The sequence below is a fragment of the Salarias fasciatus genome, chromosome 6 (genome assembly GCF_902148845.1).
Source record: "Salarias fasciatus chromosome 6, fSalaFa1.1, whole genome shotgun sequence".
Lineage (NCBI taxonomy): Eukaryota > Metazoa > Chordata > Actinopteri > Blenniiformes > Blenniidae > Salarias > Salarias fasciatus.
In genome coordinates this window covers 38,862,655-38,934,743 of record NC_043750.1, presented here as the reverse complement: position 1 = coordinate 38,934,743, position 72,089 = coordinate 38,862,655, and the positions used below count along the sequence as shown (strand labels likewise).

Genomic DNA, 72,089 nt, shown 5'->3' with positions numbered 1-72,089 from the left:
AGGGATGGCTATGTGATACGAGGAGGAAAGGGAGAGGTGGGTGGATGAAATGAGAGGGGACGAGCAAGAAAATGAAGCTTGAGTCGACAACAAACGAACCGTCTCAAAAGAGGAGAGAGGGAGATGGACTTAGAAGACAAAAACGAGAAAAGCCAAAGGGAAACTTGGAGAGACTGTAAGCAAGAGGGTGAGAGAGGAGAGCGAGAGGAAAAAATAAGTCCTCTACCTCCCACAAAGCCCACCGTATCTCCTTTAATCACCACCCTCCCTCCATCAGCGGGCCCTCTCCCTCCCTCCCTCCCTCTCTGGTTCTTTCATGCTGTCACCCTGTGAGTGTCTGAATAAGCCTTTTATTATTCAACAGCCTGGGCAGGTCGCGGGGTCGCCGCTCGGCCCACCACCCTGCCACCAGCAAACGTCCAAACACGCAAAACGTGACCCCACCCGAATTCTCGCACACTGTGAAAGAGAGGGGAGGGGAAAAAAAAAAAAAAAAGAAAAAAGCTATTTGTGGACACACACAAAGCTGTGAAATGGCAGCCGGCGAGCACTCGTAGCCACGCTAACTTCAGGTGCGGCGAGTTGACAATGTGTGACAGTCCCTGATGCATTCATTATAACACTTGTCCACCCCTTGTTAGCCTACTACATCTATCTATCCAATGCATCTGGAGCGCTGGGAGCGACTACCCTGGCATTTTCCGAGTGTGTGCTCGTGTGGTTTGAGTGTGTGAAGGTATATGACTGTTTGTGTGTGACAGGGGGAAATGAACAGAGATAACAGTAGCCCGGTGGTATCAGCTCAATCTTATCTCCTACACAGCCAGAAGCAGGTATACAAGCTAATTGGAAAGTGCCAGACACACAGTCGACTGGTGAAACACACGCTCACCTTTCCAGCGAGCGAGGCAAGACGAGAGAATTGGCAGCTGGAGAAAGAGAGACGGAGGGAGACGGAGAGAGAGAGAGGGAGAGAGAGAGAGCAGGAGGGAGGGGGAATAAGCGAAAACAAGGAGGAAACAATTGATGGGAGAGACCGAAATGATAGGACAAAAAACGAGACAAAAGGATGAAGAAGCAAAGGGAGGAGTGACAGAACAAGAGATAGAGATGGAGATAGAGACTGGGGAAAATTGTGGGGGAGACAGCAGCGTTCACAGATACAATATCAACAAGACAAACGGTAACTAAGGCACAGTTCACTTCTGAAATACCACAGGCATTGTGCCTATTCTGTCTGTAACTGTATTGTCAGCACTGAGCTCTGGGAAAATAGGAAAACAAATAGCATCTCTCGCATTACTCTACAGTATGTGGCACTTTCCACTCCACTTGGTAATGAGTCACTCTGTCAAAGCTCCTCTAAAATGTCAGGCCCAGCACACTCACAATGTCACAGCTCATCCCGCATACAGCTTTTTTTTATCTGTGATGTGTCAGCTGTAGATCCGCTGCCCATCCAAAAAAAGCATGTTTGACCCCACAACACCTCAGCACCGTAAATCACATGCCTCACATAAATACTGAGTGAAGCTTTTAGCCCTTCGTACGCTGAAAGACTTTTCTCAGTCAAATTTACACATATATACACTCAGCAGGCACTTTTTGGTCGAATCGGGCTTCAGGGAGTTTCTGGATCCCTCAAAGGTTTTGGCATCAGCATCTGCAGGTTTCGCACATGTGCGGTTCTACCATTTCCTAAAGAGGCTCTAATAAATGGAAGATTGGTGACTATGGACGCCACTGACCTCACGTAAAGGAAGGGTTATGTTCCAGAAACGACGATGAGACGATTTGACTTTTGTGACCTGCTTGTTATCTTGTTAGAACTATCCATCAGCAGAGGGTACACTGTGGTCAGAAAGGGACGTACAGGGTCAGCAACAATACTCAGACAGGCTGAGGGGTTTAAATGGTGCTCCGCTGATACCAAGGTGCCCAAAGACTGCCAAGAAAATCTCCTCCACACCGAAACAGCACCAGCAGCCTGGACTGCTGATCCAGTGCAGAACGGATCCACGGATTCTGATCTGAATGGAAACTTCAGTCTCCTACGGGTGAACAGTGACAGCCGCGGTGGTCGTTAAGAGGTGGTCTTCTGCATATACCTTGGTCGCAAAGAGTTGTGAGTTATTTGAGTCCGACTGGCGATGAGAGCAAACAAAGAGTGGAGCAGATTAAAATGAAAGGATGCTTCGAGTCATCAAGAAACCGAACACGTCTTTGGGTTGTAGTAAGAAATCAGAACGTCTAGAAAACATGCAAACTCCGGTACAAAGGCCCTCAGTGACTCCTGTTCTTTTGCGTGCTCTTACTGAAAACCCAACTTTTCGAGGAGGCCTCTCAAGGGACTTTTTGAAAGTGCTGTGCCCAAGTAAATAGACGAAAACAAGCCTTTCTGGAAACGCTCCATCCCAAGTGGGTGTAAGAAATGCTGCGACTGCACATGTGTCCTGTGGCAAATAGTTGTTCTGCACATGCTTCGACTCGAGGCCCTGCGTAGTAACGGCATTGTTTTTAGTGTTTCTGGCATTGCCTTGTAAATGGACATCATTTTCAGAACGTTGTCATGTAAACGTGAAACTTTTCTGAAAGCATGAGTCAAAGACAATGCATCTTCACTTTAAACGTTCCCATTACAAAAAAAGAAAACACACTGAATAGAAAGAGTGTGAACGTCACTACATCCAGCACGGAGATCATCATCTTCATGTCTGCGGATGCAATATCTTCATCTTCATGTCTTTTATCACTTTGAACCCATTTTTTTTTTTTTCACCTGAAGTCTCTAATACATCAGGAACCAAGTGTTCTCATTGTGAAAAGGAGAGAAATTATTCAATTCAGGGGGGAACTCAAACTCTGCACAGAATTGAATCAAAGTAATCCTCCTTTCAATAAAGATTGCTAACCTCCACACACCATGCATTTACCATCATTTCACTAAATATGGCCATTTAAACTGCATTTATTAGCATTTCTATATGAAATCAGTATCAGAGAATGAAAGAAAAAATGTTATATTTAGCTGAAATTAAGCGACTGGCGATGAAGTCAATGCTCCAGAAGTAGAAATGGCCTTTCTGCATTCATTCCCAGCTCCTGGAAATGTCTGCCAACTTCTCAGTTCCCCCTCTGCTCCTCGAAAGAAACACCGTCTTCTTCTTTCTTATTTTGTGGAAACGCATTTCTGTTTCTCTTTCCTTCAGTCATACGAATCATTATGGTGCATGTCTTCAGAATAAATCATCAAAGCCGGAGAAGGCTTTACACAAAGCTCGGAGGAGGTGAAAAGTTGTGATAATGGTTATTGATTACAGCACCAGCACACTGTGTCCTGTCTTGTTTTTATTACAGATGAAAGCCATCATCCCTCGGAGGCTGCCTCGTGTGCTTACTGAAGAGGAATGTGTGGGAGAGAGATGTTAAACGCCGGGTAGCTATTGCTATATATAAAAGTAATCAAGCGTGAACAAAAGCTGGTGTTGATGATGATGTGGTGCATGTGGGAATTAATTTAGCTAATTATGATGGATGCTTGTTTAGCATCGTTGAGTTTTTGTTTTTTTTTTTTTTTATGAAATCAACAAACTGCTTGTATGTGTTTCACATTTTCCTGGATCCTCAATGTTTGCATGATTACGTGTGTTTGTTTCTCCATCTTCGTGCTCTTCTCTCCTTACCTTTGATGATTCCGCTGGGAAAAGCAGTTATACGTGTTCTTTTTCTTCTTCGTTTTTTTTTTTTTTGCTGGAGTTTGTGGAAACTGCAACCGTGAGAGAGCCTTCCTTCATCAGTTTGCTGTTTATTTGGCACAGAACAGAAAAAAAAACCACTCTGATGTGAATTAATTGCTTGTTAGCTGAGAGGAGCCAATAATAACAGCCTAGGAGTGATGCAGACTTGACAAGACTTGTCTAATGATTAGCGACGGTGATGAACGTTTCATTTATTACTATTCATGTACTGTGGAGAATTTTTTTTAAACAGAATACAAATGAATTTTAATGACTCAAATGACATTTTTTTTTAAAGCAAGAGTATAAATTAAGGCTTACTTGACAGTTCACTGGGCTTCCTGATACACTCCTAATCGTTTCCCCATTTAAAATTACACGGTTTCTGACATCTATCTGAGCCTCCCAGTATTTTTCTCTTCAAGAAAACCATTATGGTATGAAACAGATTAGAAATAAATGATCTTCTAAGTGATAGCCAGGTTAAAAAGTGGGATGATCTCTCTGAGTGGTTTTGCAAAGGAAGGATCATTTTATGGATTTGGGTGTGGAAAAAAGCTTTCATTCAGCTTACATTACTTAACCGGTTATGAAACAAGTGACCGCTTCAGCCTTTTGTGTACCACCTTAAAGCCATGTCTCGTCCTATGTGGCACTGATTGTGTTTGACTGAGTGATCCCAATGTCCATTTATCCATATTTAAACCAAATGTAAGTCACTGAGTCAACCCAAGTGAGACTGTCGAGGGTTTCCCAGTCCGATTCCACGCAAACGTTCCCCACCGATCTAACAGGAGCCCATGAAGAAGAAACCCTCACAAGTGAACCTTTATCGGATCCTTTTGGTTTTCCCATTTAGGTCGATTGCAGGATCATTTCAGCCCACTTGGCACCCAAGTAGCCATAAACCATGTGGGGCCGACGAATGAATATTGACTGGGTAGAAAACGGAATTAAATATTTCTAATAGCCTTTGAGACAGGTGCTGCTTTTTTATGACAGCTACTTTTTCAGGAAATCATGAAAAAGAAAAATTCTACTTTAAAGTTGTCAGAATTCTTCAGATACAGCGACCCTGACTTTACAGTAATTACTACCTGATGTAACGTCCCGGTCACCTACTCATTCACACCCAGGGTCTGTTTTTGAGGATTAAAACCACATTATTGTCAAATTACTGTATTTCAAAGATTTAACATGTGATAACAGAACTGCACATTTTTAAAAAAAATCTGGTTTCTTTATTCAATTTGAAGCACTGAATATTGAAATATTTGTGCCTTTTTTCAATGAAATGGTCTATTTTATTCAGGATAGTGTTATTTCATCTGTACATCTTAAAATAGTTACAAAACTTGCTCAGAAAGAACCTTGGCTTGACTGTAAATTTGACTGTACAATGTCTTTTTTAACAGCAAATCGAAGGTGATAAATTTTATAATGTCAATAGAGAGACACTCAGCTGTAATTTATTTAAGCTTTTTCAGTGCTCAGTTGATAAAGTGGTTGTCTCTCAGTTGGAAGATTGCAGGTTTGATTCCCCTACTTCTCAATGCGTGTCTTTCACACTCAACCCTATTTGGGCAATCCCATCAGAAGGACTGAACTGGTGGCGTCCACAGGCGTGTGAATGGCTGCATGTGAGAAACACTAAATGCGGAGAAGTGCTATGTCGTTACTATAATAGCCATGAGTGGACGTCACAGGAGAACCTTTTCTTTGGAAAAACAGATGTTTGATAGATCTTAAACACCTTAGGAGAAGATTTTTGTGTTTTCTCCCCACCAACACCGACATGGGATTTCAGCTCTTGTATAACACCGAGAGATAAACAGCAGATTGCAGAGGGAGCTAGTTACCTTCTTGCTAGCAAAATGAAATTAGCATCGACTTCATACTGTGAGTGTGACGTGTGTACTGAAGGCTGCAGAAACAACCGCGGAAGTGACAAAAAGTCTGAGAAGACTCGCTGGCAGGGAGGACTGGATGGGATCAGATTTTAAAATGTCACTTCAGACCACTTATCGTAGATCCTTTTCAAAAGGGGGGGCCAACAGGTTAGGATGCTCTGAAACACAGATCAGAGTGAGTGCGTGTGGTCTCTGAACTGATGTGAGCTCGACCCCCCCGCTGTGCATCATCTTTGTGCGTCACCGCTGCCTTCAGGAAATAAATAAATGAACCGAGAACGGAGCAGTTGTTTTAGTAGCATTTATTTGCACAGAAAACATTCAGTTTGGAAGCAGACGGTGGATGGATGGAAAGTTTTTGAGAGTCTGAAAGCTATCTTCTTCAAGACATTTCACCAGAAGTGCCGTGTAATCAGTGGCGTCGTGTCCCTGGAGAAGAGGGTATTTTAGTCTTCTTCTCAAGCAGCGCAGAAACTACTTTTTTTTTTTGTTGAAACACTGTCATGTAAGATGATGAAGGACAAAATCCGAATCCGTCCAGCATTTTCACTTACATAATTTGAGTACAGTTTGTGGATTTGTAATTGCCTCGCCACAACACCACTCTGCCTCTGATTGGCTAATCAGTCCTCATGCTGGCCGGTAAACCTAGACATCAACCAATCAAATCAGTGAATTAGAGGGTCGTGGTTGGCAGACACTGAGTGGTGCATCATGGGGAATTTGGAAGTGGTACTGGAAAATAAGCGGGCGTGCGCCATATACCTGTGAACACCCTGAGCGACAGAGTGGAACTCATGCACACATCAGCTGAAGTAAACTCAGCCCTCCAGATCTAAATGAAAACACACAGGTCCTGGTTAGAGGCGTCTGGACTTGGTGGAGGACGTTTAACTGAGTTCCACGACGCGTCGTTTCACATCCCTCCCCTCCATTTCTCCACCTAGCCTCGACCAGCTTTGTCATATTTCCCTGCGCTCTCCTCTTCCTCCCCTCCCGCGGCTCGCCGCCTGCTGAGCTGATTGAACATTTTGCCGCTCGCTGTTTGGATTCTGTCCCAAATCCCCTGCATAAACCTGAAACACCATGTTAAGCATCCCTCAATAGAGTCCAACAGCTTGTGGAATCGGCGGTCAAATTGTTCATGTTTGCAGCGAACTGCATCCGGAAGAAATGATCGTCTAAATCCACTTTATCTCCCTACTTTGTATAACCTTTCTCAAGGTCTCTCTGTTTTTTTCTGTTTGTTTTCTTTACCTCCAGACCAAATCAACAGGAGCTCAGGTGCAGCTAAGGCCTGTGTAAATCTAATGGATACTTGCGCACACACGCCACACCTTACCCCACCCCCCCACCCCACACACACATGCACACATCCCGGCTCTCTCAAGGTTGTCACAAATCAATCCGGAGTTGTGTTTTCATTAAGCAAAGGTGAGAAGTGGTGTGTGCGAATGAGGGAGGAAAGAGGTTTTAATCATGGACATGTGAGGGGCCAGAGGGTACGCCTGGAAAGGCTCCCTCGCTTTTTTTTCCCTGCGTGGCTGCGCTCCCACACCTCTCCCTCCCACACATCGACACATCGCCTCCTTTCTTCTCTCTTTCAATTTCGTCTTTGTTCCAACCCCCCCCCCCCCCCCCCACGCACACGTCTAATTCCACGCTCTCCTCTAACCTCCATTCCCCGGCGCTGCCTCTCAAGCTCCGCCCTCTCTTTGAGCTGGAACTTTCCTCCGCACCTCCACGCTGCTTCTCGACCCCTCTTCGCTGCCTTCACTGCGGGCTTTTATCGAAGGCCCAACATATTTCAGCTTGTGCCTTCCACCTTTCCACGCTCCGGTCTCTTCATCATCCCACTCCTACAGCCCACCCTCCTCCTCCTCCTCCACCTCTCCACTCCACTTCATCATAGCCCCCCATCCATTCCCCCATTCCACAGCTGTCAGCTCTCAGAACCTCGAGAACCGTAAATCTGGTGCAACCCCAGGAAGTGGGTCACCAGGGGACACTTAAACATGTAACACTCCAGTGAGGGCCTAACCCCTGCCAGAAAATCGACTCTCTCACACACACACACACACACACACACACACACACACACACACACACATACAACACACTGGGTTTATGGATGTCTGGGCTCGAAACAGAGCAGCCTAAGTATAGGTCTGTGTTATTGCAACTCCTGCTTTTACCTCTAATGACTCGGGCTTGGTGGGTTTGGTGCAGAGCAGTAACAAGAGGGGCTTTGTGTGGTACCGACCACGCAGTGATCAAGTACTTTCCTTGTGCGTGGTTTCCTCCGACATGACCCCGCACCCAAAGCTCGGTGTGTCAGCCAGCCAGTCTCCTGAGCCAGTTATGTTCTGTTTGTTTTAACAGTGTGTGCCTGCGTCTGTGTGAGTGTGTGTGTGTGAGTGTGTGTGTGAACTCCTGGGATTTCTGGACGGAGTTACTCTATGTGCTGTTTGTTCTACTTCTTTAACAAACTCTGACTTACAAGCTCACATTTCCTCATTCATCGTTCATCTTTTTTTTTTAACAAAAGAGGCATTTTTGCATTCGTTCTCACTTTTTTTGAGTTAGTAACTGATTATGATCACGTAGTTAGTAACACAGTCACATTTAAAGTTTTGATCAGCTTGTTCCAGTTTTGTCTGTCGTATTTTGTCTTTGAGCTTTAGAAGTAGCTTTACTATTTCACTGAACGCCTGCCAGTGAGGCACCGAAGAGGTAAGTTAGAAGAAAATGGGAGCGATAATACAAAAAGAATTCTGGAAGTCTGGTAACTGCAGAAGTGCTGCTCCTGCTCCAGTACGCCACGGCTGTTGCAGACAATTCCGCTCACGCTCAGTCGACAATCAGAACAATGTTTGCCTAAATAATATCATGACTTTTTTTTTTAAACAAAAATGCAAAAATGTTGTGTTTTCACCTGCTGTAAAAGGCGCTGAAGCAGCATTAGCTGGGATTAGTCTGGTCTTCATGCTACAGCCTCTTGTCATCTGCACGTTTGTAGCTTCTCGACTGTTTCATAGATTTTTTTCTTCGGCGCCATTGTCTTTTTCGTGTTTCATCCTATTTCTCACATCTGATGAACCCCGATGCTCAGGTGGTCAGTACAGATGCCTGAGATCATTATGGTTCTTCCTTTATATTTAAATCGTAACCAACTTTAAAATAAAAAAAAAAAGATTAAATTCACACGATTTTGTGGTGCAAACATACAGTATGTAGGTCTATTTATTGATGCAATTATCTTACAAAATGTTGCTTCTCGTATTAAATTTTAACATCCAATTAAAATGTGATTTAAGCAATACACATCTTTAACTGAATAATCATATGACGATTTTAATTTTTAAATGCATATATGTGAAAACACCGCATGGATATGCTCAGCAGATCAATACTGTTTGTGTATCCTGTTGCTTTCCACTTGTTACCACATTTGAAATAATTATCAGTAAAAAATAAAAATACAGAATTTTCGAGTTGCATCGCTATTTAGCAACTGGAATACAAATTGGAAATATATACTAATTAGGGAGACACTTGAGAGCCTTCAGCTCCCAACGCTTCCTCTGAAGCCTCGCAGGAGTCACCTTGAATTAATGAAGAAAACAGAGCTTAGACCTATTAGTCTGAAGGAGGGGAAGCGAGAGCATGGAACACACATCCCCGTCTTTCTGCTTGTGTGTGTGTGTGTCTGTGTGTGTGTGTGTGTGTCCTGTTGTGTGGATGGCTTGGAGCACGTGTCTGTGTGTGTCTGTGAGTGATTGACATGTTGTTGATTTGTTGGGGACTGCCTCCTCCCCGATACGATGTCTGTGTACAACCGGTGACTGACAGCTAATTTGCGGTCCAGAGATTAGTGTTTTAGAAAAGGAACTCTCTCCGAGACGCGCCTCATCCGATCGGAATTGGTCCCATTTGGTGCGATTTCTTTGACAGAACATGCGTGTTGGGCTGGTAATGAGGACAAGCTGGAGCTTTTCTGCACATGAAGGCGGTCATCAACCGTCACAACACGCTGTGACAGCCTGCTTTCTCCAACATGTCACCCCACATGTGCGAACATCCCAAACATTAACATCAGCACTCCTTTACATCGCCACCAAATCACATGTGATTGATACGTGTCTATAGAAATGTTTTCAGCTGTGTCTGAAGAGGAATGTTTGATGGGATCCACATCGTGCTTTACCGCAACTTTACTGGAAATAGCAACTTTATTGCAATTATTAGATGCTTTTTGTGAAACCACTTGATGACTTGAAGCTATAGTGGACGATGTTCTTAGCCTATGAATTCTGGGATGTGAATCTCAGCTATTGGTCCTCCAACATATCAATCACGCTGGAGAATGCTTGCGTAACGCCGTCAGCGCGCTCATTCCCGTTATCTGCGCGTTCAGAGTGTTTATGTAGCCGGTGAGCTTCGGTTTCAGCCAGTACTGACATAATGAAACTGTAACTGTTTGGGAAAATTAAGCTTTATGAGCGAGGCCGATCGCAGAAACTGTAAACAGAGCCGTGCACGCCCAGGGAAGATGAGCTCACGCTCGCATGCTTCCGACATTGATAGGCGTTTCCTCGGGAGGAGCAGTAGAGCAGGCAGGACGGTCTGGCGCATGCGCATTTTTCAAAAAGTGAGTAACAGACGTTTGGCTTCAACTTGTGAGAAAATCGTCCACTATACCTTTAAAACAATCAGTAACCAACTTTAGCTTTCTCAATATCACCTGAAGTAAGCTAACATATTGATGACAGTATAAATCAGAGGTAATGTGGATTCAGATTCATGCTAGTTGTTACCGACACTAGCTTGTTCATGATTAATGAGGCACTTCTTCTCGGTAAACAGGAGTTTAGTGAAATGGCAACAGGTGTTATTTGAATAATGGTAAAGCCATAAATTGTTATGCCACTTTGTATTGGGTGTGTTTGGATATTCTGTTTCTTTATAAGGCACTCAGTGAAAATAGAGGAGATTTCAAGACCAATGTCTTTCTATGATTGGGACCATTTATGCCTCGTGAAGCTTCCAAGTGAAAATGGAAAACTTTTGTTGTATTTTGGGTCTGTTTGCACAACAATAGCGCCAGAAGCCACTGAAATAGCAAATTCTTGAAAAAGGGGAAACAAAAATGTATTGTGCATGCACACCACAACTGTAGTGAACTGTTGTTCTGCTCATGCTCAGTAGAGGGACAATCAGAACCATGTTTTCCTCCAGAGAGTCAAGACTCCCAGTCCAGATTCTCCTGGACTTGGTAGTTTCAGAGTTGACTGTCACCATAACATGACGAATATGAACCATTTTATGAACAAAATTATGAAAGGGATGCATTTACACAAAAAATGTCATTTAATTGGAGATTTGATTTAATCTAGAGTCAATCTTAAAAAAAACAAACAGAAAAAACAAAAACATAACAAAATGTGATTTTGTGCGGTTCAAAAAAGAAAAAGAACAAACAAACAAAACTATCAAAATTGCACATTTTATTGTTTATAACTCATGACAACAATGATTGCCCCCAAAATGAAGGGATGTTGGAACGAAGGTTTTTTTTTTGCTTTGTTGCATTTGAAAACTTTGAAGTTTTTAAGTTAAAAGGGAACAATGATAAAAGAACCATGGTGCCATTTATTACCTCAAGGGAATAATAATAACAAAGGCTTGAATCTGACTCTTATCAACACTTCTTTCCACAGGTTTTCAAACTGAAACTTGACTAAGAAATGCAATTCGTCGTCACGTGGAGAACATAAAGGGTTAAAGCACGTTTGAACTTACATTACATCTTTTTATTGACTGTATGATTGTATGAGAACCTTCTGCTGTGTCAAGAGATCACAGATGGAATCGCCATTATGAATCAAAACATGAAAAAAATACAAGAAGGTGACTGATGGAGAGTTGAAATGGTTAAATAAGTTAAAGTCTAATAAGATGTGTATTTACAACGAGCACAACTGAATTAAACTTTGCAGCTCAGGCCTTGACAGAAGCAATACTTTTTCCCAAGGAGAATAATTTTCCCACACACCCCTGCTCTACAGAAATAAATTATGAAACATTTATAAAGTTAGCAATGGTGACAATTTGATCACAAGCTTTTTATTCGCATATAAATGTATTATCTTGATGTGCAGGTCCTTCATGTAACTTGACATCCTTGTTTCTATCTTACAAAAACACATCGTACTGGTTGTGCTTTAGCTGGTGTTTGAATGAATATATAAATGTCTCATCAGACCCATTTCAGATCTGTCTTTACTGATGGTCGGCGGCTTCCTTTACATTTCTTCAGGACCCCTGTGGTGGGGTGCCATAGATTAAAGGAGAGGTCCGAGGCTTCGCCTGTTCTATGGTTTCATTTCCACTCGTCAAAGAGACCTGAATAATAAACTCAAATTTGGCGGCTCGTACCCTCACCTCATCCTGTTCTCATGTCAAATGTCACTGAAGGAGGATGAAAGTGGAAATCATATCAAAAACACTGAGACCAAAGGCAATCCGACCTGGAACCAGGACCAGGATACTATGCACTGGGAGTCATGACACTCTGGAGGAAAACGTTTTTGTCCACGTGCAGTGGCATTTCTAGAAAAGCTACATTTTCCCCTATCCACGGAGCATTTCCAGAAAGTTCCACGTTGCAAGTTTCTTTCAAAATGTTTTCAGTGATTCTGAGCACTGCTGTCAGGTTAACAGACCCACAAAATACTATCAGAGCTTTTTGTTTTTACTTGAAGATAATATCTTGTATCACAGCCTTGGTGTACTAACAAGTCCAACCGAGAGATGGGTACTGATTCGGTACTTTTAGAGGTACCTACTGACCACATTCTGTCTGTACTACAGATTCATGTAAAATCAAACGGTAACATGTTTAGGTACCTGAATGCATCCTTGCGACTGTGAGGGAGTGGAGTAGACAATTTTCCATGCTGGACATGAACACAGCATTTGGCTTCAGTTACTGAGTGTTCAGTCAACAGAGCAGCATGGCTAATAGAAAGTGCTTTAAAGGTGCCTTAAGGAGTTTGCATGTGTTATGCTAAACAGCTCCCCCTGCAGGCCTTTGGGCGTAATGCAACTTAGTGAAAAACTCGTCCCTGTGGCTCGCGTGCACGGAAGAGGGGGACTCCGTCTTCGCTCGTTTAGAAGCGCTCGAGTAAGATTTAAGTTTCTTTTACCTGGTGGAGTCTGTGCTGGAGCTGTGGCAGTGCTAGAAGCCAGTCTTTTCTTATTTTCTGGAAGATCCTGCTCAGTTGTTGCTCACTAAGCATCTGGCGGAGTAATGGCGGACAAAGCGAAACTGAACAAGCCGGAGTGCGCATTACGTCATTCCTTTCAAATTCTCCCCAAAAAAATTCTGGTGCCGGACCGGCACTGCAACTTTCAAGTGACAATTTAGCGCTGTTAGAGGTACTTGTAATGAATATGTCAGGGCACATTGTACACATAATTAAAAATGTGTAACATGTTTATGGTGGAAAATAAGTATTTTTAAGGTTGTAAAACTCCTTAATGCACCTTTAAAGCTAAAGTTTTCAGAATGCTATGCAGATTACGCTAGCTGTGGCGGGAATACTTCTAACCTGGTTGAGCTTAAGATTTTTCTCAGGGCTGAAGAGTGCAGTATTTTCAACAGCTTCAGATCTACAGCTGCAACTCCTGTATTTGGCACAGTTAGCATGTTAGCTTCCGTTAGCATGCTAGCATCTGTTATCTGTATCTGACTCGTTTGTAGCCAATTACAGTATAAACAGACAAAAGTATCAAAATTTGGTACGGATGAGTACCGGTACCCGCTTCCCAGGTACCAGGAATTGGTACCAGTGCCTGATACCACAAAAAATCACAAATATTGCAGGCACAAAACTGTCTTGAAACGATGAGACACTGTTTAACAGCTCACAGCTGGCAGTGCGCGAACAACGGACCTTCATGTCACGGTTCATATTTTGTCTCTTGTGTTTTTTGTGTTTTTGAACTTTATAGTGACTTTTCTTTTTTCCTTTTATCCTCTTATTTTTTTTAAAATAGATATGAGCTTTTGTTCCACCAGTGATGGCACTGAGTGAAATCAAACACTTAAGTTCATGAAACGACAATAGATAGACATGAAAATATTTGTCAAATATACATTTTGAGACCTTATAGCCAATTCAATCATAAAAAATACTAAATTTAATTTTTATTTTTTAGCTGATACTTCAAAACTTTTGTGCAAAGACAACGTAAAGAAGCAGAACAGGACACATTATTTGAAAGGGAAAAATAGGCAATGAATAAAAGCGATACCAGAATGTAATGAACAGACAAAACCTTCACATCCGTCACAGAATGGAAAAATAAAGATATTGGCAATAAGCCGTCAGATATTCACTGTGAGGCAGTTTAACAAAAGAGTGATGGGTGAAGAAATAATTAACGGAAAGAAATACACTTCTTTGGCTATCTGCTGAGAGATCAAATGGAAAGAGCAAACAGGGTACCACGGTCACATCTTTTCATTAAAAATGAAGCGGTGTGAGGGACGATCAGCAGAAACGGAGATAAGATGGGACAAAGACGAGCGAGCGGGAAAATCTCACCTGTCAGTTCCTCGAAAGAAAACATGTTTTAAAAACTCTTTGTTAGATTTTTTTTTTTTTTTTTTTATGAATCAATTTCTGCTGCAAATTACTATGTGTTGTTTTTCCACTTCTCCTTAATTATTGAGCTTTTACAAGGATTTTCACCTTTGGCCAGGCAGTTAGCAGCCACGGTAACTACGAGGAGCTTCACACTTCAGGCACAGGCATGACAGGAGGCTTCTGCTCTGCTGAGTATTTGCAAACATGGAAATAAGTGTCCTGCACAATGTCAGAAGAAGAACTACCATCAATTTAGAAGACCTTCTACGATTGTGTTCATATTGTCAGTGTTTTGATTTGTGGATCACAGCTCATCAGAAATGTCAAAAAGTCAAAGGTTACAAAAAAATTTCTAATAGCTATAGCCATTAGGGCTGTAACGATACACAAAAATCTCGGTTCGATACGTACCTCGGTTCTGAGGTCATGGTTCAGTTCAGTTTCGATACAGTAGGGGACAAAATGCAAAACCTAAATTCTCTTGTTGTTGTCCATGCTTCCCATGTCCGTGTGTCTGTGTCCGCTTTGCTGCACATCACCGATGCGAACGCTCTTCTCTCCTGCTGCATTTGGGCTCAGCTGTGCGAGTTCCGTGCAGGCGCACTGATCCACGCATCCTCGAGACGCTTTTCCGGCACTGCAGACTGTTTATCTGCTCCTTTATTTCAGATTATTTATAGGAAACGAGGCACAGACATTGTCAGTATATTATCATTTATTATCAGAGTTTATTTAGCCTTTTTTTTCTGTTTCTGAATCTCGGTGCAGCGCCCGAGCGATTAGGCCTTCTCCTCCCTCCTGACAGAGTCTGCTCTCTCCGTCCACCAGCTTTTCTCTAAATTTCTTCAGACAGAGTTGCAGCCTGTTCGCTTCACAGACTCACTTTTCAAAGTTAGCGTCCGTCATGGTTTGTTTGCTGCGGTGATACGTGTACCGGCGCGATGTGCGCAAACGTGCAACGCGGTCGCAAAATCTGTCCTGCGTGCCTACGTCCGTGGATAGAAATTCATGAAAATTATTACGTTCCAGGGACCAATGCGCCACACGGACACATGAAGCGTGGACGAGGCTGCTAGCATTAGCAATCATGGCTGCAGGTGTAGCTGCACATGCTAGCGGCAGAACGTAAACACATGCAACATCCGGCCCGTGAGCCGGGGAAAAAAAAAAAAAAACTTTGGCCCGTGAACTCACCCGTGCACAGTCCTGTACCGAACCGAACGGCCCGTACCAAAACGGTTCAATACAAATACATGTATTGTTACACCCCTAACAGCCATTGAATTCTACATGTTTCTACAATTTGGTGGTTTGGTGGATTGGAGCCTCCTGCGAGCCTGTTTTGAGCCACGGGCCTCATGTTTGACTCTCCTGCCTGAGATCGTCTCAACCTGTTGACCAGTTTATGATAACGGAGGTACTGAAGCTGGTTTCAGGCAACATCCGGGACGGGTGGTCAGTCCATCACAGTGTAAACAGTCAAACACACACAATCACATTCAAATCACCTAACATTTGGACTGTAGGAGGAAAAGACATCCCAAACACACTGAGGCCCTCTCTTCTGGTAAAGTCTGGCATGGATGTGACTGTGAGGAAGCTGATCTGCTCATCGGACACACTGGCTGCGTCTGCAGCAGACACAATCCGTTGAGCAGGTTGTTTATTCATCAGTATGGAGAATTTGATGTGTTGCAGACTTTGCAGCATAATGGGATGAGTTTAGTCAAATGGTTTCATGTACTTTACAACTTCCAAAAATGTTTGCTTTGTTTTTAAAGAATCAGCTGGCTCCTCGCGACGTAGGGATTTTATGAACAGATACGTTCTGTTCAGTACCTCATACTTTGACTTTTCATTGATTTTTCATTTTTCTTTTTGTCAAATTCACGTTTGATGTTATGTTTGATAACCTCATCTACGAACATGTCCAGCTGCTTGTTATCACAGTTCACTGTGTGTTTTTGGAGTCACAGCACTGCATCCAGATGGTGAATACAGTAAAACAAACTCAAAATCTGCTTCCAGCAGATCGTTTTCATGTAGATCAGGGTCCAATACATGTAAAAGCCTTCATTGAAATTCTCCCGTTTGCCTGTGATATCAATGATTGATCGCCCACATAATGCACACAAACTGAGGGCACAATTTATTTGTATGCACGTGCAATTTGGCAGGCTTTGTGCAGGATCTTACATTCTTACATTACTGAAGCTGAATTAATGTGGAAAAAAAAAAGATGAAACAAGCAAGATTTCAGTGAAAACATTTGATTCTGTCCAGCAGTGTCCAAAGATTTTAACATCAGAGTACACCTTGTACAGTGTAAGATGCAGCGAGAATTGTGGCTTAAAATACAGAATTTTTGTGAAAATTGTAGCCAACAAGAAAACCTCAATTATCCTTGAAAGTGTGGTTCAAAACATCGGCTGGAAAAAAAAAAAAAAAAAAGTAATTACAAAGAGCTACCCATTGTATACACACATGCCAGCTGGGATTGCATTTAGCTTGATGGTTTAATTCAGCAATGTTTCCCATTACATGTAAGGCTGAGCTTTACTTATATAAAGACTCGGGGAGGGAGAGAGAGCCGCATTCCTGAGTGCTGTGGTGCTGATTGCTTCTGAAGCCTTTGTGTTTCTCTCTGCCATGTCTTGGTGGGCCAAAGCACCTCGCTGTCAGTGCCATTCAGTCAAATAAAGTGTGCGTGTGGGTATGTGTGTGTGCGTGTGAGTGTGAGTGTGTGTCAGTAAGGTATGAATCAGAGAGAAAATGAGGCCAAAGAAAGAATGACGAGACGATTAGGCACCAAAACTGCTCCTACATGTCAGTCAAACTGCTGCACAAGTCCATCTATCCTCAAAGTACTGTGGAATAGAATAGAATGCAATAGAACAGAATGGAACAGGTCACTTCAGATTGTGAACATCTATTCAGCTGCTCGACACAGTAAGTCATTGCAACTTGCAGCATAACCTTAGATTTTTTGCATTCTGCAATATATGCAGCAGCTTGTGGTCTTATCAGATTTCCTTCAATGAAGTCTGTCAATGCAACCAAACAGAAGCTTCCTAAGCCTGCAATTCATTGTGAAATGCCATTTCACACATCCCATCATTCTAGATAATTCAGTGGAGAACAATTATAAGCGTACAGAGCCACAAAAAAAGTGTACTGAAGCACAGCAATGTTACTATTTCAACAAACTCTTTTGAACACAATAACCGTAAAAGCATTTATATCATTGCACAGAATTTCAACATATGTTAAATTTGGTTCTCCATCAAAGCAAATAACTCAACGGCTCATTTCAGCATATGACAGTTTTGGAAATCGGCATCATGTGTGAAAAAAACTGGCTTCAAAATCACAATTATGAGCACAATAATGATGAATAGAATAGAATGTGAGTATTTGAAGATGGCAGGCCTATTGGAGGATTTTAGCTTGAGAAACTCAAAGCAAAGCAGCAACGGTTCACAGGCTCACGGCCGCCACGGGCCTGAAGAACAGAATAGAAGAGTAAATTCATTGGTCAACCACCCTCTATCCTCATGCCACAGTCAAAATGACACTTTATACTGGTCTTGCAGAGGAAAGGTATGAATATTTTATACACCTCTCCAACCGCATAAGTCAGTAAAGTCTGTAAAAAAGTAATAACAGGCTGTTCCTCTCATTGGTGGCCGGGCTGGGGGACTGGCGGAGCGCTGCAGTAATGCGGCCACTTTAAAGGTGACCAGCCACATTCTTTCTTTTGCCCGGGCTATAAATTTGTCGGCCAACTGTTGACATCGCCTGCAATATGCTGCGCTCAGAGTGTGATCACCACACGCATGGCGAGCAAGAACAAGGCTGTGCACTCTTTCTTGTCTGGCTGCACACACTCACACACACACACATAATGGTGGTCATAAAGTAATAAAGCTCTGTGGAACCCTAATGAAAGCGAAGAGGAAGAGGAGGGAGAGGGGAGAAGAGACTCGGATGAATAACAATCATTGCTCTGATGGGGGTGTGTGTGTGTGTGTGTGTGTGTGTGTGTGTGTGTGTGTGTGTGTGTAGGGGGTATCAACTTCTCCCTCCTGCAGCAGTGAAAGTAAACTCCCTGTCTCCCCCTCTGCCGCTCTCTCTCTCTCTCTCTCTCTCTCTCTCTCTCTGTGGTCCTCGTGCTCCTCCCCTCTGGATTGGAATCCACCAAATCGCTGCTAATTGAATCAGTGACAATGAAGGAGCAGACGAGGCGACAGATGCTCGCGTGCCTTTACAACCAAACCAACACCACACGTACATGCACGCGCAGGCACACATTCCTCTTGACTCCGAGTTGAACTGAGGTCCAGAGATGCGTTTCTATGGTCTCTCCACCTGCTGCGCCCATTGACTTGAGGAGGTTCACTTGTATGTGTGTGTGTGTGTGTGTGTGTGTGTGTGTGTGTGTGTGTGTGTGTGTGTGTGTGTGTGTGTGTGTGTGTGTGTGTGTGTTTGCGTAGAAGACGGTCATGAAGGTTTCCGACAGACGTTTAATTCCCACTATTACTTTATGGCTACGAGGCGCAGGGAGACAGCAGCGCGTAATGAAGAAAGCTGCACCCGAGAGCGCGCGGGTTCCCTCTTTATTTGTTTATCTGTTTATTTGTTGCTGATCATATGCATTTGTGGCAAACTGATATTTGCCTCACAGCCACCAGCGACATCATCTTTAAGGAGATCAGTGCGCATGAGAAGTTAAACAAAAAACTCAGTAAATCCAAGAGACGCGCCATATCTGCACCTGCTGCGGAGGATGAATATTTTTAACTCAATTATTGGTCTTCTTAAGCACTAAAAAAAAAAAAAAAAAAAGCTATGTTTGCTCTGCTCCTCTGGTTATGTAGCGTGGCTAAATGTATTAAGCCTCCATCTGGTTTTTACTTAGATTATACCCCCTCTCCATACATTAATTGTTTTATTCCGCGCACTGTTTAAGACCCCCCCCTCCACCTCTGTCTCTTTCTTTTGCTCCCTTCTTCCATAAACTCCCGAGCTGACTTTGTTCTCTAAATGTGATTAGCTTCTCTGGGACGCAGGGGAGTAATTGCATTACTGCATTGTGAGCATTTGAAGCTATGGAAATGCTGCGCGCCCGTATCAAACCTGTTTAAATACCAAGCGCACTATAGTAAAAAAGTGCAAAAGAGGGGTGAATGCAAACATTTTGCAGACATGAATAGGTTCTTTTCTGCCAATTTAAGGCCGTGGGTTCAAAAGGAGAACTTCTGGTTTGTGTCCATGCACGTTTGGAATATTTAATGAGTTATTGTTTTGAGAAAAGGCTTTGGAAGCGGTGCAGATGCGTCGCGTTCAGAAAGCAGCCCGCACTGAACAACCTGCTTCAAATGGAAAATACCATCAAGAGTTTAGCGGCTGTTTATATTAGATTCCTCATGCAGGCACTCAGTTTAGCAGCTGGTGGTAAATTATTCATCTGTTTTGCAGTTTTGTAGCTATCTGTTTACTTCCTATGGTTGATTATAAAAAAAAAAGATTCAGAAAGTAGCTTTTGTTAAAAAAAAAAAAAAAAAAAAAAAAAGATCAGTGCGGTTCAACAGTGATGGATTTAGTCTTTTTAAAACTGAGACTCTTAGTAGATCTCCAGATGGCCACCAGCACTTGATTACATCTTCTTAGAATTTTGATTTTATTAATTGGAGCCTGTGTAATTTCTGTATTTATGTTGTTGTGGTGCGTTCCCTCTGTGTCTAATTTGACGTGCGCGCGCACAAAGAGGGTAAAATGTGGTGAATTGATCTGGAAAAGCTGCTTGGTGCACTTCAATCCCCCATGACAACTCATTTCCTCACAGTTGTGATGGGTTCGGGGCTCCGCTGGAGCCGTGTTTGGTCGGCTGTAATCGCCGGGTCCCGGTGCCAAACAAACCACGCCAGATGGTCTCCAGAATGCCTGGTCCCACTTGTGCACATTCGTTAAACCTCAGATCTCACTCGCTTCCACACTCCTCTCCTCTCTGTTTGACTCTCTGAACTCATGTATGCGCGCACTTACAGGGATGAGACCGTTTTTTTTTTTTTTTTTCGCTGAAACGCACATGGTAAACAGACTATGCGTGCCCAAACTGGTGAGTCTCGGGTGCTCGGCTCCTTATCAGGAGAGAAAAAAACTCTCCATCCTGCGGGAACTCATGAAATGATGTTGAACAGATTTGTGCACGGGGACGGTGCTGTTCCTCGGCGTGACCAACTCTTTAAAGGCATTCATTAGAGTCCGGCTCCCTTTCTACGCGATTCGCCACACGGCTTACCCGGCTTATTCTCTCACCCGCAGACAGCCACGGATGAGGCGCATGAGAAAAAATACATTGCACTCAAAACATCTACTACAAAGTGCCAGTGCATGGAGAAAAGGGGGTAGTCAGCTGCCACTTGAAAGAGCCAAAGAAGAAGACGAGATGCGGTATAAGCTTGGTGGCATGCAGACGCGCTGATGCCTGCGCTCCCAGCGCGTCACTCATCCAACAGGAGTGAGAGGTGACAGCTGGTTCTGGCTGGGTTTGGTGCTTTGGCTTTACTGTAGGTCCTCTGTGCAGTCTGCGCCTCTCGAGGCTCTGAAATGATGACTGCAGTAACTATTTATTTGTCACCTCTTTTGGGAATCTCGACTCTTTGTGTCTCCATGCTGTCTGGAGAGAACAGACCCGGAGCGAGAGACGCGTAAACCTTCCCGTGGTTTTATAGCAGTGAATAACGGGCAGCTTAAGCTGTTTGAATGGATGTTTTCCTCCTAAGTTTATACACCCCACACCCCCGTCTTTTGTCGATGCACAGTCGTTACTCTGAAAAAGTGGCGAGAGTGAACCCCACAGGGCGGAGTTCTTTTTTTTTTTTTTTAACCCCCGACTTTCTCCCTTTCCTCCCCTCATGCGCCTCCCTTCTCTTCTCTTTTGGAGTTGGAGTGGCCACCAGCCAGCTTTTGATTTGAGAAGCGTTTGTCTTTCCCGGGATGTGAGAAAGAAGGAGGGGGGACAGGCTGATGTGATGTACAACTACTTGGTTTGAGGCGGGTTATTTTGGGCAAGTCTGTATGCAGAGGCGCCTCAAACGGAGAGAGGCAGCGGAGGAGAGCGCACGGCGCACAGAGCAGAGACGCGGAGGAGAGGCAGAAAGACGCACACGTTTCTGAGCCAGTCGGCTGCTTCTCCCGCACACTGGATGCACGCAACAAATCCGTTTGACAAGGGAGGACAGATAGAAAACAAATTTGGATGCTTGTATGGAAATTTGTGCAACTTGAGCGAGCTTCGACTGCTTTCTTTTCTCGCTTTGACGGAGAAAACGAGATGCAGCCGTGGATCGAGCGAACGCAGCGTTTAGTAAGTTAAAACTGGAAGTGATCTGCGCTGTCTTTTGGAGGGATATTCATTTGGAGCTGGTTTTTGTGCGCCGGGGAAAATGAAGGGGCTCTTTTTAACAAGATTGTGCAAAGTTGTGGCTGTTTTTGCGCTGGTAACGCAACACGTCGGAGGGAAGACGCTGAAATACCAGATCTACGAGGAGCAGAAGGTTGGCACGGTGATCGCCCGTTTGAAGGAGGACGTCGCGGATGTTTTGGCCAAACTTCCCAGCTCGGTGTCGCTCCGCTTCAGGGCGATGCAGCGAGGCAGCTCGTCTTTTCTCACCGTGCGCGAACAGGACGGAGAGATCAGCATCAGGACCAAAATCGACCGGGAGAAACTCTGCGAGAAGAATCTGAACTGCTCCATCCAGTTCGACGTGCTCACTCTGCCCACCGAGCACCTCCAGCTGTTCCACGTCGAGGTGGAAGTGTTGGACATCAACGACAACGCGCCCCAGTTCGCGCGCGCCGTCATCCCAATCGAGATCTCCGAGAGCGCAGCCGTGGGCGCGCGCATCCCGCTGGACAGCGCCACGGACCCCGACGTCGGGGAGAACTCACTGTACACGTACGCTCTCGAGCCGAATAACTTCTTCAAGATCGACATCCAGTCCAGGACCGACGGAGTTAAATATGCCGAGCTGGTGGTGCTCCGGGAGCTGGACCGGGAGGTGCGCTCCGGTTACGAACTTCAATACACAGCCTCTGACAGGGGCGTTCCCCCGAGAACCGGATCGACCCTCCTCAAAATCAGTGTTGCCGATTCAAATGACAACAGCCCGGTTTTTGACAAGTCCTCGTATGTCATCAATCTACCCGAAAATTCACCTGTTGGCACGCTCCTCATCGACCTGAACGCCACAGACGCGGATGACGGCACGAACGCCAAAATAGTATACTCATTCAGCAGTCACGTGTCCCCTAAAATAATGGAAACCTTTAAAATCAACCCCGACAGCGGACACCTGACCCTGATCAGGCGCGTGGACTATGAGACGGTTAACTCCTACGACATTGACGTGCAGGCGCAGGACATGGGTCCGAATTCCATGCCGGCTCACTGTAAGATCCTGGTGAAAGTGGTGGATGTGAACGACAACAAACCAGACATCAGCATCAACCTGATGTCCTCGCAGGGCAACGGGGATGCAGCGTACATCTCAGAGGCTTCTCCTCTGGACACGTTCGTAGCCCTCGTGAGAGTGGAGGACCTGGACTCCGGGCTGAATGGAGAGGTGGAGTGCAAACTCCACGGTCAGGGCTTCTTCAAGCTGCAGAGAACGTATGAGAACAACTACATGATTCTGACCAACGTGTCTCTGGACCGAGAAAAGAGGTCAGAGTTCAGTCTGACGGTGGTGGCGGAGGATAAGGGGACTCCCAGCCTCTCCACAGTCAAACACTTCACCGTGCACGTGACTGATGAAAATGACAACCCGCCACGGTTTGAGAAGGGGCGATACGAAATCTTCAAGTCGGAGAACAACGCCCCTGGGGCATACTTGACCTCCATCATGGCTACGGACCCAGACCTGGACGCCAATGGACAGGTGAGCTACTCCATCTTGGAGAACTCGGTTCATGGGAGCTCCATCTCCACCTACGTCACCATTGACCCCTCAAACGGCGCCATCTATGCACTACGTACGTTCGATCGTGAGGACGTCAGTCGCATCTCATTCGTCGTGCAAGCCAAAGATGCAGGTAAACCGCCGCTGCTCAGCAACGCCACAGTGATCCTGAATATTCTGGATGAAAACGACAACCCCCCAGTCATCGTTGTCCCCCAGCTGTGGAATTTCACCTCAGATGTTCATGCATCCAAGTTCTTAGAGGCAGGAAGTTTGGTGACGGCGGTGAGGGCCACTGACCGTGACACGGGGGTCAACGCCGAGCTCATCTGCTCCATCGTGAGCGGCAACGAGGAGGGATTCTTCCTGATCGATCCCAGAACTTGTGAGATCCACGCCAACGCCAGCCTAGAGAACTTCCCCCACGAGCATGCCGACCTCACCATCGTGGTCCGAGATCAGGGAAGTGAGAGCCTCAGTGCCAAAGCCGTTCTGAAGATCATCCTCAACGAGAACATGGAGAACCACGTGCCCGTGAAGGACGAGGGGGGCTCACCAATCGACCTGTCCTTCATCATCATCTGCTCTCTGGGGGCCATCTGTGCCCTGCTCCTGGTCATCATGGTGGTGTTCGCCGCCCGCTGCAACCGTGAGAAGAAAGAAACCCGCCACTCCTACAACTGCCGGGTGGCAGAGTCCACCCACCAGCACCACCCCAAGAAGCCCTCGCGCCAAATCCACAAGGGCGACATCACCCTGGTGCCCACGGTCAACGGCACGCTGCCCATCAGGGCGCACCACCGCTCGCCGTCGGCCACGCCCCCCATGGACCGGGCCCAGATGGGCAGCCGCCAGAACCACCACAGCCGCCAGTCCCTCAACAGCCTGGTCACCATCTCGTCCAATCACATCCCAGAGAGCTTCGCCCTGGAGCTGGCGCACGCGACGCCACCGGTGGAGGTGAGTGCGAGCGCACGCGCGTACACAGACACACACACACACACACACACACACACACACACACACACACACACACACACACACTTCAAGTGTTGTTACCGCTCTCCTTGCTGGGCTTTCTCTGATCTCTTCTACTCTTAACATCTCTCTGTTTTTCTTTTTCTTTTCCATCATTTTTTTCACTTCAACTTTTTCGTTCTCCTTTCTGTCGTTCTTTCTCTTCCCTTTTCACTGCCGTTTTACTCCCCGGATCCCCCGTATTTCTTTTATTTTCTCTCTCTTTCTGTCCCTTTCTCTCTGTGCTTTTCAATCTTTTTATCAGCACATACCCTCCCTTTCTCTCATTTTCTTACCTTCTCTCCCTATTTAATGTTTTTTCTTTTTCGTTTTTTTCTTTTTCCTTTTCTACTCCTGTTTTCCCTCTTTCTCTCCATTTGCCCACATTAGTTATTCTCTTTCTCCTGTTTTCTCTATCTCTGTTCTCTCCCTCTTTACTTTGCTCAGTCTTTTTATCCCCACTCTTCTTTCTTTCTCTTCCTCAATTTGTACTATTTTCTCCTTTTTTCCCCATTTTCCCTTATTCCTAATTTTCTGCCATTCTTTCTAATTGCCAACCTCTCTCCGTTATACTCTCTCTTTCTTTCCCTTCCTCTTTTTTTCAATCTCTTTATCCCCACTTACCCCGTCTCTCTTTCTCTCTCTCTCTAACCCTCCCTCCTCGCTGACTCACCCTCCTCTTTCCTCTCCATCGCTGAGACTTCATCAGTCTCTCTCTCACTCTCTCTCTCTCTCTCTACCCTTTTCCTCCCTCCTCAGCCTCCGTCTCCTCCACACACTCGTCTCTTTTGAACGGATCTGCTCGTCTGGTCGTGTGTGTGTGACAGAGACTTGATCAGCGCTGCCCTGTAGTTCAAACTGACTCTCATTAAAACTGTTGATGATTATAGATGTTGTCTTTGTCTTTACCTTGTTTACACCCCGTCACCTCCATCTCAACCGTGACTCACCCTTCAGTCATATGTCTCCATATTCATCTAGCCCCCCCACGCACCCCCACGCACCCCCTCCTTCTCTCCTGATTTTTTTTTTGTTTTAATGCCATCCATTTTGTCTCATCCATTTTCAGCAGCCTCTCCATCATCCATTTTGTGTTTACTCATCCATTATTTTGTCTTCTGTGTTGTCCCTGTCTCTTTTCCCCCCTCCCTCCTCAATTCTCCATCTGTTATTCACCCCCCACCCCACCCCTCCCTTCCTTGTTTTGTTTGTTTTATTTTCTTTGTTTTGTCATTTTTTTTGGATGTAGCAAGTCTCACAGCTTCTGTCCATGCTCCATCAGGGCCAGTACCAGCCCAGACCCAGTTTTCGTGGCAACAAATACTCCCGCAGCTACAGGTAATCTACCCCTCCTCCTCCTCCCCTTCCCCCATCTTCTGTTTACATCTGATTTAAAGCCACTTGTTCCCCATTGCGTTTCACATGTTCCAACAACCCGTCGTGAAGTTTTTTGCCCGTCAGCCAATCAGCTACATGTAGATGTGTAAATGTATTTATTTGTTTCGTTTCTTTTGTTAACGGTCCACTTTGTTATCACACCGATGTCATTCAGTTCAAAAGTGTCATTTGTCTGAATGTCACAACGAAGCGCTCAGTGCTCTCTCTCTCTCTTAAAAAGAAGATAAAAAATGGGCTGTGAAGTCTGCATCCATCACTACTTTCATCATAATACTCCCTTATGATGTGTGGATGATAGATTTATTGATGCCCCCGGTGGCTGCCGGGATGGGTTTATTGATGGGATCTACCTGCATGTGGAGTCTACGGGCTCCAGTCTTGTGTCTGTGGAGATTTGACAGATTCCAGAAGCAGCCTCAAAGTTTCTGATGTGATGGATTTATTTGTCATTAGTCTTCTCGGAGGACGGAGTGATTTATTTAAACCTGCAAAATAAATTTGTTCTGCTCACGAGTGCAGGAAAAAAAATGAAAGAAAGAGAAATGAATCATGGTTTTCAGAAGCAGAGACAGAAATCACAGGTGGTGGTGGTGATAGGGTGGGCACAGAGGGAGGCGCTCCCTTCATTTCTGGGAAAAACAGGTCCCGTCCACCCCACCCACGTCCAGTCCACAAATTTCAACTTTATGATTAATCAGGAAACTTGATAAGTTTAGAATACAAAATCAAGTTTAAACAAACATTAAGTACTAAATAGTTTCTTAAAAAGTAAACTTTAAAAGTTGAAGTTAGAGTAATAAAAATGGGTTAAAAATACACTTTAAAGTGTGATAAATGACTAGATATAACATTAAAATGGGTGATCTAATGTTAATTTTTTTGTTTTAAAAAGTAACATGAAATCTCATAATAACAACAATAATAATGGAAAATCCCCATATCTTATCAAATTTAAAGCTGAAGAGGTGGATTTTAAGTTTTCTTTATTTAAATTGTTTTAAGTGCTCTTTCCTTTCTGTTTAAAACAGGGAAGTCAAACATGAGGCCCATGGGCCGATGCAGGTCCACAAGAGGCTCCAAATCTGGCCCAACAAACCAGCCGGGCAAACTGTGAAAATGTCAAAGAATAGGATTTTTTTTAAACAGTTTTCTTAAGAATAGCAGACACTGAGACCTGATAACCTAAATATAAAGGTCATTTTGGCACTACTTTACTGGTCCAGTCCACATAAAATAAAATAGGACTGTATGTGGCCCCTGAACTGAAATGTTTTTAACACCTCTGGCTTGAATTATTACAAAATGAAAACCGTTAAGTGAAACACATAAACCAATTTCTTGCTAATGCTCCAAAACTGAATGGATCAAGCTAACAGAAAATGCTCTTTGGATGAGTTATGAGGTGTCCCACAGGTTTGTAGTTAGTGGGAAAACTCAAAAGGTTGGTCATGGGAAATGTTTGAGTTAATTTGTGACAAAAGTTCCTTGTATGCAGATGATACTCATGTGTTTGTACACTGTTCTTCTTTCTCTCAATGGACCTCTGCAGGTATGCATTACAAGACATGGACAAGTTCAGCCTGAAGGACAGTGGTCGTGGGGACAGCGAGGCGGGGGACAGTGATTGCGACATGGGGCGGGAGTCCCCCGTGGACAGGCTGCTGCTGGGGGAGGGCTTTTCTGACCTGATGCACCTCGAGATGCACCACCGTCTCCACCCAGGTTAGTCAATTCACCAAGTCCAAGATGTCCAAACACTCTCCACCCCCCCCAACACCACCACCACCACCACGTTGTCCCGTTTGCACCTTCCTTCGAGATATGACTTCACACGGCTGAGTCATACCGCTCAGCTCACACCTCCGACAGGAGCAGCTCGCACTCGACTGTCGCTTCACCTTTCACAGGCTGATCGCACCTCAGCTCATATTTCATTTTGCAGAGGTTTCTGATTATCTTGCTCCACTTCTGTAGCTGTAAAACATCCGGTGCACTTGTTTTTCCCACTGGCGCGGACGTGGGCCGACATGCCCGCGGACCACACCCGGCCCTGTGATTTCAGCACCATGGACAGCGCCGGGCCCCGAGTCCATCATTTGTCTGTACACCTGCCTTCACAGCTATTCCATTCAGCCTGTTGCCAACACAATCCCCATTGTAGTGTGGCCCATTCTTCCACACAGCCCTCATTTCCACGCTCGTTATCACACTGAGCGAGGTTACAGTGTGTCGGGCTGTTTGCGGGACTGTGTGTGTGCATGTGTGCGTTATATGCCCCTAAGATAGAGTCGTGTCTGTAAAATCCTCCCCGGAGCGGAGATGAGTCGCCTGTCACTCATCGGTATGCGTCTCAGGCTGCTGTTTCCTTTTTTTCCTCCTTTTCCTCCTTTCTCCCCTCTCTCTCTCCTCTCTCTCCCTCTCTTTTTCTCCCCCCGGTGAGTGACAGTGGTGCGCTTTCATGTCTGAACTGAGGAGAATTCATAGTAATTGCTTTTAGAATGCTGTTATTCTCTCTCTCCCCCTCTCTCTCTCTCTCTCTCTCTCTTGCTCTCTCTCTCTCTCACTTCCTCTTTACTTCCTTTTCCTCTCTTCTTTTTAAAGTGTCTGTCTTTTCCTTTCTTCCCTTCACCGTCTTCTCATCTTCCTATCTTTTCTGGCTTTCTCTCCCTTGCTTATTCTATCTTTCACCATTCTCTACTTCTTTCCCATCTCTGTCTCTTCTTTCTCTCTCTTATCTCTCCATCTTTTTTGTCTTCTTTCTCACCCTCTCTGTAAATCGTTTTTTCTTTCTGCATCTCTCTTTTGCACTTTCTGTCTCTTTCTTCAACCCTTTAGCCATCAACCTTTCTCTACCGCTTCATACGCCCCCCCACTATTTTTATTTTTGTCCTTATCTCTCCCCCTCTCTCTCTTTTCTGCCTCTCTCTCTCCCCCTCTCTTTTCCTATTTTTGTCCTTATCTCTTCTCTTGTTCTCTTTCTCTCTCCCTTCTCTCTTTCACCACCCTTCTCTCTCCATTGTACTCTTTATCCATCCATCTGTCTTTACAGTTCTTCACCCCCCCCCCCCCCCCCCCCCACTATATTTTTTTTAAGGTCTTCATATTTTCATTAAGATAAAAGGTTTGGTGGACAGTTACAGTCTTTTTCTTTATCTCCTATTTTTCCCTCTTTGACAAAGACTTGGAGTTCCTCCCCTCCCCTCCTCCTTCTGCTATCTTTTATGCTAATATAGAAGAAAAGAGGAGGGGTAAAGAGGTAGATAATAGGCCAAGAGGGAGGATTACCACTGTTTCTCTTCAGTAGATTTAATTTGTTTAGATTTTTCTATTTAGATGGGCAAACGGGGCTATTCATGCTGGATATGATAAACCAACTTAACAAGCAGGATCCTGTCTCCTCCTCAGTCGGGGATGTGGATTTACTTGGCAGAGCAGCCAAATATTACATTAACATCTGCCTTGAATGCCGTTTGGGTGCTTCTTGTTTATTTATTTTGGGGCTGTTTGCTCCTACCTGGCAACGGCAGGATGTTCGTACTGGAAGCTGTAAATGCTTCAATCTGGTCCTCATAGCAGGGAAACTAAAATCAACTGAGCCAAGCAGTGATTTTGACATTAATGAAAGATTTAAGCGGTGCTGCATGAATTATTAAGCAGGTATTGTACATGGATCACTCCAACAGAATCAGGCATGGCTTGTCAGACGTAACAGCTTCACTGGACTTATTTCCATGTGGAAAAGTAGCAGCTTGTCCTCCTGTTGAACTGTGTTTTCACCTCAGAGCGCTTGACTCAACTCATTCATCCATCTTCTCTGTGGCTCTAACTTACTGTAACGGGAGACAGTCTAACTCGGAGTGAAATAAAAACACATATTCACATTCAGAATTCCAACTTACAGACACCCATCAGCCTTAAAAGTGGAAGGAAACCAGAGTTCCAGAAGAACATGTAAACTCAACATGAAAAGACCCCAAACTTATATTCTCCCTCGAACCAAATCACCATCATGAATAATCATCAACGTTCAAAGCAGGAGAATTCAACATGTGAGTTAACAGTGCAAACCACTACTGTACCGTGCCACATATGTGACCACAGTCCTTCAAGACATGATTAGTCCAAGTTAGATTCACACACGTGAAACGCCAAGGGCAAGTTTATCTGAGAAATTAAAAGAAGTAGTGAAGGTTTGATTTCTGTCCTCACAGCAACATTTATCAATCAGTCAGTCAATCAATCAATCAATCAATCAATCAATCAACCTTTCATACCTCTCCCAACTCTAAAGAACAACATTAAAGTGTTTTCATGATTCTGATTTCTTGATTTCATGATTTCATTAAAGAGTTTTCATGTTTTTGTCTGAGTTATCTCATAAAACTTGCTTCGACTAAAAACGTCTTAAGTCAATTGGTGAGATCAGTTTAATTGTTGATGTGAATGTGTGTTTGTGTCAGTTTGGATAAAATAAAAAAAAAAAAAAAAAAAAATGAAAGTAAACAGTGTTTCCAAAACTGTGACGTGGGACCCCTTTAAAGTAACGCAGAAGTCCTGCAGAGGGTCCAAGGCTTTGGCTGCTCCAAGGTGTTCAATTAAAATTTGAAAAAAAGAGCAAAGACACTTTCTAAAATATCTAGAATGTCTTCTGTGTGTTGAAAGAGGGGATGTCCACCAGCGTTTAGCTTCTTCATGTTTAAGGGCTCCTTTATCTTAAGCTCAAGTTAACATATTAATTCAGTTTGTCAGGAAATTATACACTTGTACAAATCAGGGGATTTTTTTTTACATTTCTGACATTCTTTTCCTGTTCTTCCTTGCAGCTATGAGACTGTGCACGGATGAATGTCGCGTCCTGGGACACTCGGACCAGTGCTGGATGCCCCCCCTCTCCTCCCCTGCCTCCTCCGCCGACTACCGCAACAACATGTACATCCCCGGCGAGGAGTCGGCCCAGCAGCCTCCGATGGACGACGACCAGTCCTCCGTCGACTCGGAGCGCCGCAAGAGCTTCTCCACTTTCGGGAAGGAGCCCGGGAGCGAGGAGGCGGGCGCCGGGGGCGTGGTGTCCCCGGGAGGAGGAGGGAGTGGCGAGGTGGCTGGAGGAGGGGCGGGCTCCCTCCTCACAGAGATGAACTCGGTGTTCCAGCGGCTCCTCCCCCCGAATGTGGACTCCTACACCGAGTGCACCGAGACCAGCCCGCCCACGTCCTCGTCCACCACCGAGCGAGCGAGCGCCCGCGGTGGCGCCGTCCCTCAGGACAACAGGAGAGGGCTGCTGCCCGGCGGGAAAGGCCCCGCCTACCCTCCGGGAGTGGCAGCGTGGGCGGCGAACACCCACTACCTGAACCCAGGAAGTGGATCTGTGGCGTCCAATCACAACCCGTCCTCCTCCTCCTCCTCCTCCTCCTCCTCCTCCTCCGCTTCGTCCTCCGCCCCCAATCCCGCCTCCAGCAACGGACAGCCGCCACACCTGAAGTGGCTGCCAGCCATGGAGGAGATCCCGGAAAACTACGAGGAAGACGATTTCGACGGCGTCTTCCATCAGGGCGGGAAGCGTAGCGAGAGCCGCCACGAGGCCGGCATGGACGCCAGCGAGCTGGTGCACGAGATCAACAAGCTGCTGCAGGACGTCAGGCAGAACTGAGGAGGCGTGGCGAAGGCGGGGGGAGGGCGGGGTGGGCGGGGCATTTCACCACATCACCGTAAACGCTTGTACTCTGTGCCAACGTATAAAAACTCGACGGCTTGTCGTTCGTCTCGTTTCTTTTACCAGGTCCGCTCGTCTCGTGCCGAGAGACTCGGGACAGTGAAACACTGACGGAGGTGACGCCGCGGCGTCAAGGCGGACTCTCTCCGAGAACGGATTGCTCTCGGAAACTCGCCATTTCCAAACCCGCCGAGCGAAGGCCGCTCTTTCTTTTCTTCATTTGTAATGTTTACAGCAGCGCCTCCATGGGGAGGAAACCAACAGCTCGTGCGATCTGATTCCTGCTTTTCCAGTGTACAGTATTGTACAGCGTCTGTGGAACGAGGCAAAAAAAAAAAAGAAAAAAAGAAAAAGAAGAAACACCACTTGAATATTGTGCTGCGTCTCCTGTTTTGTTATGATGGAATGTAACTGTACAATTCGAGCTTTGTATTTTAAAAATACACTCTTTTTTACTTCTATATATTTATATGTGTTCATGTATGTTTGTACAGAAAAGGAAGAATAAATGTCTATTTTTTATATTTGTCACTGCATGTCTTAATATCACCTAATGTGTCTCTTTCTTCCCTCTTTTTATTTTATAAAAACAAGTGTATTTAAATTTGTTATTGAACGTATGTGCGTGTGCATATTGATAAATAATCACCTTCCAGTGTTGGAAGTGAGTTCTGTGACCAGTGGATGATCAATAAAGTGGAGGGATCCATAACAGGGCTAAGCTTTGAACATGATTCTGGCATTTTTTTTGCATGTTTCCACTCATTGAGCATGTTTTGCCCCCGTCTCTTAGCCCCCCCTAATGCCCAGCACGGGAACTGCAGCATCGCCTCTGCATGCACAGCATCACTGTGCACATTTCTCTCCCTGCAGACTCTCCCCAGGCCTCATTATATTACAATCCACATGCATGACTCTGGTAATAAACACGCCATTAGCCGTGAATTCATTACCAAACGATCTCTTTAGATTAAAACGCATTTAGGCGTTAATCTAGTTTCAGAGATTCCCCTTTCTCACCGTCTCTCTCGTCTTGTGGTAAATACGCAAATGAACAGCATCTGATAATCGCTGGCGATGATGAGAAATCAAGAGCGTGATATTGTACAACGCAGCCATATGGACTCACAACGCAATTAAGAGAAAGTGGGAATTGAGCGTCTCTTCTCTTGTGATGGAGAGGGCTGATACACTGGTGTGCACCAACACGGTTTACACATGCACGCAATCAAGAGAGCGCGCAACAGCCAGCCGCCTTTAAAAGAGGGAAAATTCAACAACTCGGGCTAAATGAAGCAATTAACCTCATGAGACGGCGCTTTAACAAGGTAAAGGTTGAGATTTGCATGTGCACGCACACATCTACGAGGCACACGCAGCCATTAAAGTCAACACACCCTCACACACACACACACACGCGCACACACACCGAGGTGTACAGTAGCACGGTGATGCACGTGCACGCGTGAAAACACTTAATAATGAGCTCATTTGTCTTCATCATTAAAGAGTCCAGGCCCCAATCAACAACAAGTGCTCGGCGTGTGTGTGAGTGAGCGAGTGCTAAATTAGCTTAGCCTCCTGTAGGCCAATTGAGCTTCAAATTTAAAACGCAGCCAAGCAGTCGCAGCAAATTCTCCGTTGTTGGGTGTCCCCGGTATGAACTGCCGCTAATGAGATTAGCTAAAGTGCCTCACAGGAAGAACGTTTGAGGAAGTAGGACCCAAATCACAGGTTTGATACTGTGGGACACAAACTGTCTGAGATTTCTTTCTCAATTCTAGTTTTTTGATGGAAGCTAACTGAGTCATTGTAATTTCTGGAAAATTACTGTCAACTGTAAAAAAAAAAAAAAAGAAAAGAAAAGAAATGGAAGAGAAGGATGTTATGCTGGTGCATTTAGTTCTTCCTGACTTTTGAAATCAGCCTCATTGTTCCAGAAGCGTCTGTGAGTTTGTTCCTCAGATTTTAGCCCATTGTTAGCCTTCGTTGTTGACTTTATTGGGATTTCTCCAGTTTCTCAAACACAGTGAGCTGTTTCTGATGCACGTTTTCATGTTTACTTCAAATTCTGAACACACATTTGTTGTTCATGTCATCATTCTTTTTCCGTATAAGCAAAATACAGTAGTACATGAGTTTTCATCTGTGGTACTGGAGCAGCATTCTGCTGTCATGAAGTAACATCTAGTGGTCCCAGACTGTTTGTATTGGTAAATATTGAAGAAGTTAAATTGGCAGAAAACCTTATTCTCACTATTTTGTCTTTCGGTGTTGTCCAGAACATCGCCACCTATTCGTAACATTCTCAAACTTCAAAAAATGTGATCCTCATAATTCACCTGAACTTTCAGTGAGGAAAAACACAATGAAGTCCCAATGACAGGAAAATGAGTTTTCTCTCTTATTTCTTTTATTTGAGCCAATTGCTAACCCCAACGCTAATTTTGTGATTCATCACAAATTGAAAAACCATAATTGTTGACAGCCCTCCATTATTTAATCATGATTAATTTGATTAAAACTGGCAGCAGTAATATTTTTATAATGATCAAAGAATGGATTAAATTTGTTTTAAAAAAAATGCTTTCAATTCTCTGTACATGCTGTAATATTTTGACATAAAAAATATAAAATTAAAGTAAATAAATCACCAAAAAAGGTATAACAGTTCACATTCTTTATAAAAGCCAGATTTTAAGGTAGTTTAAAGACGTTTAGTATCAGTAAAACGTGGAGACACGGTGATGTGTCGGCTCATTGTGTGTCCTGTTGCCGCAGGAGCAACACATCTTGATCATGTGACTTTGGTTTTCTTCTCCTTTGTGTTCCTGTTGAGTCCTGTCGTTCAGTCTTTGTGTCTTTATTTCCCTCGTTTCGTTTTCAGTGAGTACTGCATAACGGAGTTAGTTGAGCAGATGGTTGCGTCTTGCTAGGTTGTCCTGTAGTTTACCTTTCTCCCTTTAAAAAAAAACACCTTCTTGAATCTAACTAATTTAGGAGATTGTAGCAGATACCAATTTTGAAAGTCCCTTTTTTAAATATATGAACTACAGCACCTCCTATTGAGGAGCTCAAGAATGATAGCCGTACAAAGAACATGTTTTTGTCAACAATACTAGTGCACTTCACTTTGATTTTGAATTGAAAATGAGTTTTCCTAGCTGTTAAAATCACGAAGTTATGCTAATGGGCTAATAAAGTGATTTTAGTTGTTACTGAATGTTGAGTGACGTCAGTTGTTTTCATCTATTGCTAGCTGCATGTAGCTTTATATTCACCAAACCTCTCATAGCCTGTTGGTGTTTCTTTCATTCGATCAGATCACGGTTTCTGGGATTTCCCCTTTTGTGTCATTCCAAAATTAGATTGGCAACATGTGATGGATGATCTTTAGTAACAAGAAATGTCTTTGGCATGAGGTAATGATGCGTGTAATAGAAAGAATAACCAAAAAAAGAAAAAGACAGTGGGTGAAAGATCCAGTTGTGCTCATTTATTACCACTCACATAATTAATTTTACACAAACACAACGGTGGCACTGATACAGTGCTGAAATATGAACTCCGCTTTGTTATTGTCTCGGCAAATCCACCATTAAATTGTTTGTCAGCCTCACTTGACTCCCTCAGTCATTTTCATCCTGAACGCTCCCTCCGTCATTCTCTCACTCGTCCTCCACACCTCCCGAATCTCGCTCCCATCTTCTGGCTATTTCTGTCCGTCCGTCTGTCTCACGTGCACGCACACCCAGAAATATTCCCCGTCACACACACTTCCAAGTCCCAGCAGCATCCGCCGCTCACATCAAAACCCCAGACCCCGGCAGACGTTAGAATGTGCATTGCTCTGCTTCATCTCATCTCATCACCGTCTGATTCCTCCCTGATCGCTATTCCTGCTAATTGTTTGCTTCTCATCACGGGGACACGAGAAGTTGCACCGCTCGACAAACAAACCCGCGTGTATTTGCTGGCTGTCAACATTGCAGGAGGGGGTGGAGGTGGGGGGGGGGGGGGGGGGGGGGGGGGGGGGGGGGGGGTTTGAAATAGGCTCCCGTCTGGAAAGTGGAGCGGTAACCCGGCGGGGTCAGAGAAGCAGGGTATTGGCAAACCTGTCGACTAAATGGCAGTAAACAAGTCGTGTAACTGCCATGATGGAGTGCCGTGATCTTTCACTGCTTGTTTCAGGAGTCCTGCTGGAGAGATGACGTGAGTTCAGGTGGATGCGCCACCTTCAGGGTGGGACAGTCCTCTCAATCACTCACAACCCAGGACAACGAAGTGACAGAGTGAGAAAAGATCAAATTGAGGATGAGTTTCTGAGGTTTCTGCATCTGCAGGCTGAAGTTTACTGTGTCTCCAGCCCGCCAGGCAGCATCACCTCAGGTATTTAGACATAAATATGCTTGTTTGTGATGGAGAAGTGCAACTGGAATATGAGACGATTCTTGAAAACTGCTTTCTGTTTGAGGACTACTTGATGAAGTGGAGAGGGATGTGAGGATAGTATCGCCAGATTTGAGGTCTAGATGTATTCAACTATTGAATCATTTTTATACTTTCAGTTGTTAGTTTTAAACAACGGATTTCTGCTTACCATATTTATTCTGTAAGTGAAGCCCTTGTAAGTGAGGAAGAGCTCAGGTCTATCCACGAGGAAGGTCCAATCAGCTCCATCCTCGTCTTCCAGTTTCTTCATCAGAATCACTTTGTGAACTTTGGTAGCACAGCTGTTAATTTTCAATCAATAAAAATGAAAACTCTCCAGAAACAAAGTACCACAGTACATAAGTTATATATATATATATATATATATATATATATATATATATATATATATATATATATATATATATATATATATATATATATATATAGTATATATATATATATATATATATATATATATATATATATATATATATATATATCTCCATCCATCCATCCATCCATTTTCTACCGCTTATCCGGGGCCGGGTCGCGGGGGCAGCAGACACTTCCTCCAGCTCCTCTGGGAGGATCCCAAGGTGTTCCCAGGCCAGCCGAGAGACATAGTCTCTCCAGCATGTCCTGGGTCTTCCCCGGGGTCTCCTCCCAGTGGGACATGCCCGGAACACCTCCCTAGGGAGGCGTCCAGGAGGCATCCTAAACAGATGTCCGAGCCACCTCAGCTGGTTCCTCTCGATGTGGAGGAGTAGCGGCTCTACTCCGAGCTCCTCCCTGGTGACTTAGCTCCTCACCCTATCTCTAAGGGAGCGCCCAGCCACCCTACGGAGGAAGCTCATTTCGGCCACTTGTATCCGGGATCTTGTCCTTTCGGTCATGACCCAAAGCTCATGACCATAGGTGAGGGTGGGAACGTAGATTGACCGGTAAATCGAGAGCTTCGCCTTTCGGCTCAGCTCCTTCTTCACCACGACGGACTGATACAACGACTGCATCACTGCAGCCGCTGCACCGATCCGCCTGTCAATCTCACGCTCCATCCGTCCCCCACTCGTGAACAAGACCCCAAGATACTTGAACTCCTCCACTTGGGCTAGGGTCTCTCCACCAACCTGGAGGGGGCAAGCCACCTTCCTCCGGTCGAGGACCATGGCCTCGGATTTGGAGGTGCTGATCCTCATCCCTGCCGCTTCACACTCGGCTGCGAACCGCTCCAGTGCATGCTGTAGGTCCGGGTTCGATGAAGCCAACAGGACAACATCATCTGCAAAAAGCAGAGATGAAATCCTGTGGTTCCCGAACCGGACCCCCTCCGGCCCCTGGCTGCACCTAGAAATTCTGTCCATGAAGATTATGAACAAAACCGGTGACAAAGGGCAGCCCTGCCAGAGTCCAACATGCACCGGGAACAGGTCCGACTTACTGCCGGCAATGCGGACCAGACTCCTACTCCGGTCATACAAAGACCGGACGGCCCTTAACAAGGGGCCCCGGACTCCGTATTCCCGGAGCACCCCCCACAAGACGCCACGAGGGACACGTTCGAATGCCTTCTCCAAATCCACAAAACACATGTGGACTGGTTGGGCAAACTCCCACGAACCCTCGAGCACCCTATGGAGGGTATAGAGCTGGTCCACTGTTCCACGACCAGGACGAAAACCGTATTGTTCCTCCTGGATCCGAGGTTCGACTATTGGTCGGATCCTCCTCTCCAGTACCCTGGAATAGACTTTCCCGGGGAGGCTGAGGAGTGTAATCCCCCTATAGTTGGAGCACACCCTCCGGTCCCCCTTTTTAAACAGGGGGACCACCACCCCGGTCTGCCAATCCAGAGGCACCGTCCCCGACCGCCATGCGATGTTGCAGAGACGTGTCAACCAAGACGGTTTACAGTCAGGTCGGCACCACTCCAAGTCGGCCCCGGCCAACTCGGCACCGCCCCGGGATACAGTCAACTCGGCATCAAGCCAAGTCGGCATCAAGCCAAGTCGGCATCTCGCCAAGTCGGCCTCGCGGGCGGGGGGGGCTCTCGAGTGGCCGAGTTGGTCGGTGCGGACTTGACTGTAAGCTGCTTACCAACTCGGCCAAAAGCGTCTCTCTTTTTTTTTTTAATCACGATGGTGGATAATGTACCTGGGAGCTTCATGTTTGACGTCCGAGTAGCTTAGCTACAAGCGCGCAGCGCTGAGCGGCTGTCAGGTCATGTGACCGGTCCCAAGGCATTCTGGGAATCGTAGTGCAGCGATGCCGGCTGCGCCGCGACGATTTGCAGTTTTTTTCGTGCCGGCAGCGCCGCTTCTCCTCACGTAGCAGGCAGGGGACTGGAGGACAAACTGTGTGGTTATGGTGACTGACAGGTTAGAGGTGGAGAATGGACCTGGAGCTTCATGGTTGACGTCCTGTTTGAACCGAGTAGCTTAGCTACGAGCGCACAGCGCGAGCGGCTGCCTGGTCATGTGACCAGATCATGTGACCGGCATGTGATCCGCGAACGCCGCCTGATCAAACCAGTCGCCTGCATTATAATTTTATTGTAATGTTCTCCACCCCCGAAGTTTGGTCAGCCAGTACAATTAATTTATTTTTACCCAATCAGTGGAAACCTAGGAAGACCGAAGCTGCATGACGAACTCGATCATACTTGTTGTATTGCATCCCAACCACAACATAATACCTGTATTGCATTATGCTTATGCTGATTTGTTCATTTCTGATCAACATTGTTAGTTTATCAGTCATTATTCTTTTCTTTAACAAACATTGTCATTTGCAAAAGCATGTATTTTGTTGTAAATGTTGTTTGCCCGCCATCTAGTGTGCGTCAACAGTAATAGCAACTGGGACTGTAATATCAAACGATTACCAGTAGTACATGTTAAGCTGTTCATGTGGTTTCTTGGCGTTCATAAGCTCATAAACGTAGCCCTCCGGTAAAATATTATATACATTTCATTTCACTGAAATGACGGTCGTCATGTATACATTTAAATCACGTGTCAAACTCCAGTCCTCAGGAGCGGTGACCCTACATGTTTTAGATCTAATTGTAAATCTAATTGTACTGGCTGACCAAACTTCGGGGGTGGAGAACATTACAATAAAATTATAATGCAGGCGACTGGTTTGATCAGGCGGCGTTCGCGGATCACATGCCGGTCACATGATCTGGTCACATGACCAGACAGCCGCTCGCGCTGTGCGCTCGTAGCTAAGCTACTCGGTTCAAACAGGACGTCAACCATGAAGCTCCAGGTCCATTCTCCACCTCTAGCCTGTCAGTCACCATAACCACACAGTTTGTCCTCCAGTCCCCTGCCTGCTACGTGAGGAGAAGCGGCGCTGCCGGCACGAAAAAAACTGCAAATCGTCGCGGCGCAGCCGGCATCGCTGCACTACGATTCCCAGAATGCCTTGGGACCGGTCACATGACCAGACAGCCGCTCAGCGCTGCGCGCTTGTAGCTAAGCTACTCGGACGTCAAACATGAAGCTCCCAGGTACATTATCCACCATCGTGATTAAAAAAAAAAGAGAGACGCTTTTGGCCGAGTTGGTAAGCAGCTTAAAGTCAAGTCCGCACCGACCAACTCGGCCACTAGAGAGCCCCCCCCCGCCCGCGAGGCCGACTTGGCGAGATGCCGACTTGGCTTGATGCCGACTTGGCTTGATGCCGAGTTGACTGTATCCCGGGGCGGTGCCGAGTTGGCTGGGGCCGACTTGGAGTGGTGCCGACCTGACTGTATCCCAACCAAGACAGTCCCTGCACATCCAGAGACTTAAGGTACTCAGGCCGAATCTCGTCCACCCCCGGTGCCTTGCCACCGAGGAGCTTGCCAACCACCTCGGTGACTTCAGCTTGGGTGATGGACGAGTCCACCTCTGAGACCTCAGCCTCTGCTTCCTCCACGGAAGACGTGGCAACGGGATTGAGGAGGTCCTCAAAGTATTCCTTCCACCGTCCAACAATATCCCCAGTTGAGGTCAGCAGCTCCCCACCTCCACTGTAAACAGTGTTGGCGGAGACCTGCTTTCCCCTCCTGAGGCGCCGGACGGTTTGCCAGAATTTCTTCGAGGCCGACCGATCGTCCTCCTCCATGGCCTCCCCGAACTCCTCCCAGACCCGAGTTTTTGCCTCCACAACTGCTCGGGCTGCAGTTCGCTTGGCCTGCCGGTACCCGTCAGCTGCTTCAGGAGTCCCATGAGCCAACGAGGCTCGATAGGACTCCTTCTTCAGCTTGACGGCAGCCCTTACTTCCGGTGTCCACCACCGGGTTCGGGGGTTGCCGCCACGACAGGCACCGGAGACCTTATGACCACAGCTCCGAGCAGCTGCTTCGACAATGGAGGTGGAGAACATGGTCCACTCGGACTCAATGTCCCCAGCCTCCCTCGGAACATGAGAGAAGCTCTCCCGGAGGTGGGAGTTGAAAGCCATGCTGACAGAGGGTTCCGCCAGACGTTCCCAGCAGACCCTCACAACACGTTTGGGTCTGCCAAGTCTGTCCGGGTTCCTCCTCCGCCAGCGAATCCAACTCACCACCAGGTGGTGATCGGTCGACAGCTCTGCCCCTCTCTTCACCCGAGTGTCCAAAACACGCGGCCGGAGGTCAGATGACACGACAACAAAGTCGATCATCGACCTCCGACCTAGGGTGTCCTGGTGCCAAGTGCACTTATGGACACCCCTGTGCTCGAACATGGTGTTCGTTATGGACAAACTGTGACTAGCACAGAAGTCCAATAACAGAACACCACTCGGGTTCAGATCGGGGAGGCCGTGCGATCCAATCCAGGTCTCACTGTCGCTGCCCACGTGGGCGTTGAAGTCCCCCAGTAGAACAATGGAGTCCCCAGTTGGAGCACTGTCCAGCACCCCTCCCAGGGACTCCAAGAAGGCCAGGTACCCTGCACTGCTGTTCGGCCCGTAAGCCGAGACAACAGTGAGGCACCTATCCCCGACCCAAAGGCGCAGGGATGCAACCCTCTTGTTCACTGGGGTGAACTCCAACACATGGCGGCTGAGCTGTGGGGCTATAAGCAAACCCACTCCAGCCCGCTGCCTCTCACCGCGGGCAACGCCAGAGAAGTGGAGAGTCCAGCCCTTCTCGAGAGGTTGGGTTCCAGAGCCCAGGCTATGTGTGGAGGTGAGCCCGACTATATCTAGCCGGTACCTCTCAACCTCCCTCACAAGCTCGGGCTCCTTCCCCGCCAACGAGGTGACATTCCATGTCCCTAAAGCCAGTCCCTGTGTCCGGGGATCGGGTCGCCGGGCACCCTGCCGTCGGCTGCCACCCAATCCACACTGCACCCGGCCCCTACGGTTCCCTCGGTGGGTGGTGAGCCCACCGGAGGTCAGGCCCACGTCGTCCATTCGAGCTGAGCTCGGCCGGGCCCCGTGGGCAAAGACCCGGCCACTAGGCGCTCGCTTACGAGCCCCAACCCCAGGCCTGGCTCCAGGGTGGGGCCCCGGCTGCGCCATACCGGGCGACGTAACGACCTTTGTTGTCTCTCTTCTCATAAGGGCTGTTATATAACAGTCCTTTGAATTAAAACCCAACATGTTCATGAATTCACCTAGAAATACCATGAACAAGACAAGATGAGAGGTCATGCCAGGAAAAAAGAAAAAGAGCAGGTTAAGTAGTTGTGTAGATGACACACACACACACACACACACACAACTAACCCTACCACCACACATACAAGCTAACACACAGATAAAACCATCCCTTTGAAGTCAATATCTGTAGCCTTGCAGATGATTAGAAATAATGTTTATAAGATAAAGAAGTAACAAATACAGATTTGCTACGAGCATACTTAACTGCAAAAAGCAGCAACATTTCCATGGCTGTGTGTCAGAGATCAATTATATAAAAACAACTACATTCACTGTACTTTTCCAGATGTTCCAACAAAGTGCTGCACAGGAAATTGTCTTAAACTCAACACTGTGAAAGATCAAATAACACAGTAAAGAAAACAAACATCTCCTGATCAGTATGAATAATGTTTACACCTAAAATCGAAACACATTTAACTTCACATACACATGAATGTTTCCTATTGAGGAATGTGTCTTTTCACACTGGTAATACATATCTGGAAGAGTAAGAAGATGTGGCTCAGAGGTTTAATCGGGGGTGGGGTGGGGGTGGGGGTGGGGGGTTGGGAGGGGGGGGGGGGTCTGTTGGAACAAATACCAGCAATCAGGTGTAAGAAGAGCAGACAGAAACTCAAAGACAGAAACTGAAAGTCGAAGAGCTTTGATCGACACAACATGGAAAAAAAACATCACAGGAACTCCGGAAACATGGAAGAACAGAAACTGAAATCCAGAAAAACAGTGACAAAAAATGGTGAATTTTGGGACTTGGGTGAATTTACAACTTCCGTGCATATGACGGATGGATATGATGGATGGATGGATGATGGGGTGGTTGATGGATGGATAATGGATGATGCATCAACGGATGCATAATGAATGATGGATGATGGATGATGGATGATGGATGATGGATGATGGATGAATGAATGTATGAATGAATGAATGAATGAATGAATGAATGAATGAATGAACAAACGAACGAACAAACGTATGAATGAATGAATGAAAGAATAGATCTTTATTGTCACTGTTAAAAAGAGCAATGAAAATCCGTTTGGTTCTCTCTGAATAGCAGCATTAAAAATAGACCATATAACACACAGAAAAATATATACAAGAGCAAATCCTAAAAAATAGACATCATAAGAGCAGTGCACAGTACAGAATATGACTAGTGGTTACAGACCTGCTCTACCCATGATTATTGCTCATTAAATTAATCTTGTCATCATTCAGGGGCGGGGTGGGATGGGGGTGGGGGGCAGACATTTGACAGCTTGGGAGTAAAAAAACTGTTTTTGAGTCTGTTGGTTTTGACTCTCAGTGTCCTGTAGCATCTGCCTGAGGGGACGGGGGAGAAAAGAGAGTGTCCTGGGTGTGAGGGGTCTCTGGTGATTCCCTTGGCTTGACTCTGAGGTCTGCCAGTATACACATGTCTGAGGCGAGGTAGTTTGGTCCCAGTCACCCGTTCTGCTGCTTTCACCACCCGTTGCAGGTCCTTCCTGTCCAGCAGCTGAACCACACTGTGCAGCAGTAGGTCAGGAGGCTCTCGATGGTGGAGCGGTAGAAGTTTGTGAGCAGCTTTACGGGGAGATGTGCCTGACTCGACTTCCTGAGGAAGTACAGTCTCTGTTGGGCCCTCACCACCTGGTGTGAGATGTGGGTGGAGCATGTGAAGTTTGCAGAGATGTGGACCCCAAGGAACTAGAAGTTCTCCACTCCCTCTACCTCTTCTCCATCAATGTAGACGGCAGAGTGTTGAGTTCACTTTGCTCTTCTAAAGTACACTATCATCTCCGTGGTCTTTCCAGTATTGAGGCTCAGGTTGTTGTGATGACACCATCGTCACAGATGCTGGACTTCCTCCCTGTAGGCTGATTCATCGTTGTCTCCGATCAGTCCTATGATGGTGGTGTCATCCGCAAACTTAATGATGGTGTTCCTGGAGTGAACAGGAGAGCAGTCGTGTTCTTCTCTACACACCCCTGCGTCCCGCTGGTGTTCAGGATGAGAGTGGAGGAGATGTGGGGCCGAGCCCCAGGTTGCTCAACTTCATAACCAGTTTGTGAGGGAGAACTGTGTTGAAGGCGGAGCTGAAATCCACAAACAGCATTCTCACGTAGGTGTTACTCCCTTCCAGGTGTGTGAGGGCTGTGTGGAGAGACGTGATGACGGCATTTTCCGTTGACCCTTTTGCCCTGTATGCAAACTGATGTGGATCGAGGTCAGCAGGAATAGCAACCTTAATGTGGGAGGATATGAGTCTTTCGAAGCATTTGGTTATGATGGGGGTTAGAGCAACAGGGCGATAGTCGTTCAGGCAGCTCACTGTGCTCTTCTTGGGCACAGGGACGATGGTGGCTGTTTTAAGGCAGGTGGGGGCTGCAGACTGTAGCAGCGAGAGGTTAAAGATGGTGGTGAAAACCTCTGCCAGCTGTTTAGCACATGACTTTAGCAGTCTTCCTGAGACCAATAGATGGATGAATGGATGGATGGTTCGCAAATCCATTAATAGCCCCTGGATCTGTTCACACCACATTTCAAGTGAAAACTCACAGTTTTTGCATTTTCCTGTCAGAAACATTTCATGCTTCCACGGTAGTGTGTCACGGTGCAGGTGGAAGGACCCAAGCACAGGCAGCACGTGATGAGTTTGAAACTCTTTATTTTCACAGACACAAGGAACACAAGGATGAGTCGAGCTGATGCTGGCATGGTCACAAGGGACCGAACACGCTGACAGATCAGCAAAGAGCCGACAAAGACACACCACTAGAGCCGGGCCTGAACAGGGGAGACACAGGGGCAGCACATGAGGATGATGAGAACACGAGGAGGGTGATTGGCTGGAAGAACTTGAGGAGAGGCAGACACACACTACAGGTGAGACAGGAACACACACCCTGGAGGCGTACACACCAGGGCACACCCAGGTGGCGTGCACTGGAACAGACATGGACACAAGGGAGAAGGGAGACCCAGCCAAAGTGACACGGTGTTTCGGAAAACAATGTCCGTTTCCATGGAAACCACTAAAACAGTGAAAAAGATGTAGCGCGATTGTCCACTTGAAATCCTTGTCATTTAAACAGTTCTCTACTTGCAGCCTCTGAGGTCTGTGGAGTGGACGAAGCACGGAAGTGTTTTTACATTTCAGTTGTCGTTTGTCTTTCTTATCTGGACAGCTAGAAAAAAAAACCCACGACTTCTTTACACAACAACTTTTCTCTCTTTCCTACCCAAATCTCTACATCTACATGTTGTGAATCTTCAGTTTGAGGCTAGTTCATCACTCAACCTTTTACAGGACACAAACTCCACCCAACACTACTTAAAGACTCAAATGCACCATTATGTCCCTTTTATTTAGGAGAAATGTCATAGAAGAAGTATAAAAGTGGCCAAAGCTGCACGTATTTCTTGATTTATGGCTTGAAAAAGTGTCTTAATGGGAACTATTTGTCACTGTGTTTCAGAAAGCGCTTATAAACTCATTCCATCCTGTAATGTGAGGCGTTATGTACAACACGGCCCACAGTGAGTCCATTATCTCTCTATCTAATCGGTGCTGTGATCAAATGAAATGTGGCGTCTCAGTTCTGGATATTCTGCCACGTTTTAACGGAAAAGCAACCACCAGGTGCAATAACTGGGAGAAAAAGGGGATTTTCAAAGGTAAAGAGGCAAAAATACAAGAGTGTTTATGTGACGATGTAAGACGTTTATTATTGACACAGATTCTTTAATTTCCTTCCTCATATTGAGGAACATTCATTCAATATCAACATTCAATAACAAGTAAAATGTACTGGAGTTGTATGATTAATTCATGTATTGATCGTTTTATAGGGCAGATAATAATATTTGAGAATTTTAACTAAAATGTTTTGTAGAAAGGGAAAAAAAATAAAACCCTCTGCTTTAGAAAGTGGGCCAGATTGGTCAAATAGTGCCAAAATAACCTTTATATATAAACTTTAAAGTTTTTCTTTGCTTTGGCGCAGAATATACACATTGAAAATGTTGATATTTCCACAAAGCCAAACTTGGAAAACGATTATGATTTCAGCAAAAAGCCAGTTTTAAAGAATCAAATTACAGTGAAATGTCAGAAAAAAAAAACTTCTCCTTCAGCTGTTGCATTATGGGTGTTTTCACAGACTCACCCTGACAGCTTGGCTTTCAGGCCAGTTCGATAGCCACGGCGTCGCTACAGCTTTCATGACAGCATCAGTGATATTTCAGTCCAGGTCTCAGTGTTGTGTTTGTTTTGTTTGACATTTTTTCCACTTGCTTGGTGGTTTGGCCGGATTGAAGCCTATTGAGAGCTGGTTTAGGCCCATGGGCCTCATGTTTGACACCCCTGCTTAGTGTCGAAATCATCGTTTTTCCTGATTTTGCATCGAGTGGCTCAATCTTCATTTCTACGCCTTATTAAAAGTTTATTGAAGTATATTTAGTAGTATGCACAGCCTATGTACTCATTTAAGTGATATATAACAGTAGAACCGTTCCTACTGGATCAAAGTGACATTATGTCTTCTAATGCAAAGATATGGCTGCAGAAGAATGAGAGGAAAGTACAATTTGGTTTGAAAATGTATAAAATCCTCAATAATCAGATTAGCAACCAACTTGTAGTTTTTAAATTTATAGGAACAAATCATTGTTAAAAAAAAAAATGATTTTGACAATAAGCAGCTTAAATAAATCTGAAAATAAACTGTGGGGCCATGAAGAAAGTGTATTCTTCCACTTACTTTGAATTGTGCTCTCTTAATATAAAAGAGTTTCAACACGGTTCCATATGACAGATCATAAAAGTCCTTCTTTCAGCTTGTATGGAATGATTATGTGGAACTTTATGAATCTGAATTGCATGAATTGAGCTGTTTTCAGAGATGAGTACTTGAAGTTGTGTTTCTCCAGCAGATGGCACTGTGGGACCAGGAGCTGGATTTACTCTCACCACAACAGAGAGAGAGAGAGAGAGAGAGAGAGAGAGAGAGAGAGAGAGAGAGAGAGAGAGAGAGAGAGCTCAGGCTGAGTCATTTTGTCACTCTAATTGCATATTGGTTTATGCAACTACTGTTTTTTTTAATCCACTTTGATTTTCTGCAGCCAGGACTTGTGAGATGTTAATTTTTTGGGGGAGGGTGTATGTGTACTCGCACTTGTCATAGAGGGATGTGTGTGTGTGTGTGTGTAGGTGTGTATGTAGGTGTGTGTGTGTGTGAGAGAGAGAGAGAGAATGAATGCCCAGCGATGTGGCTGTGTGGAGTCGGTGGGCATGCTGATTTTGTCTGTGTGGTGTGTGTGTGTGCATGTGTGTGTGTGTGTGTGTGTGTGTGTGTGTGTGCGTGTGCGTGAGTGTGTCTGTGTGTGTGTGTGTGTTTGCATGTGTATATGGCGGTGTGCTTGCTGTACTCTAATAGATCCTCCCATCCAGCTTGCCATTTAGAATTGGAGAGCTGCCAGTTGAGCTCCCCCTCCCCTCCCTCTCTCTCCCTCCCTCTCTCTCTCTCTCTTGCCCTCTCTCTCTCTCTCTCTCCCTCTGTCTCTCTCTCTCTCTCTCTCCTACCTCGCCTCTCGATGCACAATTGGATTAGCGCAGAGTGATGGAGACTAAAGACAGAATCTCACTGCTGCAGCCAGTTGTTGGCCTTATGCCACAACATATAGACACACACACACACACACACACACACACACACACACACACACACACACACACACAGAAATACCACACTGCTGCTGTCACTCTACCCCGAGGCTGAGGCTGGCTACTTTGATATCCAGATGGCTTAATTACAGCACGCCGATCCACAGTCGCTGCGGTTTAGGCGTGTGTGTGTGTGCGAGACGCGGCCCGGATTGGAGGAGACACTCTGGGTCCGGGTTGCGACTCCGTGTATCGCTGACTGTGAATGAAACAGAAGTAAAATGGATTAGAAAGACAGGGTGTGGAGTTTGACACGTGTCCAGGTTTGTTCCGTTGGGCTGGTTTTCCTCTAATCCAAGAGAAAACGCCTAAAAGAGATAAAGGGAAGCCTGTAAAGAGCTTTCAGAGCCCTGTTTGGTACGGAGGAGCTAAAATGTGAACGCTGCAGGACCCAGACAGCGCCATTGCCCCACGACTGTCAGATGAATTAGTAATAGTGGACCTAATTGTTGATATTTTCTTTTTTTTTTTTTTTTTTTTTACAGTAGCTTTGGGAAAGTGAATTCCTGCAGTTTGGTCTTTGCCTTGAGAATACGAGTCAAACGTGAGAGGATTCAGGATGCTGGAGCGAGTCGGCCTATTTCCCCAAATGCCCATTCTTTTAAATAAACAGCGATATTACTTGCCGGCGATGTCGCTCTCGGGATGGCAGGGCTGGTTTATTAGTCGGAGAGCTGGTTGGTCAACCACTACTGAATGGATTGTCATGAAATTCACACAGACGTTAACGACTGTCGGGGGAGAGATCGCGCTGACTTCACTGATATATAGACTGAGCTTTTCTTTCACTCTCTTGTTTTTTGTTTTTTTTTTTTCTTTTTTTGGTGCAACTTCCAGATAAGTATTTAAAAGATGACCTGGTGACTGCATGGAGCAGGGGTGCCAAACATGAGGCCTGGGGCACGACGGCGAGACTCAGGAGGCCACAGTCTGAATGAAAGATGGCTGCTTTCATTTAGAGGACGGTTCAGATCGCTGGTGATCAGTCCACAGGCGCATCCTGAACCGTGGAGGTCAGAGGTCAGCACCAAATACAGCACGGTCACTTCAAGGCACTTTAATTGAGAAAAACCAACAGCTCCACATGAGCAAGTAGAGGAGACGGAGGAAAGGAAGAACTTTAACTTTCAGATTGTGCACATTTCGTGTGCCAGTTGCAACATATCATGATGATCATTAATGATTGTGCTTGTGCATGTAGTTTTGGAACTGCATCAGGTGAACTGAGCTTTTTAAAGAGTTTTTTATGCATTTAAAGAAAGCTTCAGTGAATTTCCTGGTTGCATAAAGCTTAAGAAAAAACAATATCTGAATGCAACTGAGAATTATGATCAAGGGGAAAGACTGGTGTCTCTTCAAACTTAATACTTTAAAACAGAATGATAATTGAATATAAAGTACATTAATTCAGTAAAATATAGACCACATGTAACAGGTGCAATATAGAGACTGAGCAGGATAAATGGTTCCACTACTAGATGCAAAATGCGTTTATTAATTACGGATTATGACAGTCACCATGAGATCCTTTGATATGAACTATATAAGGAAACAAAAAAATACTAAATAGTGTGAGAATTTAGAATTGGGATTGTTGGATTGTCATTTACTGTTAACTCCAAGTCCAGGAGAAAATGGATCAGGATCAGGACCAGGACCAGGAGAATCTGGACTGGCAGTCATGACACTGTCAGGAGGAAAACATTCTTCTTATTGTCTCTACTGAAGATGTGCAGAACATGGACTTACTACCACCGTAGTGCACACGAACAGCAGGAGTGTTTCTGAAAAGTTGCGTTTCTGAGCTGTCTCCAAAAAGTTGTGTTTTCAGTGGCTGTGAGCGTCGTTGTCATGTAACCAGACCCACAGAACTCTGCTTCTTTTTCCTTTTCGATCACATTGACTGCTGTCAAAATGGGGCTTCAGTCAGTTTAGATAAATACATATATTTGAGGTTTTTTGTCTGATTTGCTGGGAAAAAGGCTTCATTTTGTTCAACATCAGATTTATACATGATAGGCAGCAGACACACACACTTATACACAACAAACAAAAGCACAATGATGCTTGGAGGAGAATCCAGACGGAGACAAAGGTAGTGCAACTGCAGTGTTATTTCCCTGATGACCTGTCTCCCCCATGTGACCTACTTCCACTCCGGGTTGCGTCAGATCGCATCCACTCAGTAATTCATCTCCCTTTAGTCTACTCTTGTGTGTGCGTGTGTGTGTGTGTGTGTGCGTGTCTGTGAGAGTGCGTGTGTGTGTGATAGCAGGAGCAAGCATGCAACCATGCTTATGCCTCGAATTTCAGGACGATTCTTCAACCATTGTCGTGGTCCGTGTGTGTGTGTGTGTGTGTGTGTGTGTGTGTGTGTGTGTGTGTGTCTCCTTCATGTTCCTCTACAGCTGGTGTCATTTGTTCCTCAAGTAAACAACTGAAGCTATTTTAGACATGAGTGTTGATAACAGCCAGTGTTCCTGTCATGGTTTTTTTTTTTCCAGATGCAGCACATGTCCAACATGTGAGCTCGTCTCTGTTGAATTATTTAAACTTGTGGAAAAATCTCATGTGCTGCTACAAACATGGACAATGAATGTGTTTGAGAAATAGCAAAAATTCCAACATGTATATATTGAATTTTGAAGAAAACTTCGAACAAGAGAAGAATCTTTCAAATGATCTTCAGCGTTTTCTCACTCTCAAAGACATGTTGGGTCAATATCAGATTTCTTGGATGTGTTTCTGCACTGAAAGAGAATATGTTTTAAGGCCACAAGAACTTGACCATTTCATATCAAACCCCCCCCCCCAACCCCAGTAAATTCGGAAGGAGTCACTGCAATGAATTCACTGGTGTGAAGTGAGAAATATGGAGTGGGTTACTCTGAGGCCTCATCTGCACGTGTTTTTCAAGTGAAAATGTAAAGCTGCCAGTGTGTTTCTGGTGTCTGTTCGCACGACGACGGTGATCTGAGCCACTGAAAACACAAAGAAACTCATGCAAATGATGCATTTTCACTTTGGTTTATTCTGCTGTCTAATGCTGATGCACTGATCCCACATGAGCACAAAATATGAATTTAACATATTTTACATAAGCGTGGGCAGTTATTCAACATATCCAGATGCTACAGCAAATAAATCAGAATTTTGTAGAAAAAAATTTTAAAAAACGACCAATCTAGTCATGTACAACACAGAAAATATCTCATGATTAAAGTATGTAAACAAGGATGTGACAATTAAGCAAGGAAATGATGAGTTTGCAGCTTTTTTTCCGACATGGTGCAAAAAAAACAATCATACACAACTGGAGCGTTTTTCGCAGGTCGTCAATCAGAGAGCTGTGATTGGTGGGAGGACGGGACTGTAAGTCTCCGGGAGAAGGGGGGGGGGGGAGGGTCTGTCTTAACATGTAAAGCACATCCTGCTGCTATTACTGTATGAAAAGTGCTCCATAAATGAAGATTGATTGATGTTCCACTTCAGTCAGACAAGAATGAAAACACGCCAGGCCCGATGGAGCGAAGGTTTGAGTGCGTAAAAACCCGAGCACGGAAATTCATGTTGATTCTGATCCACTGGGTGAGTGCACGCACCGTCTATTTACTGCGTTTGGCGTCATAAATGGAATATTGGAACAGGAATGTGATCTAAGAAGAAGGTACTTAGGCACATACGTACTGAGCGGTAGATCCTCTGCTGTTTGGTTTCTCTTCTCAGGCCGTTACAGCACGGAAATTCATGTTGATTCTGATCCACTGGGTGAGTGCACGCACCGTCTATTTACTGCGTTTGGCGTCATAAATGGAATATTGGAACAGGAATGTGATCTAAGAAGAAGGTACTTAGGCACATACGTACTGAGCGGTAGATCCTCTGCTGTTTGGTTTCTCTTCTCAGGCCGTTACAGCACGGAAATTCATGTTGATTCTGATCCACTGGGTGAGTGCACGCACCGTCTATTTACTGCGTTTGGCGTCATAAATGGAATATTGGAACAGGAATGTGATCTAAGAAGAAGGTACTTAGGCACATACGTACTGAGCGGTAGATCCTCTGCTGTTTGGTTTCTCTTCTCAGGCCGTTACAGCTTTTCCAAGTTTCCTTTTTTTTTTTTTTTTTGAACTTTGGGAAAGCTCATCTGACATTTTGCATTTTTTCCACAATTTTCTGATTTCTTTAGCTTTGCCCTACAGTTTGTCCAACACTTTCCTCCGACACCTCAAACGCCATCTCATTTGGCACTTTCATCCGTCCGCCCAGCCTCTTAATGTAACGGAGTGACTTTGCGCTGGTCATTGAGCACATAGACACTCACGGTCTAGCTTCAGGAGATCCGATCTATTCTCGATCAACAGCGGATATTTAATGGCTTCCAAGACTTTGCACCTCTGTGTCATTTCTTAATGAGTTTTTAATTAGTGATGGTATCATTAAGTGTATGATATTAATCTATGAGGCTGCAAGATGGTGAAGTCGTTACGGAGTTTTCCCCCATGGGGAGAACGTCTCGAGTCTGATCTCAGTTTTTAATCTGCACCCCCACCCCGGGTCTAAAGATGAGCCCATTAAACCGTAGTCAAGACATGTAGTTACTATGCCAGGCCAGAGGTTGGCGCTGTGGGCTGTTTCTGTAATGAAATCACACACACAGTGTGCACATGCAGGACTCCTGTTCAGAGGCAGAGCATGGGTCTCAGTACAGAGGGGGCGGAGCGTTCTCCACGGGCCCTTATGACAGTAATTTTACTCCAAGCTCCATGCTAACACACACACACACACACACACACACACACACACACACACACACACACACACACACACACACACACACACACACACACTCAAATGCAGCCTGACAGGTGTCAATCTCAGCGCGTCCGCTGTCCATGGTGCTCAAAATTCAGATAAAAACTCACTGGCTAAATCTGTACCATCTTTGATACAGCTTAAAGGTGCATTAAGGAGTGTTACAACCTTAAAAATACTTATTTTCCACCATAAATATGTTAGACATTTTTAATGATGTGTACAATGTGCCCTGACATATTCACTACAAGTACCTCTAACAGCGCTAAATTGTCACTTGAAAGTTGCAGTGCCGGTCCGGCACCAGCATTTTTTTTGGGGAGAATTTGAAAGGAATGACGTAATGCACGCTCCGGCTGGTTAGGTTTCTGGGGCGACAGTAGCTCAGTTGGTAGAGCAGGTTGTCTTATAACCGGAAGGTTGGCGGTTCCATCCCCGCTCCCACAGGCGTAAAACTGTCGTTGTGTCCTTGGGCAAGACACTTCACCCACCTTGCCTAGTATGAAAGTTGTGAGAGTGAATGGTTGGTGGTGGTCGGAGGAGCCGATGGCGCAGATTGACCGCCTCGCTTCTGTCAGTATGCCCCAGGGCAGCTGTGGCTACAGTAGTAGCTTACCACCACTCAGTGTGGAAAGAATGAATAATGCAAAGCTATGTAAAGCATCTTTGAGTGTCCTGAAAAGCGCTATATAAAACCAATGCATTATTATTATTTTGTCCGCCATTACTCTGCCAGATGCTTAGTGAACAACAACTGAGCAGGATCTTCCAGAAAGTAAGAACAGACTGGCTTCTAGCACTGCAGCTCCACACAGACTCCACCAGGTAAAAGAAACTTAAATCTTACTTGAGCGCTACTAAACGAGCAAAGACGGAGTTCCCCTCTTCCGTGCGCGCGAGCAACAGGGACCAGTTTTTCACTAAGCTGCATTACGCCCAAGGCCTGCAGGGGGCGCTGTTTCGCAGAAAACGTGCAAACTCCTCAATGCACCTTTAAATATAAAATGACCACAGCGGGTCTAAAATTACACAATCTATTCAGATAGATATAGACACAGCTATCTGTATCTTTTGGAATTCATGTATATTAGAAAAAATAGACTCGGCGGTCTCTTATAGTTGAGAGCAACACAAGGCACATTCAAACAGGCAGGTGTTTAAGACCACAGCATTCTGATAAAGAATATTTTTGAAGGTTTCACTGACTCACCAATGGCTCCGATGCATCCGATGTTTTGGGTAGTACCGCTAGCGGCTAGCATAGTGTTTAGCATACTGTTTAACTTCCCTCCAAAGAGTTCAGATCAACAGCCAATCAGCGCTGGCTTGCTGGCTGGCTGATGCATTCATGGACAGTCGTAATGTAAGAATCGGCAAATTGGAGCCCACAATCATATGCGTATACCTTCTCTTACACACTGCACATTTTATTATAATAATTCATAATTTTGCTCCCACTCTGGCTCTGCTCCAGCTGCTGTTACTTCCTCTCAAGCTAATTGCTAACAAAGGAAGACTTCTTGATTGTGGTGAAAGTTTTTGAAACTTCTACTTTCAGTTAAAAAGGTACCAAAAATCAACTTTTAGTTGAAAGCAAAACTGCAAATGTATTGCTTCCTTTTCCTCATTTGTGGAACATTTAACATCAGTGTTGTTCTAACACTGTAATTCCCTGAACCCAAAAAAAAAAAAGAAAAAGAAACAGAAGGTTAATGAGGTTTTAATTACTAGAGTAACAATGAATAAATTTGCTTGAAATCATTGCTGTTGCACCAATAACAACATCAGCGATCCAGAAAAAAACAACAAAAAGAAGAGTAAAAGGGTGTGTTTGTCTATGGAGATGTGTGGAGAGACAACAGGAGCTTCCTGTCATAAACTGACGGTCATCTGAAGCTTTACTGATTTAGAGAAATTGACTCTTTTCACATCGTCAGCAGCAGCTTGCAGCTCGCCGCCAAACAGACGAGTCAGGAAGTTTCAAGAGAATGAAATGCTTGGAGCACCTAGAGACAAATTCTGGATTGCTTTTGTATGTTACTGACAGCATAAAATCTGTGTGGTCTCTCTGTGACGGACTGCAGATCAGTTCAAGGTTTGATTGAAGCATTTGGAAACTGAGAAGTTCAACACTCAGGTGTTCGTCTGTTTCGGCTTTTCACCATCCTCTGCTGACAAGAGGAGAAAAAAGTCAGATTGGATTATGTCACATTGTTCTAAATAATTATAAGATGGTTTAAACAGCTGATAAATCACACCTTTTTCAGCTGGTCGAGTAACTTCTGTTACACATAACATCCAGTAGGAGAAATTTTACTTTAATGCAAGCATAGAAATTTATCCATGTTCTTCAGAGAACTGTGCAGTTTTTCCAGATTACCAGCGGAACAACTCCGTGGACTTGTGTGCAACTTTGAAAATGTGTCTTGTTATATGAATTATGTTTCTCTTTTGTGTCCTTGTGGAAAAATACATGTCTTACGCACAAGTGTAGCTTGTATGTGTTCTTTATTTTTTGTCAATTTGATATAAAGTCAGTTTTGACTAATTCCGGAAAATATGATAATTCTCATTTTCTCCAACAGTCCTGCTCCCCAGTATTTATGACAGAGATACTTTGAGGAGGATTATTGAGTGTAAACATCCTGAGAATCCAGACTTTCACTCTTTTCAGGCTCTGAACTAGATTCTCAATTAAATGAAGCGGATTAAAGAAACAGGAAAATGCTGTTTTTGACCAAAAATAACAGAAGCAAAGATTTGCAGGAAAGCACAACGGCTTCACGGACACATTTCACTTCTATCAGTGATCCTGCTGCTGGAAACGAATAAATTAAATTCACTGCACCATATTCTACAGCTTCCTTTAAAAAAAATGTTAAAGATAACTAAAATTTGGAGAATCTCCTGCTGTGAGGAATTTGGTTTTGGTTGGCGAGCTAACACAAACTACGCTTTCACACGGTGACGCTTTACTCCCACATTGACCCTGTGATGAAGAGGAGGATGAAGATGGGGATGAAGAGCCGCTCATCATCAGTTCACAGCCTTCCAGCTCCGTGTGCTCGATGAGGAAATAAGACCCTTCGATACCTGATGCATTCGACAAAATAAGACGGGCCGAGAGGAAGAAAGAGACGAGGAGCGGCGGGTAGCTCCCGGCGCCCTCGCTGTCTGGACACACCAAAAGGGACGGCGAGCGAGGCGAGATGACAAGACGGCCACACAGCAGCATCAAAGCAGGTCAGAGGAAACCGGCTTGGAAGTAATATCAAAGGCTTCGACAAGGGGCACCAGAGGAGAAGACAAGAGCTGGAGAGGGTACAAAGATGTGTGTGTGTGTGTGTGTGTGTGTGTGTGTGTGAGGTCCTAAATCTGTTTACACGCTCACATTGTGGAGATTTCTCCTCTTTGTGAGGACGTAAAGTCAAACCTTAAAAATGCCGCGTATCTATTAAGAAATACAATCAAGAAGGCCTCTGGTCATCAGCGGTGTCATACGTACGGCCCGTGGAACTAAACAAGCCCACAATAGGCTGAAATCCGGCCTATGAAACGACAGCATCCTAAACAATACTTTAATCATTTATTTTACCTCTTCAAAAGGATTTTCTAGTGCTTTTAGTAGACTTTGCTTATGTCTTACAGATCGGATGACACCTTTAAGTTTTGTTGCACAAAAATGTTCAATTCTATTCAAGAAACAATGACTTCTCAATTTTTAGAGTAAAGAATTGAATGAATTGCATTTTTCCTGTTGTGGAATATCACAAAAGGTCATTTTGACACAATGTTTATTCGAGAGTTGGAAAGTTTTGAAAAAAAAAAAAATTAACTTTAAAAAACTCCTTAACTAATTGTATTCTGGCCTTTTGTTAAAGATAAGAAGAGGCTTTGTATTTCAAATTCTCCAAAACCAGAAAAGGTGCTTTCTTATCCCTGCAAAGGATACACTTTGCATATCTCTGTATCTGCATTTTCTGATTTGTATTTTAGAGAATGAGAATATTTTGCCAACACAAGTTTTTTTTTTTAAGTTTTGAGAGGGAGATTTTCAGCTCTTCAGGTGTTTTTATCTAAAATTTAACAATGAAAAATACTCAAGATAATATAATCCTCATTGTGTTAAAATAATGAAATAATCCAGGCTTCAAGGTGAATTGTGAGTAAAATCGTTGGAGAATGATCCTCCTTCTCCTTCATTTCTTGAATGTAACGTTCGCTCGCTGTGATCTTGACTGGAACACAATGGCGGTGCAGTTCAAAAGATTAATACAGGAAAAGGGTGAATTTAAAGAGGGCTGCTGATATCGTCGCTGCACCGCCGTCAGCAGCCTCCCGCAACACCGAGACGCCACAGAACACTTCGATGCCCCCTTCTTCACTTCATTAAGTCCTCAAAAAACAAATATCTTTGTTCTCCTGCATCAAAACCACACAGGGTGATCAGCGTCTCTGCACATTGTCGCTGGGAGTTCCCCATCTTGGCTTCGCTGGCGTTTTTGGCCGAGTGCCGCTCGTGCGCCGCAAACCGTTTTGCTTTCCCGCGTCTCCGCTTTCGACCATCTGTGTCTGCGGCCTCCGTCTCTGAAGCTCGGACAAGACGGCCTGCCAGCGGCTCATCTGCACGTTGAAGAGAGGGAGCAGAGACGTGTCTGCTCTGTCAGCACTCCAGAATAACACACACACACACACTCACACACACTCACGCTCATACAACTGCACACATGCAAAGATGACAAAAGTTGCAGTTACTGCGCAAATGCAGACATGTCTGCATATTTATAACACACACACACACCGTCAGGACTTCCACTGTCAAGGACGGCTGCATTAAAACATTCTTGAACGTGACATTTGAGGCATGATGCAGGGAAAACACCATCTCTGACCCCACGATTACAAAAACACCCTTTACTGTCATGAAGTTGTGTTTTTAAAGTTGTCACACTCTGAAAACATGTAGTTTGACTCATAACTGAAGGCACCATGTAACCGAATCAGCCCAGCCTGCAACTTTTAAAGCTTTCATTAATTTCATGATCCATGTAATATTTAGTGTTTAATTTTTCATTATGTCCACATTTTATCACAAAACAAATGCAATGACTAAAGAAAATGTGCTTTGGAATGTGACGATTTTTAAAAGGGGGTTTTAAATGAATCAAAATAATATATGAAATATTTTAAAAAATTGACTTGATTTGACCAGATTATTGTTGATGTGAGTAGAATGTGTGCGAGGAAGGGAGGGACAGAGAAATGGAAACAAAGGAGGAGGAGGAGACAAGTAGACTGGAGGTGACTGAAGGAGAGGGAACAAATTGAATGGGAGGAAGAAAAAGGAGAGGAGATACTGGAAGAGACAGGCGGGGTGGTGGTAAAGATGGAGACACTTAAGGATGAGAGTGAAGGGGAGCGCGGGACAGACAGTGAAAAAAGAGGAGAGTAAATTGACTGCTGGGTGTCACATGGAAACAGTCCCTAATTGGCCAATCAGCCGACCCCAGATTGAGCCTGCCGCTCGCTCTGGAACTGCGAGAGCACCTGTACATCTGACAGGCCCGCGCGCACGCACACACACACACACACACACACACACACACACACACACACACACACACACACACCTTCAAACTGAGCACCTGCCACCATTACCACCTCTTCATCTTCTCCCTCCATTTCTGACATGTACTTTTAAGAAAGATCTGTGACAGCAGGGAGCAGGCACAAAAAAAAAAAAAAAAAAAAGACAAAGAGAGAGAGAAGAAGGAGGAGGATGAGGGACGGAAAAGAGAATATGTTTTATTATTCTTCAAGACGACGCGGGAGTAAGTCATCAGCTCCACTTTTCAGCATTAAAAACTGAAGGAACAAATATAGAAGATGAAGCTCACCTGTCAGAGCAGGAGCCTGCTCAGCGGAGCGGTTTTTGTTGTGCTTACATCCAGTTAAATATAACTATCGTAAACATGGAGGAGCATTTATAGATCTCAGTCGGTTTCATATCAATGGAAAAAAACTTTACAAAACCAACTGTTTAGTAACAGATAAAACACGCTGTCACACCTTCAAGAGGAGGGAAGAAGAAAGTTTGATGCCTGGTTTCAACACAGAGACTCTTCGTTAAATCTGTAGTTTTAATTTGAATTTTTGACTTCATAAACTTTGTTTCTTCAGCAGTGAAAATGATATATCAATGATGTTCATTTGTACTGCTGATATATTTTACGTTTTGTGATAGTTTTCTGTGATCTGATTTACTTGTGGTGTTTTGGGAAACTGTGCATGCATCTAGATTTAACAAAAACATTTCAGTAAACGGTAAAACGTGTCCACACAGGCACCAAAACATCATGCAAGTGAAGATATAGCACAACCACCTTTAGTATGTGCACATGAAGGCATTACTGCATGGATCGCACATATATCAAGATTAATAAAATCTCTTGAGTTTTGAACCTAATCGGGTTTTACTGAAAAATAAAAATAAGCTCATCAAAATGAAAGCAACACCTTCTGAAATACATTGCAGTGAAACTTGTTTATGCTGTTAAATTCTTTTTTGTTGCTGGGAGAACAGCTTTTCTCTTTCACATTGCGTATTTATAAATTTCCCTTTAAAAAAAAAAAATCCCTCATGTTTGTGCAAAGTGTGAAATGATGTTCGCACTTTTCCACTCGGAGCTTGACTCCGACTCGCAAACATCAACCTGTCCGGCACAAAGTGAAGAAACTCTCTGAAGCCTTTAAACCTCAATATTTACTTCTTTTTTTTTTTCTTTCTTTTTCTGACTTTTACTGGACGATCCTCTGTAGCTCTCAGTACTTATGAAAACTAAATGAGCTGCAGAAGATTCGACAGCACTGACAGTCCATAGCAACTGGTATGATGCTCCGCTTGTACTCAGTTACCAGTGGAAATACTGGTTGAGGGACTCAACATTTAGATCAGAAAAAAAATTTCCCAGTACTGCTGGAATTATTGGCGACTTTTCAAATACACTGAATTGCATTGACAAGAACATCTACAGCTCAGGAATAAGATGAGTAAACTTCCTTTTGATCAGGACAGTATATTTTTGTTTTTATAAGGATAAAATGGTCAATTTTCCATCACTAGTCACATTCACAGATCCATCTTCTATCCAGTGTGAGAGCATTCGGTGGTGTAGTGGTTAGTGCCTACACCTCACAGTGAAAAGGACCCTTGGCCGAGTCCAAATAACTTAAGTCTCAACTGGTGACTCTATGAACTGATTTTAGTGAATTTGAGACAAGGGGCAATATTGTAACACACCCATCCATGCACAGGGAGAACATGCAAACAACCCTACGAAAAGTCATCCAGAAGCCTGGAATCCAACCTCAGAGGTGACGGTGTTACCTGCACTAAATGTGTAGCTTTCTACTTCTGTTAATCTCACACACACAAACACACCACATCATCATCGGCGTAGTGAGTGATCCTTCATCCTCTCCTCTGATAATCTTTTCTTCTAACAGGTCTGGATCGACAGGACAGCAGGAGAATACTCTGAGCAAACACACAGTTGTTAACAGGATCAGTCCATCCTTCTCTGGGCTTTTCAGGGGATTTGTTGGCAGTGAGAAGAGAAAATAAAGAATCTTTCAAGCTTCAGTCTTTAATGTACTTTGCTCCCATTTCTTTCCTCTGTACATTATTTCATACCTCATCTAAGTGTAAACAAACTCGATATAAACGAATGAAATGCATCCGACATGCTTGAACTCTGTGGAGCTTTCATTTGCCCGACATTCACATGTGAATTTATCTGACACCATCCTTCATAATACATTACAGCGGCTGTGAAAGTAAAGAAGAGGCCGATCAAAGCAGCAAAAAGAGAGACTAAGTATCAAAGCCAGAGGCTGAGCAAGTAACTGACCAAGCTCCATGCTAACACACACACACACACACACACACACACACACACACACACACACACACACACACACTGCAGTGTGAATAACAGAGCATGGCGGTCAGGTGCTGATATTTCATCCCCGCCCCATCAGGGCCCATCCTCTATTCCGTTTCATGATTCCCTGGCGGCATTCATCACTTTCTCTTTTGTCTCATTTCCTAAATAACATATTGCACTTTGTCTCGGAGGAACAACAGTGTCAGGTTTAAGACGACAACGCTGCTGCTGAAAAAATTAAAATTTAAAAAGGTGGAATCAAAGCCGGGGAGAGAAGAAAGGAGCAGAGAGGAAGTCGGAGCATGTAGCTGATTGCTGGGTAATGAAAAAATAATCAGTAACAAATTACTTTTTCTTTTTTTTTGCTTTGTATTGGTTTTTTTGTTTGTGTGTGTGTGTGTGTGTGTGTGTGTGTGTGTGTGTCTGTGTGTGTGTGTGTGTGTGTGTTACCTTCATGTCCGTCATGTCAATGCTTGCAGCGGTTCATCAGACATAGATCTTTCCTCCCCATTACCCCTGGGAGGGGTCAAGCCACATACGCAGATGTCGCCGTGTAATTCAGTGGGATTATCGCACAGGTCAGCGGATAATTATGTTATTATATGAGAGAGGACAGGTAATGCAGCCAAAATGACCAGACAGCACTTTTATTGGGGAAGTGTGTGTGTGTGTGTGTGTGTGTGTGTGTTTGTGTGTGTCTATCTTTGAAAATCTCTGTAATTTCATTTAATAGCCTGTGCTTATTAGGAAATTACACTACTACTCAGTTGTCGTCTTTTGGAAAAAAATGAATAATTAAAAAAAGAGTCAATGGGTTGGATTTAAAAGAACTCCGTATATATTTTTGCCAAACTTTCATCATTAGCAATTTCGCAGTGTTGAGCCAACAAGCTAATTTTGTGGATATCTGGGTTAATTATTTGAATGCAGCCATTACATGAATGCAGCTTTTCACCGATTCCGCTCCACCTGGAGCAGTTATGAGGACACACACACACACACACACACACACACACACACACACACACACACACACACACACACTCACACTCTCTCAGGAGACATCAGACCAACGTCCTCTGTTTTGATGAAAGCTACTTCGTTCAGAAATAATTTGTTCCGGAAGGACGCATATCCCGCGGTTATTATGAAACCCAGCAAGTTTCCCAGCGTCCCTTGCATGTATCAGCCAGACAAACGTGGTACGGTAATAACTGCGCTGGGGTCCTGGCCCTCTTTATGAGAAGAATCTGGCCCCGGGATCGGATCTGTCTGCTCCAATCAGAGCGTCGCATTCTGAGAATGATTACAGGAGCCACAATAGTCTTAATTGTGGCCCCGAGCCGCGGCAAGCTAGATGACTTTGGCTGAAGTGTGTGTGTATCTGCACACACACGGTTTGTTATTGAATGCAAAGTTTGATGGTGTTTGAGTGACGAGCAGCGCGGCGCTTCGGGGAGTTCAGGTTACGAGCCGAGTATCCTCGGCTCTTCCGTTCACGCCCTGAATTTATTCGGTCTGCATGATTCGCTGATTGTTTTTTTTTTTTTGGTGCGCCCGTCTGCCGTGCCAACAAGATTGTGCAGATCTCAGTCGGGCGGGTTTACCATTTCACACACACGTGCACACGCAAACAGCGCGAGTAAACATGGAGAGCAGCTCAGAACGGAGAAGCCTGACTTGTTGTTTCCCCTTTTTATCTTTTCGTGTTTCTTCATATTCTATCAGGGAACAAATAAAGCTTTTACATTTGTGAGCATCAACCTGAAGAAATGTTTTAACCCTTTTTAGACGACTCACTGAACACTACTTGATTCACTACAAGGGCCAAATTATGACCAAAGATTCCATCAAAAGGATCCATCTGTATTATTTTTTTATCACGTTTTGATCCTGTTTTTTATTTGAATAGATTGTCATTTTTTTAAATAGATAGGTCATTTTGGATGGGTCAATGCTCGTGTCATGAAATTTTGAGGTAATTCTGCAAAAAAGAATCTCATGCATATCATTGTAAATGCATTTTGGATGCTTTCGTCCTCCTCATGGCTCAAAATGCACTAAAACTAATATTAAATAATCAGACATCAATGTTTTTTTTTTTCAGTTTTTTATTCTATATATCGCTCCAGAAACTTTAATCCTTGGAACTAACAAGCATTCAATCATTTCCATGGTCTTAACAAATTAATTGACATTCAGTTTTTTTTTTTTTGCTTTTCTTTTTTTATTTATTAGGAACAAAGCAAAAATTAAATGTTTTCCATATAATAAAGCGTTGGAGGATGGTGCTAGTTGTAAAATTGATTTGATTGCTTTGGTATGGCCACAAAATGTCCCATTCACCTCCATTGAAACCATGTTTTTAGATCGCAATGCAATCACAGTATAAAGAAGTACATGCCTTCGACATTTTTTAAATTCTCGATAAAAAAATGTTTTGCTTTTTTATGGTAATAGACCAAATCAACCATTTTCGTCTTGCAGGCTGATGCATGAAGTTCTTGTGTTTGTTCCAGTCATGTATTGGAGCCCAGAGACCACCAGCTGGCCCCGAGCGAGTGAGATCCACATGGCCCCGGAATTATTCATGTCTCCACTATGAGGATGATTTAAAACCTAATATCACACATTTTCCTGAAAAACAACTCTGTATTTTTGTAGAAAGTCTGTGTAATTCAGCTGCTGTAGCTGAATCCAGAGTGACGTGCGCGTGGGTTCAAAAGAGCAATGCTCCCAGCATTCACCTGGTCTTAACGTTTTGGCTGATTGAAATCAATTGCACGAGATGAGCGTCGATTTCTGAATTCTGTTTTGAAGCTGCTGTGCTGCGTCGAAAATGGTAAATATGTTTATTTGACATGTTTGTTTGGTCCACAGAGGTGAAGGAGGTTTTATTCCACACCGTGAAGATTTTCAGCAAAGACTTCAAGGACTACATCGTCCACCCGATGCTAAAACATTGCTAAAGCACTAAATATCTATTTATTCTACTCTTTTTAATTTTTTTAAGATTGACCTCTGAGGAGCGAACTGCTTCACTCCTCACTTGCCTACACATCCCGGGCAACATTTGCATTTGTTTTAAGTAGTTCTCTTTTTTTTTTTTCTCCCTAACTACTGTGACTAAAATAAGTTTAATATACTCTCTCATTTAGGCTTAACTTAAATACCTCTCTGAAAAATACCTGATAACCAAACTAGTGGTGAACTTCAGAGTCATTTCATGCTTGGCAGGTAGCATACAATAGGATTTGTCACAGGCTTTTGGTGAAATGAGCTTCTTTATAGAATACTTCTACCACTAATAATTATGACTGTTATTTAATAATCAGAAATTTTTTAACTTAACTTATTTTTTTAATTCAGTAGTGAAACTTCAAGCGAAGGATTGGAAGACATTTCTTTTAATTTGTTTCATTGGTCTGCAGTGAATCTAACCTGCTTTTTTGTTTTATGCTGAAAGTCTGACTGAAAATCACGCAGGGTGGAAGCTTGAACAGACAGAAAACAGCACAAAAGAAGAAGAAAAAACATTCAATTCATAATTCACATTTAACTTCAAGCGTTCTCCATATTGAGGGATATTTATGAAAAGTTTTAAGTCAGTTTTGTCTGCTGTGAAAGAGGTGAATTGAATATATTCATTAGTGTAAATCTCTAAAACGGGTCAACACTGAAGTCGTGCTTTCTCCAGTGTCCTGATTAATTTTGTCATTCTGTGTCTCCTCGTCCTTTTCAGGTGAAACATGTCTGGTTTGATTCCCAGCCTTTCTGTCTAGAGTTTACATGTGAATGTGTGGATTTCCTCCTAAGTTCTCCTGTTTCCATCCCAGTTATGGTATTCTTTTCAGGCAGAATATCCCATTCTATGTAAATATTGCATAATTATCTGGGTGTGTGAGTGGATGAACTAAGATCTCCAGTCTGGATTTTCCTGTAAACCCTCAATGTACCCGTCAGACTGGACGTCTGCATTTAATCCTGATCTCACTACAAAACCCTCAACATCATGTGGAGTCACGACTTTGAACTGCTGGTAAGTGTGAGTGTCTGTATGTGCATGACCCACTCTGGAGATCAGCGATAGTTCCTGGAACCTGAAGTTCAGTAACGATGGATCCTTTAAAGAATTCCGTTGCTCCTTCACATCACTTCCCCTCCACCTGGGAGATGTAATTCTCAGAGCCCCCCCAGCAGGTCTTCTTCCAGCTCCCTGCTTTTTGTCTGTGTCGAGCTGCGGCAGTACCGAGGTGCGGCTCAACTCGCCGCTCCTCCTGGATTTCTGAGTGTCTTACCTTCTTTCAGAGATTGTACCGGCGTCCTGCAGAGAAGCATCACTGGCTGCTGGAGTCTTTGTTCTCTTCCCTTCAGCCTCAGTCAGGAGTGACCGTAAGCGAGGGCTGACAGCCGGACCTGACACGGCGCAGATGTTATATTGAGAGCTCTGTCTTGTGGATCAGCTCTTTATTTACCACCAAAGGCCAATACAGGATTGGCATTACTGCACACTTTGTTCCTTACCAGCAGCTGATCGGAACGCCCTTTTACACTCAAGTCACTTGGAAAAAACAGGTACTTCAGGTGAAAGGATGTCTTTTTTTATTTCCTAAAGGAAGGAAATAAAAGTTTAGAGGTCATATACTTCCCAATGATCCATATTATTTATGGTTTGATGCTGAAAAAAGCTGCATGTCTTTCAACAACTGAAACAGAAGCTGAACACACGTTTATTCCAGTTAGTATTTTGTGTTGTTTGATCGCATTTAAGTGACTTTACCAGAAGAGTAGCAACTAAACAGCTGGGATAAAGTACCAACATGCAGACAGGACTTACAGAGGGAAAGTGACCTTTATATCTTTATTGGAAGGCTGCTGATACTCATCAGAGCCACTGTGGATTCAGGCCGTCAGTCAGACTCTATTTATCTCATATTTTCAATTCATTAAGTACTACTATTCATTGTAGTCATATTATTATTCATACAAGTAAAAATATACCTTTTTTGGGACATTTAAATGTATTTTGCACCAGAAAGTTCCAATAAAATTGGGATTTCTGTTGAGAGTTTTGTCCTTTTCAGTAGTGAGTGTTTTGTGAAAATACAGATATTTTTATCACGTATATCCTCTGCAGCACAACAAAGAAAAAAACATCAAAGTTTACATTTCAGGGTGGTTATGTTTACCGGTCCGGGACACTCAGGATGAAAATGGGCTGCATGTGGCCCTGAGCTGAAATCTGTTTCACACCTCTGCTCCACGCCGCCTGCAGTGGGAACATCTTTCATGCTGCCGCCTTGAGGACTGAGTTCGAAAAATGACTGTAATCTCGATGTAAAGCCAACGCTAATGACTCCTCCTGTAACAAAACAGTGAAATGTCAAAGATTTGCAGCCTTTAGGATGTTGGCTTTGAGGCTAGCGTTGAAGTACCTAGCTCTCATTGACGTCATTGTTTTGTCATGTCCAGTGAAAAAAAAAAAAAAACTGTTCAAAAAATAATTTTTTCATTTGTAATTTCTTACAGTTGTCTTGGTCTTTTCGTTGGCCAGACTTGAGCCTCCAGCAGGCCGATTTTTGACCCGAAGGCTTCATGTTTGACACCCTTGATCTAAAGTATTATCATTACAGGAACATAATTATCATAATGTCCTTAAAGCTGTTTAGTAATAAACGATTGAGTAGTCAAGGGTATTTTCTGAACGATTCTTTTCGTGGCGTTTCGGTCCGTCTGAGGATGAACAGCCGTCTTCAGGGGCCAGAAAGCAGCTTCGTAATGCAGCTTCGTATTATCAGCCTGGTTCTTCCAACCCTTCTGACACAGAATTATAAAGTGGACATTAACCACATCGTATCCAGAGCAGGGCTGTTTTTAGAGCGCGCTCACCCAACCTTTCCTGCTCTTGGTGTGTGTGTGTATGTGTGTGTGGATAAGAAGGCAAATTGCAGGGTTAAGAAGGGCTCTATTAATGACTGCACTTTCAGGGAAGAGAGGCAGTAAGAGACACAGAGAAACAGAGAGCCAGGCAACGCGGCCATTTGCAAGTCTAATAGCCTCCTGGCCTTAATGAAGAGTGTTTCTGGTCATCCTCAGAGCTATAAGGGAATAATGGCCCCGCAACGTGTGACAGATATAGGCACTGGACACGGAGTCGGTGGCTCAGGTCAGTAAAAGGTGCCAATAATGAATTCCAAATGGGAGCAGATCGATAAGCAGCCGTGTGTTTGTTGCACCAGAACGTCTTGTGCTCTTTGTGTGTCTGTTGTCTTGGTCATGAGAGAGGATGCACATTTTAGAAAACTGGACATTAATGATTTTACATAGCTCTACCCCCAGCAAAATTAAAAATTGATTTTTGCATGCTGACCGTATGCAGTAATAGCAGGTGGAGAACTGAAGTCCAACCCACTAATGTACAGTTTCCAGAAGATGGAAAACTCTTTAAAGCATCTGATGGGAACTTTAAAAAACTCTTGAATGTGTTGATCTGACAGGCCTGACGGGGAGGAAGGAAGATTTCAATTAGTTCTCCACTGACAGTTAGAAAGCAGCAAATGCATTTCGTTAGTGGGATGAATAAAATAAAGTCATCAGCTTGTGGGTGTGTGTAGAAATACTGCGTATGGAGTCATTACTGTGCCAGAGGACGATAATCTCTCTCTTCTCTTTATTTTAGGAATGAAAATGAAGTCCTCACCAGGAAAAGAGTACAGTTTTTGGGGTGTCTGTCCATGCACAACACATTTATAGTGTCTGTGCGTGTGTTGTGTTTGGTTTGAGACATTCTCATTGTTTAAGTGGCCCTCAAACAGAGAGAGTAACACGTCACAACTTATACTGGTTAAGATAACAGTGCTCAAGGGATGGTACTGTAAAACCAGAAGGAAGGACACTGACACGTGGACTCCTGTCACTCTGTATGACTGTGTGCTTGTGGTGTGTGTGTGTGTGAGTGTGGGCACTTTCTACTCGTAGACTGAAACCAGTCCTTTGGGGATTAAGAAATGCTTCGCTGCAGCAGTTATTTCACATTTTTAAGGGTCACGATCTATTTTTCAGGCTGATATTCAGCCGGGTTCATGCGAGGCCTTGGGTCATCGATAGGAATCCAGTGGAGGGGGTTAAAATTTCGAATTCAGGCTGGGGAATGCAAAAAGCCAGTAATAGGCCATGAGTAATGCGGTAGAAATGTGTGTGTATGTGTGTGCGTGTGGCATGTCAGTCTCTCTGTGGCAGCATCCTGGATGCCTGCAGGCTTCCAATAGGTCACTCCATCTCCCATTTGTATTTGATTATCCAGGAGCAATATGTTGCATTCTTAATACCTGATTCCTGTTTGCACCAGAAGATGGCAGTAAAGCCTCACCACACACTCTCAGCCGCTGACTCCCCTTTCATGCAAGCGGAATCAAAAAGAGGCCTCTTTCAGAGAGGAGCTGCAGAAACAGGCTACTTTCAGGCAGACTTCCTCCTTTTCCCTCTTCTCTTCAGAGCTGTTTGCTCTTTATGAAGAAATCTCAAACCGTGGTACGAATGAAACTGGAATAATTAACAATATTTGTATTATTGTATAATAAACTATATTTGTTTATGAACTCTTGCTCTCTCTCTCCCCCCCCCCCTCTCTCTCTTTTCTCTCTCTCTCTCACACACACAGGTTCACAAAGAAGCAGGGAAACAAGACATTGGGGTTGTATAAAATGTAATTCTGGAGGTAGACAAACAGCACATGTTTAATACTGTCACCATAGCAACAGCTCACAGTAGGAAAGAACAGTCACACACACGCATGCACGCACACACACACAAACACAAATATCACAGACGCACATGCACTCACATAGGCATACACTATATACATGTGCATACACGCATGGAAATAAACATGCACACGCAAATGCCCACATAGGTACACACACTAACACACTTACACACGTCCATACATGTCCATACACATCAACACACACATGCACTCTTGCAGGTGCACAGATCTACACACACATACATTTTCATTCACACATGCAAATTCACTGGCACGCACGTGCACACACACACACACACACACACACACACACACACACACACACACACACACTCGATCAGTATCCTCACTTGCATTTGCTCAAACACACAAATGCAGTCATGCAAACACAACACACGTGCACACGTAGGTACATACACATACTAGGAACTATACACAAAGCACACACATGCACAAATTCACATAAACTCACACAAGTATGTGCATAAATAGACACACCAAGAATGGACGTCAAACATGCAAATGCACACATGGATGCTCAGTGGCTCGTAGTAATGAAATGTATAGTTTTTTTTAGCACAATCTACATTATATTTGTATTTATTCAATTAATGGATTCATTTTTTTCCATCTGTCTCTCCATCTGTCCATTCCATCCATCCATCCATCCATCCATCCATCCATCCATCCATCCATCCATCTCTCCGGCCTGTGATTAATCAACACTACCTGGAGGTGCCATCATGCTGACACTTGCACTCTTTGTTTTAACTTGTTTGTGAAATTGCGGCAGCGCCCTCCGCAGCAGCGGCAGCAGAAGTTCTGTTTCTACACTAATTTAATCAGTGAGTATGAAGGTGAGGTGTTTATCACTTGCAGAGAGACCTGAAATGCCCTATTATAAATAAGATTTCAAAATGCCAAAGTCGTATCACAAAGCCATACTTGCAGTTTGTACTACGTCTCACTGCCGTGCGAGTTGCTTTTCAGCTGGAAAAACAACCAAAACGTGGAGAAAGTGAAGGAAATTAGGTTAAATTCCGTGGCCTTCTTCTAATGCTAAGCCTTGCTTTGAGCATAATTGCAAGGACTTGTCAATATTACAAATAGCTTTATTCCTCCTTTTCTACTGGTGCCATTCCTTTTTGGAGATTTATTTTGAGCAGCGTGGCCGGTGGACAGCACGCGAAGCCCCTCGGAGCTGTAGTCTTCGTCACTTAGAGGCTTTTCCTGTCGTTTATAATGATTAGAAACGCTGATGTGAGCCACGATGGCACAGCCCTCTTCTCTAAAGCTGCTTTATAAATAGAACCTGTGTCGAGCTGTAAAAGCCAAAGGAGTGCTATTGAACAGTTAATCCCATAAAACCAACAGATTACTGAATATTCTTTGCCAGTCAAGGCAGTAGGCCATTAGCCCAAAGTGCCTTCTTTGTCTACTTGTTTCCATACTTCTTTTTTCCTTAATCTTCCCTCACTCTTTGGCTCCCTGAGACCCCCCCCCCCCCCCCCAACCCCTCACCCCCCCACCCTGTTTCCCTCAGTTTAGCATACACAACTCACATTTGACTCATGACAGCACACTTAATGTCATTACAATTATCACAGTTACACCTCCGGCTCACTCTTGGGAATTATGGCTTTTTACAGCGTTGCTTTAACAAGAGCGAGTTACCTGATCAGTCTGTTAGCGTCAGTGCTAATGTGCTGACTATTTCAGTAAACTCCTATTGAACAGAAGACTTGCAGACTGTTTGCTCTGAATTTTAATCTCATTCCCTAACAACAATTTCTTGTTCTTTTTTTTTTTTTTCTCAACCTGTCTCGAATGGAGGTCTGGCTGCTGTTATGTGCCTGACAGATTTGCTCTTCCAAGAGGAGCTTATAGGTATTAAGCTCCTCTTGTTAACATTCATTATTACTTTACTTTATTTATTTTGAGTACTGATACATGATATTGCTGGACCCGAACAATAATTTCAGTTTGCCTTCACAGTACCTGGGATCAGCAGTAACCATTGGCCTCCCCTTAATTGGAGTTCTCTGAATTTTGGTAATTTACCTTGTTTCCTGTTTCTGCTTCTTTGACAATATTCATTAATCTGTTCTGGTAAGTAAGCGGCATCTTCCTCCCTGTCTGTTCCACTTCAACGAGTGAAAAAAGTGACTAAAATGCTGTCAGGATGATTTCTTTCTACTGTGTCTCAAGCAAGAAGCCTTAATCTCACTAACTGAACACTCCAGCTGCACTTTGACAACCAAGTGTTTGTTTTAGAACAACTTTAAAATCCAGATGCAACAATTCGACACGCCCCCCTCACCCGCACCTCCAGACACGTTTGCTCCACCGCAACATATTGGATATCATTTGAAACTAGAAAATCTACACTTTAAGATGACACCAAGCAGAATATTCTCTGAGCCGACCAGCTCCCGTCAGCGGCAAAACAAACCGAAAACCGATCTCCACATTTCACAGCCAACACCTCAGATCGTTTCTCACACACTTCTTCGCCAAATCTCAAAGCTATTGACACCAAACACAACATATTTCATTTCCTTACCGTTTTGTGGTCATTTTCCATCTATTCACGCTCTCCTCTGACCAAAAATAGCTGCATAATCCTCTAGAATAGTGAAACAGCGTCATACGCCTGAATGTTTGTTTTCTCTCCAACATGGCGGCGACTACCCAACGTGCATTGCGAGGCCAGGTGTGTGACGTCAGCTGCAAATACTCTATAGCATCCAGATTACAGAACATCTTCCTCCCACTAACATCCAGATTATAGAACATTTTCCTCCCACTAATTACTACAACAGTTCCTTTTCCAAGTTATTAATTGCTTTATACGTTTCTTTTCCTGTAATCGAGTACTAACTCCCAGGGACTCTGTTATTCTCAGATTTAGGGTCCAGCAAATAAGCTCAACAAGTGAAAACTCCAAGCATCCACTTTGCAATAAAGCACCTTTCTCCCGGACCTGCCATAAACTGGCCTCCACCATTAGGCAGCATTTAGAGAAAAACATAAATTTTCATCCATCGTCATTGGAAGAAACCAAGAGGAGAAACATGGCTCCCAGTGGGCAACATCCTCATTAGCTGGAAAAGAGGAACAGACAAAAGGAGTGAGCTGGGGATGAGGAGAAGGAGGAGAGAGAGAGAGAGAGAGAGAGAGAGAGAGAGAGAGAGAGAGAGAGAGAGAGAGAGAGAGAGATCTTCAGAGGAGTTATGGACAGATGGATAAACTGTTTTACCATTCAACTAAATGCTTCATGAGAAGCCGAAAAAAAAGGATTATTTCTCCAGTGCTTCAAAATTTTTATTTTCCCTGCAAGTGCACTTAAATTTACTCCAAAAATATATCCAGTGAGATTAGTAATGGCAGATCCAAAGAGCAATTATTCCCAGAGGTACTAAATACCAAGTACTGGTACTTTTCTGATTGCTTTTCCTTAAAAAAATGTCTTTACATTCTCATCCTTACATTCTTCAAACTGACTCATTCCTGTTTTCAACTAAATAAGGTGAGTCAAAGTTACAGTGAAAGGACTAAAGCAGCTGATAGTAATATCTATTCATCACTGAAGTGAGTTTTGTCAACAACACTAACAACACTATCCACTCAAACCTTGTGCCCAATGGGAAACTCAAGCCAAACCAGTGGCACCATTACAAGCCCACCTCAGGAAGTCCGAGGTTGGAATCAGAGTTTTCTGAGGCCTTGAACCATCACCTGTCTGTGTGGGACGTTTGGAACCATGAAAACAGCTCAGGTCATCAAGGAAATGCAGAGCGAGATCTTATAGTGTAGATGGACAAAATGGATCACATTTATTCATGACCTGTTTCCAACGTGCTTGTGAGGGAGGTGTGAACCAGCGCTGTTATCATGATAATCGGCTTGTCCTCAGCTGGCTCCCCGCGACTTTTACTGGCAGACTTTGTTGTAAGATATTTCCTGTGTTTTCTTAAACCTCACAGTCTTTTCAGTTTCTCATCTTTCTTTCCTTCAGCTTTGACTTGTTTTCTGCTCTGATACGTTTCAACAACTTTCTCCACCAACTTGTCTATGTCCGTGGTGATACATTTTATTTGTGCTTGTGGGAAGTCCAACGCAAAAACGCAAACCCAGAAACGGTCCAGTCTCCAGCAGATTGTTCCAGATTAAACAGAATCTAATGCATCCAGAACCCTCATGTACAGAGTACTGTTGGGGCCTGCTGGAGCTAAAAAAAAACACAATCTATTTGCATAAACAGATTATTTTATTATAAGATCTTTGTGCAACATTTTCAAATAAAAATGCAAAAGTTCTGAAGCATTTTGGAAAATCATTTTAGAGTTGATAATCATGGTTATAAATATTCAACTTAGTCATCTGTCCATAC

At 44.3% G+C, this 72,089-nt stretch overlaps 1 protein-coding gene across 2 annotated transcripts; it reads left to right on the top strand.

The window, feature by feature from the left end:
• The first annotated feature begins 21,721 nt into the window (after positions 1-21,721).
• Positions 21,722-32,028, top strand: pcdh18a (protocadherin 18a). 2 transcript variants are annotated; one of them, XM_030093820.1, is made up of 4 exons: positions 21,722-24,224; positions 25,564-25,619; positions 27,229-27,401; positions 30,503-32,028. In XM_030093820.1, exons 1-4 carry the CDS (start codon positions 21,750-21,752, stop codon positions 31,324-31,326), a joined length of 3,528 nt encoding a protein of 1,175 aa, XP_029949680.1. In that variant the 5' UTR covers positions 21,722-21,749; the 3' UTR covers positions 31,327-32,028. The 2 variants fall into 2 exon arrangements, with proteins under 2 accessions (XP_029949680.1, XP_029949679.1); XM_030093819.1 differs by having other exon boundaries at positions 25,531-25,619.
• The last annotated feature ends 40,061 nt before the right edge of the window (positions 32,029-72,089 follow it).

Bases quoted from the DNA above. Each gene is read 5' to 3' on its own strand.
- pcdh18a (XM_030093819.1), top strand. From the start codon at position 21,750: ATGAAGGGGCTCTTTTTAACAAGATTGTGCAAAGTTGTGGCTGTTTTT. The intron at 24,225-25,530 runs GTGAGTGCGAGC...TTTTGGATGTAG, and splicing joins ACGCGACGCCACCGGTGGAG to CAAGTCTCACAGCTTCTGTC. The intron at 27,402-30,502 runs GTTAGTCAATTC...TCTTCCTTGCAG, and splicing joins GCACCACCGTCTCCACCCAG to CTATGAGACTGTGCACGGAT.